The sequence below is a fragment of the Camelina sativa genome, chromosome 8 (assembly GCF_030686135.1).
Source record: "Camelina sativa cultivar CO46 ecotype springtype chromosome 8, ASM3068613v1".
Classification (NCBI taxonomy): Eukaryota; Viridiplantae; Streptophyta; class Magnoliopsida; order Brassicales; family Brassicaceae; genus Camelina; species Camelina sativa.
The window spans coordinates 23,927,788-23,987,436 of record NC_141887.1 but is presented as its reverse complement, the minus strand read 5'-3'; the positions used below and the strand labels follow the sequence as shown (position 1 = coordinate 23,987,436).

The window sequence follows — 59,649 nt, the reverse complement described above, 5'->3', positions numbered from 1 at the left end:
TCCACCAATTTTTGTCTCAAATGATCGACAGTTGCAATGTTTTTTGGGGCTATGGAAAACCGATCAGCTACGTCTCTGTGTAGAGTTTTCGGCGAAAGAGTCTACAAAAACTAGTGGAGCTAGAGGAAGGATGTTTCGGCCAAGCAGTGAATCGAAATTAGAATCTACATACGAAGTATACGGTGGGGGATTTGAAGGCACTTGTTTTGATTATGGTAAGATCGTTGGCAAAGAAAACCAAGAAGAAGAAGAAGTTGTAGAAGTAGCATCTGACGAAGAAGAAGACGATGAATTTTCAAGTCGATTTGATTTTTTCGACGACTCCGATGGTGAATCATCTGATGACGAGCAATTTTCTGTATTGGGCGAGCCTCAGAGTAAAGAAGAGGAAGACCCACCTACTCCGCCTCCTCAGAAGAAAGCTCATAAAGATGATAACTTTGCCGGATCGAAGATGAATCCGGAGGCTATTAGGTTGGAGGTGTCAACGCTAAAAATTGCTGTAGGACAAAGATACAGGAGCAAAAAGGAGTTCAGGAATCATGTGAAACTTATTTCGGTTAGGGATGGATTTGATTTTAATGTACCGGTATCAAATCCAAGACAGGTGGTTTTTAGGTGCTGGGTTGAAGGATGTCTTTGGAGAGTTCGTGCATCTGTACAAGGGGATGACCCGGATTTTCATGTTCGTCTATACGATTGAGAACACACATGTTCTGTGACGGAACGTTCTATTAGATCCCACCAATCAACAGCTGATGTATTGGCAGGTCTATACAGGGACTATCTTGGTGATCTTGGTCCCGATGTTAAACCTAAAAGTGTTAGAGTCATTTTCAATAAGCAATTTAGTTTAAAGGTAATAACTATGTTTCGACTGACTTATTGATAATAATGGCTGACTTATATGTATGTATAGGCTGAGTTATTTACATGTTACGGCTGATTTATTGATTATTTACGGCTGACTTATTCGAATGTATCGGCTGAGTTATCTATATTTTATGGCTGATTTATTAATTTGTTTGGTGTCAACAGATGAGTTATTTGAAGGCATATCGAACGCTGTTGAATGCAAGGCTGATCGATCAGGGAACTCCTGAGGATAGTTTTAGCGAGTTGCCTTCTTACATATATAAGTTAAGAAGGGAAAATCCGGGTACAGTCACGCGTCTTCAAATAGATGATGAAAACAGAATCAAATATGTTTTTATTGCTTTTGGTGCGAGTATTGCTGGGTTTGCTTTCATGCGCAAAGTTGGTGTTGTCGACGGAACGTTTCTCCATGGTAGTTACAAAGGGACACTTCTAACAGCTCTAGCTCATGATGGTAACTTTCAAATTTTCCCATTAGCTTTCGCTGTTGTTGATACTGAAAATGATGAATCTTGGCGTTGGTTTTTACACAACTCAAAATTGCCATTCCTGACGAAAAGGATCTTGCGATAATCTCCGACAGACATAAGTCAATAGGGAAAGCGATTGGTCAAGTGTATCCGTTGGCTTCGCGTGGAATTTGCACTTACCATTTGTATAAGAACATTTTGGTGAAGTTCAAAGGAAAACATTTGTTCCCTCTGGTGAAAAAAGCGGCAAGGTGTTTTAGGCTGTCTGATTTTAATGAGGCTTTCAATGAGATTGAAGCACGTCATCCCGAACTACATGGATACCTCCAACGAGCTGGTGTCCGAATGTGGATGCGTGTTCATTTCACGGGTGAAAGGTACAATCTAATGACAACGAATATTGCAGAATCAATAAACCATGCACTGTCAAATGCTAGAAGTCTTCCCATAGTTCGACTGTTAGAATCGATACGGAATATGATGACCAGATGGTTTTCTGAACGGAGACAGGATGCGAAATCGCAGCTAACAACGCTCACTCGAGGTGTTAAGAAACTGTTACAGGTAAGTTTACATAACTCAGCCATAACAGCTTTCATATATCAGCCGTAACTGTTTCCATATATCAGCCAATACCATTATAGTTTCCATAAATCAACCATAATTGTTTTCATAACTCAACCGTCGTTGTTTTCATAATTCAGCCTAAAACGTTTTTTTTTGTTCTACTCCCTACTAGGACCGTGTCACCGCAGCAAGACTTATGGAGGTACTAACGATTGATGTTGTACGTGTGCAAGTGATATATGGATTATCTTTGCATGTTGTAAATTTGGAACTATTAAAATGCACATGCCGTCGTTTCGACCACGAGAAAATACCATGCATCCATGCAATCGCAGCTGGAGAGCATATGGATGTGTCTCGTATATCCATGTGCGATCCGAAATTTAGGAGTGTCGATTTGGTTAACGGATGGGCTGGTTCAATCATGCCTCCAGATGAATCATTCCCTGCTCCTGAAGTTGTGGATAATCAGAAGTGCTTGCCTCTGATTGTTGTGAACCAGCCAGGAAGGCCCAAGAAGCGTAGGATTAAATCATCTTTGGAAGTTGCCATTGAAAATAAACGCCCTAGGAAGCAACCAGCATGTTCGCGATGTAAGCAAGTAGGGCACAATGTGAAAACTTGTCGGATGCAGTTAGGGAGATTTGTTTTATTTTGTGTAATAACTCACCGTCAAGTCGTATAAACCAGTCGTTTGCTCTCAGATTGTTGATAACTCAGCCGTCAAGTCATATATATCAGCTATCTACTTTCAGATTGTTTCGTGTGATAACTCAGCTATTACTTACTATAACTCAGCCATCAACGAGACCTTTCGTTTTCCCGTAAAACTATAACTCAGCTGTTAAGCAATATTTTGGCGGGAAACCGTAAGTTAACCTAATAAACACGACCTTTCTTTTTATAACTCAGCCATTATAGATTGTTCATTTTGATAACTCAGCCGTTATTCACTATTCAGTCGTCACATGAATCGACGTGACCTTTCGTTTTTCCCGTAAAACTATAACTCAGCCGTTACTTTATTATAATTCAGCCTCAAAGTGAGAGTAGATACTAAAATGTGGAAGCATAAAAGGTGGATACATAGAACATATTAAAGTAAAACTAGAAATCACTGCTGGAAACCCTAAAGGATCTCAAAGACTTTGAGAGACAACCACAAAAGATAACAGTTTTTGCACATGATTTCATAGTCTCCATAGCGGAGAGAATGGAAACCATAATCCAAACAACACATCACATCACAAGCGGGTGAAGGGAGTAACGGGCTGTTAGGATAGCGATGGGTGGCTGGGTATGAGTTTTTCCGGGTCATCTTATAACGAGATAACTCAAACAGAAAATCATTACCGGTTACCATGGCACCCGAAGACATCAGAGGATAATGATGTGCATCAAACAGCTGGAGGTAATGGACGACCATAACCTCATTCCCTTGACAAATACTTAGTATCCCACATGCTAAGGTGGCATTAGCATCGGCCGGTACAATAGGACTGAGAATATCAATCCCACGTTGGATATCTCTATCCACAGCCACAACCCTTAGCCCTTCATAGTAAATGGCAATGGGGTTGCCGGCGTCAAAGCATCTGACGAAGAAAGGCCTGTACCGCCCTTCAATTTGGAGGCCACCATCAGGGGCATTTGATGTGTTGATTTCCGATGGATCAGTACAAAGGCACTAGATAGCAGCTGTCTTCAGAACTTCTTTACTGTATACTGCATTTTTTCCCCTACGACCAGCCCTTAGAATAGAACCAAGTGACCACCATCGATCTTCTGCATAAAGGGAAACGATTTTTATGAAAACATCGTCGGGGAGATCCGGCATCTTGGGTGCTCGAGCGGACATAGTGTCGTAAAAATAATTTTATTCTAGTTTGTAGTTGAGAGGTAATAGACTAAAGAAACAGGAATATTATAACTAAGTCACTTGGTTCTATTTGTAGTTGAGAGGTAATAAATAGACTAATAATTTTATTGTTAAGCAATATTTTGGCGGGAAACCATAAGTTAATCCTTTCGTTGTCCCGTAAATTTTATAACTCAGCCGTGAAGTCATATATATCAGCCATCTACTTCCAGATTATTCCTAGTGATAACTCAGCCATTACTTACTATAAATCAGCCATGACATGAATCGACGAGACCTTTCGTTTTTCCGTAAAACTATAACTCAGCCGGTAAGCAATATTTTGGTGGGAAAGCATAAGTTACCCTAATAATAGACGCGACCTTTCGTTTTCCTATTGTTTTCTCTTTATATTCATATAATTCATTGTATCGTTTCGGTTTCTTCTTCTCCACTCATTGCACCTATAAATATTGCATCTTCGTCGAACAGTTCACCTTCAAATCTCATCTATCATTATATTGCATTTCCTTCGATCGTTGCACATGTAAGTCTCCTCTCCTTTCCCTCTCAATCTATTGCATATGTTCCGATCATTGCACCTATCAGTTGGTGACAGTTGTTTTTATTTTGATAGTCGAGCTATAGACGGAGAGGGTTCCAGCAGACGTGAAAAACGCAAGGCAGAGTGCGTAGACGAAGACAATCAGGCGTCCATCCGCATGGCCGGCTCAGGTTCCAGTAAACGTAAAAGAAATGCAGATTTCGAGCGGGAAGAGGAAGCACTATTAGCCGTGTGTGAAGCTTTTACTCAGACGAGAGTTGCGGCCGAGGCAGAGACAAAAGATAGCTATGCAGCTATTCCGCATATGATGGATGATCATATGCAGAAGAAGGAAGAGAAGACCGCCCTCGAGCATCAAGTGGAACTAATCGACGCTCAAATATCCCAACTGAATCAAATCTTGGGTGGAGAACTTGTCGACTTAGAGACAGAGCATAAGAGGTTTGAGGTTTTGAGAGAGATTGCGGAGGCTGATGTCGAACAGTATTTGGTTCCTCCTCCTCTTGATTGGGAGAAACTAAAAGTTCCTGGTTCCTCCTCCTCTTAATCGGTTTTAAAAACCATCTTCCATTGTACTGTCGTCTCGTCTTCTTTATGAACTCTGAACTTAACTTTTTTTCTTTTGATTTCTTTTTGTAATGTTTAATATTAATAGAATATAATTGGTATTACGATATCTCAGCCATTACGGATTTATAAATCACTATAATTCAGTCGTGACATGAATCACTATAACCGTTTTCCCGTAAGTTTTATATCAGCCGTCAAGTCTTATATATCAGCCATAACTCACAATAACTCAGCCGTCAAGTGACCTTTCGTTTTCCCCGTAAATATTATAACTCAGCCGTGAAGTCATATTTATCAGCCGTAAATGTTTTTTGTGATAACTCAGCCATAACTCACTATAACTCAGCCGTCACATGACCTTTCGTTTTCCTGGAAATATATTTGACTCTCTTTCAACTCACATATGTTTGACTCTCTTTACATCTCACATCGACTTTGCTGAAGAATTGCCATTAAATTGCCATTAAATTTCCATTAAATTCGAATTAATTACATTCAGTTCGGCAATTCGCCAAAATGAAAAAAAATAAAAATAAAAAGCGACAAACGTCCTATCAGCGAACTAGTTCCCATGTGAAGGCTAATCACGAGTCTTCTGATCTCGGCACAAACTGATTCCCATCACTAGCATTCTGGACGGTCCTGTAGTCTCAGAATGGGAGTCGGACCGGATAGATCGGACTCCAACGGTTCTTCCACCACCAGCTTGCTCAGATCAGATCGCAAGATCTGACGATCCCACCTTAAGGCTTCAAGCCTTTCCATCGGCACTTCGGAGCCCTTGGACACCATCTCCTCCAGGAAGGCACATGGACCTTCTATGGCATGGCTTTCGCGGAAGAAATGATCCGTTGATTCCAAGTAGTTGATGTACTGCCTCAGCCTCTCCACGCTAGCTCGGTAGGCCCAGAGGTCCATGATGCGCGGAAAGTCAGACTCTCCCAAAGGTTCGTAATCACCTTCGGGTAAGTTGGGCACCACCATACGGGAGACCTGTTCTTCGCATGAGGCATGCTCAGCAAGTAGTCATGCGCCACTTCGCCAGAAAGAAACCTTCGGCGATGAGCTCATCCAAGACTCGGATAGTCCCTTCCAATCGGCAGAGCCGATAGACTTGCTCGAGTTTAAGACGAAGAGCTTTGATATACGCGCCTAGTCTCTTGCGGCGAGCTCGGTACATCCGGAGTTTCATTTGCAAAGGATCCCCGGATGGCTCGACGACGTTGAAACTCGGAATGAGTTCACCGGATCGAGACGTCTCCGTCTCCTCTTGAGGGGGGGCATTATCCGACTCATTCGGATCAAAACCGCTAGCTCCAGCGGCTGTCCGTTCTTGGGCTTGTTTCAACCATGCAGATCGGGTAGTCACTGGCATCTTTGCTAGTTTCGTTTGAGTTTGGAATGCTCTGAACATTTCCAACCCTTCCCCTATTTATACTAAAACTTGGAACGCAACTCCGATCCTCTTCCACCAATCAGATTGCGGTAGGACTTTCGCTATGTCCCGAGAATGACTCTAAAAGACCGTGCAAACATTCAAACTCAGCCGTAGAGTCATATATCATCCATTTATTTGCTGATTGTTTATGGTGATAACTCAGCCATTACTCACTATAACTCAGTCGTTACATTTACATGACCTTTCGTTTTCCCGTAAATATTATAACTCAGCCGTAAAGCGATATTTTGGCGGGTCACCATAAGTTAACCTAATAATATACGAGACCTTTCGTTTTCCTATAAATATTATAACTCAGTCGTGACATTGAAATAAATCAGTCATTTATTTTTAGATTGTTTCTTGTGATAACTACGCCATCACGGTTTTATTAATCACTATAACTCTTCTGTCACATAATCTATCCGATTACAACAAAAAAAGGTCTTACTTAACAATCATCTTCTACGTTTTTTTACTATTCTCTTGACCATATTAAAGCTTACTCTCTCCGTTTCCGACTCCTTACGTATCTTTTCTTTCAGCTTCATCTTTATCCAAACGAGCTCTTTCGTAGTCTGAGTAGAAAGGTATAAGATGATAACTGGGTGGGTGGCCGGACGAGAACAAATTATCCCTAATCAAATATCAACAGTTGTTGCTATTCATGTTGTATAAACCGAGCCGATCACTAGCCGCCACTGATACGACGTCGCTACTTGGGAACCAAAAGGGTTGTGCATATTCATCTTTCAACGTTGTAATTTTAGCGTCTTCCACTTTAACCCAAGACTTTCTCAAATTGTTCTCCAAAACCCATAACTAAGCTCCGTTTCTTGATTCCGAATGTTGAGTAACACCTAGCTTTCCTTCATAGTTGACCAAGATGAGACTGCTATCGCATAATAGTACGTCCGGAACAGAGAAAATAGACCAAGTTTCAGTACGCATTCAGAACCAGATCACGTTGTTCTTCCTTGTTAACCAATGCACGAAACCGTATGCTGATACCAGTATAGCTTCTCTCGGGATAAACTCTGATAACTCGAAATCATTCAGTCGCTTCCACGCGAAGGAATCAGAATCGAAGACCTCACAGTTGTGAATATAGAAACCTTCCTTGGTCATCCATGTTCTTGGTTCAGAAACCCTAATGATCTTATACCGATATCGAGTTGCGATCATCAGATATCGAGTTTTAGGGTTTGGTATGATCCGGAACTGCTTTGTCTCAGGTTTACAAACGATGTACTCTGGTATCGTTTTCGCTCTTTTAAACCTATCACTGATACAGATCAAAATCCCATGATGTGTATCACAAGCTTTGATCTTTGCGTTGTTCTGAGGAAGAAACTGAAGCGAGATTTGGGTTTTATCTCATTTTTCTTCTTGTTCTGCTGCAACGCCGGGGACAAAACGAGGCCGATACCTAAACCATTTGTCCTCGTAATGAACAAAATAGCCGAAAACAGTGTTGGCTCTACGGAGATGATGATCGATAAATCTCAACTCGTAACTTTGTTTGTTGCAATCTTTGTTTTGTAGACGGAATCTTGCAATCTCCGTCGCTGAACAATGAGAGAGGATCTCTTGAATCACGTCTTGGTTCAACATCGCGCGTGGCCAGATAAAACCTTTGAGAGGATTGTTTCTTGTGATAACACAACCATAACATATTTATAAATCACTATAACTCATCCGTCACATGCATCGACGCGACTTTTCGTTTTCCCGTAAAACTAGTACAAGTCGTATAAATCAATCGTATGTTTTCAGATTGTTTCTTGTAATAACTCAGCCATATCTTACAATAACTCAGTCGTCACATGAATCGACGAGACCTTTCGTTTTCCTGTAAGTTTTATATCTCAGCTGTCAAGAACCGGTGCCAAAGGATCATAAATTCCAGCTCCAGGTACATAGTTCTTCCTCATGCACGTCAGTCCGTTGTCTCCAATATAAAGAAAAATTCTCGCTTGTGTAGCTTGTTGTGTATTCAATGCACTTCCATCCGGGGACAACATAACACTCTCCAGCCTTAAAGCTTTAATTCTATGAAGCCTAATCTTTTCCTCCTCATCATCCTCAGATTCAGGTTCAAGGACATCGTTTTCAGCCATTAACTCGGCTGTCATATCACATATATTGCTGTCAGCAGCGTTGGCACCAGCGTTTGCATCAGCTTTTGCACCAGCTTCGGCTTCTCCCTCATTCAAAACAGGTTCTACAAATTGCAACGGCTTCACGGCAGTAGGCTTAGTAGTCTTTCTACCTCTTCTCTTTTGCGGATTATCTCCAACTTTCTTTTCTGCCAACTCTTTGACCTTCTTTGCCGCCAACTCTTTGGCCTTCTTTGCAGCCGCCGCCTCATCTTTGGCCTTCTTTGCCGGAAACTCTGTAGCCTTCTTTGCATCTAATTCTTTGTCCTTCTTTGCATCTTTGGCATTTTTCCACGTGTTCAGCCGTTGATTTGGTTTCGTAGCAGTTGGAGACTTCTCAACAAAATTAAGAGGATCATCTTTATCAAACTCTTTATTCAGATTCCTACTGATCCCAGCCAAACCACTGCCATCTACCTGTATGACATAGCGAACATAATTCAGATAATGATAACTCAACCTAAACATCTTGGAAAATCAGCCATAAAATTAAGATAAATCAGACATTACCGGAAAACTGTTGACAGAGTAGTTTTCTTGCTTTTTTCCTGGAATGACTGGTGGACCTTTTGGTGTCTGTAGATTTTTCCGAAGGTATTCTGGTAACAGGCTCGTTATTTTGAAATTTGAACACGCATCATAAGTGTTTTGGTCAGTTTGCCCAACACCCATGGAAAGCACATGCTCTTTCATCTGTTTGAGTTCACTCTCAACAGATCCAAACCTGGTATCAATCCTTTCATTCATCCTCTTTTCTATTCTATCTCCAATCTTATTCTCTAGATCCAGAGCAATGTTTTTTTCAAAAGTGTCAAACCTTGAGGTTAAATTAGACACCAACTCAACGATAGTTGCAACCGACCCATCTTCTCCATCATCTTCCTCTTCACTAGCACACTGAAACAAATACATAAACCGTCGTAAACAAGCTAACGAAAGATTACATATAATATAAACACACTATACACCATATCACTTACCTTTATTCCTTTCTTCTTCTTCTTCCTCTTCTGTGCAGCTCCTTCACCAGATTCACCACCCTGACTGTTTGAAACGTCCACCTTCTGGACTGTCTGCTTTTTTGTGGGAGGAGATTCAGACTCAACATCTGTTTTAGCTTCTCGCTTTTTCTTCTTATCACTCCTCTTAACATCCCAAGAACCTTTTACAAACTTACCCTCATGTATGTCTTGGATAAGGCGATCAAGTGCAGGGTCATCTTCTTGACCTGGCCACGTATGAAATAGCTCGCTTACATCATCCTTCATAACAATTTTAGTCAAACGCAGCTGTAACATAAGAGATTATGAAACCCATCAGTAAGTTTTAACTCAACCATCACGAAACAATTAACTCCGCCATCTAAGACCATAAATCAGCCATCAAAGAACCATAACTCAGTCATAACAAAACCATAACTCATCCATAAATAAACCATAACTAAGCCATATAATACCATAAATCAGCCATCATTAAACCATAACTCAGCCATAAAAGAACAATAACTCAGCCACAACTCAGCACTTACTATACTAAATAATAACTCAGTCATAACAGCCGCTAATCACTCAACCACTGCTAAACCATATATCAGCCATCATTTAAATAATAATCAGCCAGTAACTATCAGTCTACCATAACACAATCAAAACCTTACCTCACCAAGCGCTTTGATCTCTTCAGCAATAACCGTTTCCATCGTTGAACGTGTACGGTTTCCACGCCATCGAAGCAACGGTATGGCATCATCTTCAGCTTATGCATTCCCAAACCGATCTCCAAAGCATTTGATGGACTCATATGCCCAAGCCTGTAACATGGGTGTAAACCCACTAAGGGTGTACGATTTCCCCGTAGGCGTCAACATCTTTATGCCATCAACATGGGCTTCAAATGCTGACTGATCCCATGGATAAGTCTTCATTGCTTCATCATCAAAAACTCTTTTGGCACTTTCATATGGAATTCTAGAGTTATGATGCAAACCATAAAGTTCAATGTGTTGAAGAAGCAACAGCCCCAACCATTTACGATGATTAGGGATTTTTCATCCCCGGCACACTTTTAATGCTTCCCTGAGTTCATTTAATGATGGACCTTCCCCACCAGACACTTGCAAAAGTCTGAAGAACGCTTTGTGTTCCTCTTCAAGTTCAACCCGTTCTGTCGGCATTGGGTCTATGTTTAACCCTGTGACATGAGAAAATTCATTCAACCCAAACCTGATAGGTTGACCACCGACCACAAACCAAAGCTCCTTCTTATGTACCCTTAACTGGTTACATAGTAGGAAATGTACAACCTTACCAGACCAGACGAATTGGCTATCAACTAGCTTGGAGATTATTCCAATAGGTACTTTCTTCGTTTAATCCCACGCATCCTGTCTTATTGATTCTCTAATCGTAGGGAAATCTTCCATCCTGAAATTGGTATTAATTTCTCTAAACTCTAGATTAGAGTTTCCTTCAGCATATAGTCTTGGGAGGTAATCTCTTGCTTGTTCTTCAGAAATAATCACCATCAACATCTGATAAATAATATAATTCATAAGTAAATCATAAAATAAATCAGCCATAACATAAAACAAACTCATACACAAAGCATAACATAACTCAGCCACAAATACATAACTCAGATCTAAAGCACAAAATAACTCACTCACCAATACAAAACTCAGCCGTAACTCAGCCACATCAACAAACAAATCAGCCATTGAATCGAATAGATCTAACAAATCAGCCGTAAACCCTAAAAGTAAATCAGCCATCAAATCGAATAGATCTAACAAACCAGCCGTCATTAGAGACGGCGACAATCAGCCGTAAATCATCGATAAAAACTCACATTCAGCCGGAAAACTCGAAACTAAACATTCGACACATATCGGAACGTTTAAACGAAGACGAAGACGACGAAGAGAGAGAGAGCGATGACGAAGAAAGAGAGTGCGACGACGAAGAAAGATAGTGCGACGACGAAGAGAGTGAGTGCGACGACGAATAGAGAGAGAGCGAACAAATACGACGTTAGATGACGGCGAGAGATTGACGGCGACAGAGTGGACAATGACAGGTGTGACCGGCGACGAGAGACGACGAAGAAGAGTTTTTTTTTTTTTAGTATTGGCGGTTTGTAAACAGTGAAAACTGTTCACTTTCCCTCTCTTTGATATAAACAAGAAAAAATAAATGTTGATCTGAAAAAAAACTGCTTAATGATATGTTAAATGATATCTGATGTGTATTTTAATTTGCTGATGTGTACTTTTTTTTTTCTGACTGAAATCGAAAAACAAAATCCAAGGGGTAAATTGTAATTATATCCGAGGCACTAAACATTTGCGTAATTTTCAAAAGATTTATAGTTATGAGTAATAAACCAACTTTTAGATAACATTTAAGAAATTCTTTCTTTATTATATTGGACCTAAACACGAGAATTAAAGATAATAAATGGGTCGAAAAGCTTGTGAATGTTCTTCTCCATAATACATTTCCATCATCTTGTTATGAGAACTATACTGTTATATTATATATATATATATATATATATATATATATATATATTTGCAAGTAAGTACGAACTTTGTGATCATGAAAAGACACTATAGTCATATAAATATATGATTAAATGTGGAGTATAAACTTTGGAGTATTAAATCTAATAGTAGGTAGAGCTGGTGAAAGATTGAAGGCAAGAATTGCACCGGATATATCCGAGGAGATTTTCATATTTACGTACCTAATTAATAATTTGAAACTGATTAGGCGATTCACAAATAAAATAATGTATTGGGGATCATCTATTTGAAATGAACTAAGAATAAACAAAACGAAAAGAGAGAAAAGCAAAGAGACACACATGCAAGCACGTGATGAGTGCATGTCTCGCAGAGTCTCACGCCATGCACAACATTTCATCATATCATCTTAATTTGCTTCGTTGACTCCCTCTGTCTCTCTATACCTTTTCCCATCAATACTCCTATCCTACTACATATATCTTTTAAATTTCATGGGCTGATGCCCACTAAGGTAAAATTATCCTCTTTTTTTTTCTTGGCCACTATGGTTTAATTATCTAGCAAGATTTATTTTACATGACTTAGAAATTGTAAGAATTAGATGAATACATGTGTATACACTCAAAAATCTTTCACATATGAAGTGTCGATATACTAGAGATAACCACCCTTTATAAGCAACCTTGCAATATGGCAATGGCTACGGCTAAGATATGTAAACGAATAACATATTGGTTAAGCAAGAGAATGATCTTCTGCTATGTAAGGTAACAATACCCAAGCCATGACGCAAGAACCATGCACATCCTGCTAGACTGTTATGTTGAGTTTATGAAACAACAAGGGTGTTACCAGAGCCGTGCCTATGTGTATTAAAATGAAACATTCGCCTACGGAGGCAGTCAAATGCATATTTTTATTTTATAAGAGTAAAATATGAAAGAATAATAATACTAGATGAAACCATGCATTTATAGTTAATGAGGAATTGTAAAATGGTAGCTAAACTAGAAATATGGAAAATAAGTTAGGATGACTACACACTAATCTCTTCATCTCTTCTTAATTGGAATATACGTAATTTAAGTTTTACATTTTGCTTCCTTCTATTTTTATTATATAAAAACTAATAAAAACAAATGAATAATCAATTGGTAAGTATACAATTCACTATAAATGCATGGTTTCATCCCTTTTTTTTTAAATCCCCGCCTAGCACCGATTACGCCCCATAAAATCGCTAGGTCCACCATCTCCGCCTCGATTAATGACTAATCCCCGCCTAGCATCGGTTATCCGATTAAACCGTCTAATCCGATTAATTCCCGCTTAATTTTGTATATACCGATTATTTTTGGATCCAAATATAAATCAAATATATATTTTTTTGTTATTTAAACATTTAAATTAAGAGTTTATGATGTTTTACAATAACTAATGTATAAACTTTTAATTAAAATCATAATTTTTTTCTTAAAATTATGTTTTTATGTGTTTACCGTAGTTTTAAAGACAATACTATAGTTTTATATTTTATTTGATATTTTTCTTTTCACATAAACAGAATTATACATATATTTAGTACTATATATTTTTAATTTACTATTAATTTAATAAAATAACTCTAAAACTAGTCTCCGATTAATTCCCGTTTAATCTCCGATTTTCTCTTTAGGCGCTAGGCCCACTCCAACCGCCCGACTAACGCCTAGCGATTTTTAAAACAGGGATTTCATCTAGTATTATTATTCTTTCATAATAAACAAAACATAATTTAAAATTTACAAATGATGCACCGATAGTTATTATAGATTAGAATCCATTTAAAATTATAGTTTTGTAATATTTTTGTATTTATTTGTAAGATAATATAATTAGTTTTTTAAGACATATTTTTATTACCATCTCTAGTCTCTATATCTCTACGCACGGCGGCTCTGAGTGTTACATCCCTATATAAGTAAAAGAGTAGTACACAAGTGTTTTCGGGTCGGGTCAATTTCACAATAATAACCCGAAATTAAGAGAGTCGGATTCGAGTTATAAATACCCGGTGTTCTGAATGGGTTATCGGATTTTCTCAAAAAAAATCATAAATGAGGTTTTCCAAAAAAATTAATCATAAATGAGAATGTCAATAAATTCTCCCAAAAATAAACAATAATAGTTACGATAATATATATATTGTTCCTACAATTTAGGAAACTAACAAATATACATAATTAATGTTTATTTAAAATTTATTATAATTATTAATATCAACAAACTTAACCCAAAAAAACAAACTGAATATAGCATATAACATAAATAGGAAAACTATATCGTCCAATATAAAATACTACAAGAAACATTCCTAAAAGAATCCTAACTGAATAACAAGATAATTGATTGCACAAATCAGTAACATCTCAATCTTTAGTAAATACTCTCTTTATCCTATCAAACCAAAACTTTTGCGTAATTTACTGAAAACAATTAGAAAATCAAATAAAATATTTTTCCCTAACTTATATAAAAAAAAATATGGTAAAGATTTAACTAGCTGCGCTATCCCGTAGTGCTATAAATATGAGGTCTACATCGGCTGGATTATTAATAGCTTCCTCTTCATTCTTTTTACGGTGCGAACGATTATGGTTGTTCCTCCTGCAATAATCTATTTAAAATCCATTTAAAACAAGCTAGAGGATTAAGTTAAGATCATTCATTCTTGGAGGCAATACACCACTCACTCTCGAGAGACCATTGAAATTGTTTTGCCTGATGCGTTTGTAAGATTATTAGTGATTAAGTTATTTATTTTATCTATATATTTTATTGTGATAAATCATTATTTTCTAAATCAATACGTGTTATTCATGTAGATGTCATTGGTTTAGGTGGTTAACATGAGTGAAATGAAAACACATGTCGTGGAGAACAAAATCAAAAAGAAAATCAAGATCAACAAGATCAAGGTACTAATGAGTTTTTGGTTTACTTTATCAAGTTATTATTCTTATTTCTTTGTTTATAATTACAACAGGTTTAAGAAATTTTTATCGTTGAGGCAACAAGCAAGAAGCAATGGAGCGAAGGAATTAAGTCTGGATGATGAGAATAAGGGAGAATGGCTACACAACAACAAAAAAAAACAACTATTGAACTAGAATAAATATTATCTTGAAGAAAATTATACTTAGAGTCTTAGACTATACTGTGTATATATATATTTTTGGTCAAATACTAATTAAGTGACACACAAGTTTTGTTTTAGTGGGTGTTATGGTTTTTGTAAATGAAAATTTTGTAATTCTCATCCTCAGTTTCTATTGTTATATGTCTATTATTCAAGTACAAAAACTAATAATACTATTAAATATTAACCAAATTCAACAATTAGTTTTTGTACAAGAATAATTGGTCATTTTTATTACTTTTTGTATTTGAAGTATTAGTTTTTTAAAATCATATTGTTTAACGAACTTCTAATTTAATTTCTTATATTAAACAATATATGTAAAAAAAATCCAACTATATTATGTACTAAATTACTCAATATACAATACAATGTCAAAGTAATTGTAACAAAATGTCAAATTAATTGTAACAAAATCTATTGTAAAGATGCTTTGATATATACACCCATGGTGGCTCGCGGGTTAGACGGGTTGTGTACTTTTGTGTTTTTTTCCGACATATGTTCTTCACTTGATATTAAATAGAATTGTTAGAATTCACATTACTCTATTAAATAGAATTGATATTAAAGAGAATTGTTATTCTCAATTGACACTAAATATATTATTGTAATATTAAATTACTAAATTACATTTTTAAGTGTTACAACAAATATTACTTATTTTTCTGTCATATTTATTTTAAATATACACGGGTTGATTTACAAAACTCACAATCATATGGTGAGTAAATTATGATTGATATTTCTACGAATACAATTTTTTTTGCGGGTTAGTTCATTATAATTGTTTCTCAGTTTTTTTCTCTTTCATTTTATCAAAACTCATCATCTACTTTTTTTTTCCTTTTATTATTTTATATAATCTCAATACATTTATATACACGTAATTCACTATAACGAAAAAAATATAGAATATTCTATTATGTTAATTCGCGCTCTGTAGCGCGGGTCTGATCCTAGTAACTTACATTTGAACTAATTCAATTCCGGGGGCTTGGATAGATACAGAGAAACCATTGAGACTAGAGGCCCTGATAGATAGCAAATAACCCATTAAGTTTCTTTGTTGGGCCATTAAAAGCCCATTAAGAAGCACCATTATCAAGAAATCCAAAATCTGAAAGGATGTGGCTATGTGGAAGCAGAGGCTGGCGCGTGCCTTATCTGCTTCTCTCTCTTCAGTGGTCTTAAATCTCTGTGTGATCCCACTTGTCATCCTCCTCCACAACATCAAAACCTCCGGACCGAAACCCTTTTATCATTTTTTTGGCTAAAGCTTTCGATGAATACATCAATGGCGTCCTCCTCCCTTTCCCCTGCTACTCAGGTTTTCATTCTTGATCATTCGAATCGAAACGATCGGGAGAATTTTCGAGTTTTAGGGATGATTTAGAGTAATGGGTTTTTAAAAAATTTGTTTTTTTTTTTTGGGGTGCAGCTTGGTTCGAGCAGAAGCGCTTTGATGGCGGCGATGTCGCGTGGGTTGTTCGTGAAGCCAACGAAGACGAATCATCAAATGGTAAGAAAGGAGAAGACTGGATTGAGAATTGCTTGTCAAGCGTCGAGTATTCCAGCAGACAGAGTTCCAGATATGGAAAAGAGAAAGCTTTTGAATCTTCTTCTTGTTGGAGCTCTTTCTCTCCCTACTGGCTATATGCTTGTCCCTTACGGTTCCTTCTTTGTTCCTCCTGGGTGAGTTCACCACTTTTACTCTGTTCCTCTCGATTTGGTTCTTGATTCTTTCTTTTGGAACATTTATTGCATCACTATGCGTCTTTGTTATTATGTTTTGTTTTGGTAAAGTTTACAAATTTTTAGTATATCTTTTGATCATTGACTGCATTAGGTTGAAAATCTAGAGACTCTTTGTATAGTGGTGAAGTTTGAATTTGCTTTTGTATGTTCCTAGCTTTTGGTTCAATCCAGTATGTAGCTATGAATCACTTGATGGCTTCTTTGGTTTTTCTCAGATGTGAGATTTTATAGAGAGTTTCTTTTAATTCGTTGTTTTTTATTCCAATCTCTACGTTTCTTTGAAAAATGTAGTACCGGAGGTGGAGGTGGTGGTACTCCAGCCAAGGATGCACTTGGAAACGATGTACTTGCAACGGAATGGCTTAAGACTCATGGTCCCGGTGACCGAACCCTCACCCAAGGATTAAAGGTAAATAAATAAATTCATTAGTACTATAAGAAGATGAACAAGATATTTAGCTTTCCTTGAAACACTACTTCAAGATCTCAACAAAAGTTCTTGCATCTCAATGTGTGTGGATTTTACGTTCTAGGGAGATCCGACTTACCTAGTTGTGGAGAACGACAAGACTCTAGCGACATACGGTATCAATGCAGTGTGCACTCATCTTGGATGTGTTGTGCCATGGAACAAAGCTGAGAACAAGTTTCTATGTCCTTGCCATGGTTCCCAATACAACGCCCAAGGCAGAGTCGTTAGAGGTCCAGCGCCGTTGGTAAGTCAAAAATGAACCACATTTCTCTCTTTCTGCGTATCTCTAAAGTGAACCTTCTAAACTAAACTTATTTTCATGGAACAGTCGCTAGCGTTGGCTCACGCTGACATAGATGATACTGGGAAGGTTCTTTTTGTTCCATGGGTGGAAACTGACTTCAGGACCGGTGATGCTCCATGGTGGTCTTAAGTTAAGACTCTTCAACAAATCTTCAACAAGAGAAGAAGAAAGATTTGCTCTTTTTGTGTAAGACTTGTTCGGCTGTTCTTATAATGTAAAAGCTGTCTGTAATCATACATTTCTTGGCATTACTCTGTGAATTCTTGCCTCTTATATGAAATAATATGTTCAGTCACTTCCCCAAGTTTCTTGTTTAATTTCACTCTTTCTTTTTTACTCAAACATATTACACTTGTATCAATACTACTGGGAACACAAGACTTGTTCCTCGGCCTCAATACATGACTGAATTTCATTGGCTTTTAGAGTGACTTTGGGTGCAATTTAATGTTTGTTACGATAATGAAATAACTTAATAGTTACAGATACATAAATACTTTACTGTGTAGTTACACAAAAGCCCGTATAGCTCAGTGGTAGAGCGTCAGTCTTGTAAACTGAAGGTCCGTAGTTCGATCCTGCGTGTGGGCACTTAATCCATTGCTTTATTATGTCTTGGCTCAATTTTGCTCACCATTCTCTTTGTTATAATTTGTTTTTTTTTTGTTCATAACACACGGGATGATTAAAGTGAGAATTTGAACATATATCATTAAACCGGGGTATTAATAAATTATTATCTATCGTTGAAAAATCTTATTTTGTATAAATATACTCAAAAGACTTCACATAGTTGGGACAGTATCACATACTGGCTAACCACTCCAAAGTCCAAAGGATTTGGTCTTTTGCAAGCTGTTTGGATAAGTTAAGTTTAAAATATTTAGAACTATGGGAAATTATAGTAGTACCTTGGTTCGAAATTGATGTTTAGGATCTTTGTTTGTTCGGCTATGGAAAACGTTTGTAAATTTATACTTAGACTATTTAATGATAATTATGAATTAACTAAAAATACAATTTTATTGAACCGATCAACTTTTTTACAAGACTTCGATGGTACAAATGCCACAAGGCTCCTTTGAAAGAAGCAACATTTCCTCTCAACCAACAATAAGACAAATCTCTCTCTATCTCTCCTATTTTTGTCCGTATTTACATGTTATTACCTCGAGCTTTTGGCTAAGATTTTTCACCAATTCTCTTAAACATTCTCCTTAGTTTCTGAAACTACCCTCATCGGGTCTCCAAGAGGCCAAGAAAGGACCTCTTTCTCGGCTTCTCGGAGTCTCATCATTCTCTTTTTTCCACATTTTCTTCCTCCACACGCCACCTCCAAAACAAAAACCTCTAATTTTTTTTTTTCAAAAACAAATGGATTCCACGGAGATAAAACGTGTGTTCCAAATGTTCGATAAGGACGGAGACGGAAAGATCACTACAAAGGAGCTCAGCGAGTCATTAAAGAACCTCGGGATCATGATACCCGAAAGCGAGCTAACGCAGATTATCCAAAAGATCGATGTTAATGGTGACGGTTGTGTTGACATTGAAGAGTTTGGAGAGCTTTACAAGACGATAATGGTCGGAGACGAGGACGAGGTAGGAGAAGAAGATATGAAGGAAGCGTTCAACGTGTTTGATCGGAACGGAGACGGGTTTATCACGGTGGAAGAATTGAAAGCGGTTCTATCTTCCTTGGGACTCAAGCAAGGTAAGACCTTGGAGGAATGTAGGAAGATGATAATGCAAGTGGACGTTGACGGTGATGGTAGGGTTAATTACATGGAGTTTAGACAAATGATGAAAAAGGGTCGCTTTTTTAGCTCAGTGAGCTGATATTAACTTTTCACTTTTTTTTTTTTAAGTTTCTTTTGTTTTTAATTTTTGTTAATTTATATAACCATTTGCGGTCTGGAAAGAAGATCATAAACGAAATATATCATTGTTTAGACTTGCAAGATAACATTGTAAAAAACTGTAGATGCGTCTGTTTATAACGTGATGAGTGATGATGCTTTCTTCAACATTAATTTTGTTTATTTTCAGAAATAACGTTTGATACGATAAAACGATTGAGGAGTATGTTACTATGACATTTTTTATTTGAAATTCATATACGACAGGTTGGATTCAATCAATAAGTCTTAGAGTCTGACCGTTTACAGAGGTCTTTATAAAAAATGTTGGAATTGCCATTATTGGACGATACTAATTAGTATTACAATTTTCATATCGAAGTCATGTTTGTTTTCCTCGGGCAAACTCGCTAGTTATGGTGATGAGTCTTTTAAGACAAAGAAATTTCGGTAGAGCCATCCATAATTTGCTATGTTTTGGTGCAAGGTTAACAATACATAGCTATTAGAACACGGGCGAACTTAAGATCACTAAACATGTATTCACACTAAAACAATCCCAAAAAAAAAAAAAAACAAGATATAGAAAATAAAGCCTCAGTAAGAATCCATAAAGCTTCATAGAAATTGCAGTTTCTGCCAAGGGGTTCTCCCTGAAAACAGGGTCTCAGCTCCACTGCACCTCGCTAATAAGATTAGATCATCATCGGCAACCAATTTAAATCCAAAAAAAACATGACTCTCTTTACTAAAAACATATTTAGTGTTCATGTTTGTTTCAGCAAGTAATGTCAACCGTTACTTGGTTGACATTAACATGTCGTCGTTGGTTAGACAAATAAACTTCAAGACAATTTAAGAGAGGGAATACTCAGACAGCCAAGGGTAGTTTCTTCAAATTCTGGGTGAAGAGCCCAGATCTGAAACTCTAGTCCACGAAATATTCGTTTCGTCACCAAATCCCCACCTCTTTACATATTTAATTTACTTATTAACCACTAAATTGAGAATAGTTCACCGTTACATGGTCCATAGACAATATTTAGATTCTCCAATCTCCATAGTAAATGAACGGTTAGACCAATGGAATTTCCCGATAGCATAGAATTGAAACTAAGATCACTAAAACATGTAGTAACAATAAAACAAAACCCAAAACAAAAGGATTTTAGAAGAAAAAAAGCCTCAGTAAGAATCCATATAGCTTCATAGAAATTACAGTTTCTGCCAAGGGGTTCTCCCTGAAAACAGGGTCTCAGCTCCACTGCACCTCGCTAATTAGATTATATCATCATAGGCAAACAATATATAAAGAACATAAAAGAAAAACAAACATAAAGAGCTCAGATTAATATACAGCTTCTTCTATCAAGAATTTTCTGAAGCAGAACTGGCGTAAAGCTGTTCGATTTAATCATCAGTGCTCTCTCCAAAACCAAACAACAAACACAAATCAATACAAAACACGTTTTAGAGGCTCATATTAAGAAATTCAACCATTGTTTACCGTATGTACTTCATAGACCAAAATCTCAGAAGCGCGGATAATTTTGTAATCATAGCCCCCCACAATAACAACTAATCAATCAAACAAATAACGAATCAAAATTATATATATAGACATTGCTTTGACACAGTTAAGCCGGATTCAAAAAAACAAGACAGAACTGCAACACGAATGACATCAATCTAGCAGGAGCTTTGGGGCTTATGTCTTCATGTAATTATATTACTCAGAGTAGCCCGGGGGCTCCTGCTAATCGCTATAATAATAAATCAATAAACCTAAATCTAAGTAAATAAAAAAACACTGAAGAACCCTAATTTACAATTCGATCGTGTGAGTGTGAGGTTGTGAATGATTTGATTAGGATTCATTCAACGCGGCTGTTATATAGAGGTTTCAGTTTCAAAACCCTTAGCCCTAAAACACCGTCTCCTAAAAGTCGAAATTACCCCCCCGGCTAATTGACTTTCCTTTTAGTTGCTGTCGGTTCGGTTTAATGTTAAAAGTATTTGGGCTTTATACAAAAGCCCAGACTCAAATTTGAAAAGCCGAGCGGTGGTCCGTTTACCAAAATGTCGCAACTATCCCCGCTAATATTATTGGCCTTATTCGTAATCGGTACAATGTTAACCGGCTTGGTTATATTTTTTTTACCCGTTTGATATTTTTAACTCCGAAACCCTAAATACCTCGAACGCTCTCTCGCCGGCGACGAAATTATGGTGACAACCACCGATCATGTCTCTCTTGCGTTCCTCGCTCCAAGGTTTTTTTTTACTCATTTTTCTCTTTTCAAATTTATCTTTTATTCCGTTTTGGATTTTCCTTCGATCGATGATGATATATACAGTTGATTTTTATGTTTTTACTTGCCTTTTTTTTTCCTTCTAAATACAGTACAATATGGATTCTTCGATTTTGGAATGAACTAATTCGATACTTGTTGATCTTAATAAATACTTATATTATTAAAAACTGTGTGTTTGTACTTTCGTGATCACTAAATTTATAAAGCAAGGTTGATCAGAGTCCACATCTAAAGAGACAGTTGAAACAACCAATAGTGTGTTTCTCCAACTTTGGTTCATTCCCAAAATCAAGATTGACGATAATGTCCAGTTTGCAAAGAAAGATTGTCGTTCCTCTTCTAGGTGATAATAAGCTATTGACAATATTGAAGAACTCATCATCATCATCATCATTATTCAACAATAAATTTGTTCATGACCCGAGCCTAACAAAGCATGTGAGAGCATCTGAAGATGAAAACTCGATCCCAGCTGGAACAGCAAAAGAATTGCTTAAGAGGCTTTTCATGGTATATCGCCGCTTAATGTCCATCATACCTCATTTCTCGACTTCTAACAAAATTATGGGAATGATTCTGTTGGAAAGCGAATTTTCCCCATTGGTTCGACTCAATGGACGGCTAAAGATGTACTATATGATGGTGGTGGGGTTTAGCTTCATGGAGCCTTGTTCACAGTTTATTGTGCGTAATAGCAGGAAGCTATTGTCTGGTTCGCTTAATCATTTTGCCAGTGTCACATTCAATTTGGCCGGGTTCAAGAACGTGGCTCCACTGCTTGTTCATTCTTTTGAAAGAATTCTTTGTTTTTTATTGTAAGCTAAAAATTTGCGAATTCTGTTTGTTCACTATTTTTTATGGATGACGTACGTACTTCTTCCTAGTTTAAAAAAAAAAAAAATTATAACATATTTCTGTTTAAAAAAAAAAAGAAAATTCCTATATATTGATTATATCATATCTTAATGGGAAGGAAAAAAACAAGAAGATGATAAAAATATAAAAAGAGAAAATAATATGATATGCCATCTTGTCAAAGTTACGTTAACCTATAGACGAAATTATGCAGGGTTTGGCGGCGACCACTGACCGTGGCACTCTTACCCATCTAGCTTTCAGGGTCTTCTTTTACTCTCTCTCTCTCTCGTTAAATCTCCCTGCGTTTTCGTTTTCGTTGATTTTGTTTTCTCGCCCCTTCTTCATAGGATTCTTCGATTTACTATGGATCTATATGTTGATTGTCCTTCTTTGAAAAAAAAAACTTTTAATCGTCTATTTAATAGGAATTCGAACTCAATCTTCGCACATTGGCTACCGAATCCATGTGGTTTCGATTTATTCCTAGTACAGGGAATGAACTTTAATTCACCTTGGGGTCTATTTTGCGTTATCGTACATCACTAGTTATTTCACCTAGAAATTCCTCTTTGCTATTTGTATCATGTGATTCTTTGTTTATATTCAGTTAATTTTTGGGTTTTATGTTAATTTCTTGAAAATTTTGTAGAGTGCTCTTAGAGAATAATCCTTGCTATGACAATTAATAGTGTTTCATATACATAGATTGATAGGTCCATGTATTTGTGTGGTCATAATATAATTTCATAACGCAGGAGTCAGAGCCCATATCTCAAGAAATACGTGAAACCTACAAGAGTTTATTTCTCCAATTTTGGTCCATTCCCCAAATTAAGCTCAAGTCGTCCACAAAGACAGATTGTTCTTCTTTTAGGTATGCTATGTTATCATATTACTGATGAATCTTGATTTTAAAAACTTGTATAACTCTTCACCTTGAAAACTAATTCCCCAAATCTACAGCAAATGCGCATGTGGACTTTGCATCATCATCCAACCAGCTCTTAGGTCATGGTTTGCCACCATTGGCTGATCTTGGTGCGAGAAGAAACCCGAGACCAAGAAAGCCTGTGCCTGTGAAAGCATATTATAGAGATGAGAACATTTCAAGATTCAGATTACCAAAAACCGAAGAAAGACCTGAATGGTTTTGGATGATCATGGCTTGTGTACCTTATTTGATATCCCTAAAAATGTCTGAAATTGGTTTTTACATGAAACCTTTCCTTCAGCAGCACGGCGGCGCCCTTGGAGAAACGATCATAAAATTGATCCCAGGAGCAGCTAAAAACTTGCAATACAATTTCTTCATGGTGTATTGCGTCTTAGGGTTCGCGTGGGTGGTGAAGAACAGAAACTTGCCATACTACTTTAGGTATCATATGATTATGGGAATTCTTGTGGAAACAGCAATGCAGATCATATGGCGCACGAGCGAGTTCTCCCCGTTGATCAACTTCAATGGACGGTTGGCCATACGTTATCATATGGTGGTAGGGTTTAGCTTCCTTTGTGTTCTTCTTGAGTGTTTGCGATGCGCATTGGCTGGAGCCTATCCTCAGATTCCAATCCTTAGTGATGCTGCTTACATTACATCCACACGCGGTTAAATTTGGCAGATTGGCCCGAGCCTTTGAGATTTCTCAAGCATAAACCAAGACGTTCCTACTTGATAGTAGATAGTAGAAGATACTAGTAAACTATTACTTCTAGACATTTTCACGTTTGGTTTTATATGGTTTTATTATTGTTTCATATAATGACCCTCTCTAATTTTAAAGCCTCTTCGTTAAAAACAGGCCTAGTTTTGAGATAGATGGGTTTTATTGAAAGCCCAATAAGGTGGAGTATCACTTAAACCGACCTAAATTAAAAAAATAGCCACCTTTGTCAGAATCAGGTGGCTTCATATTTCTTGCACGTAAAGTTTACTCTCTACTCCTCGCCGATTTTTTTTTTTCTTCTGATTTTTGATTATTTTTTAAAAAATATATCGAAACCCTAAAGCTCCGAAGGTTCTCGCCGGAGGAAAAAAAAATATGCAGGGTTTAGCGGCGACTACCACCAACCGTGGCTCTCTCACCTTCCTCGCTCCCAGGTTACTTAATCAACTCATGATTCCGTTAATGCTTTTCGATCTCTCTGCGTTTTTTTTTGGTTCTTCTCCCTTCTCCGATTTTGGAGTTCCTCGTTCCTTTGATGATTTGTGTTGCATCGTTTAATTTTTCGCTCTGCACTGTTTGAATCGTCAATTCCAATGAAAATTCGAATTAATTTCCCTACGAAGTCTTGAGATTTCGATTTGTTATGCTGGTGGATGATCAATTTGGGATTGGGCTTTGTAATATTAAACTTTGAGTGTTTTTATGTGTTGTAGTTTCTTGCATATGCCTGCTTTCACATAGATTTGATGTTGTGCTTACCTTTTCGTGATCATCATGATGTCTAAACCAGGAACCATAGTCCAATTTTGAAGAATGTTGTGAATCCAAGGGTGATCTTCCCCAATGTTGATTCATCTGCAAAGTTAAGATTTTCAGCAAGCTCAATTTCACAGAAATGTCCCCGAGAGATTGCTCCTCTTAAAGGTATTAATTTGGATTCAAGTTGAGTCTTTTTCATCATGTATGAATATGATGAGCTCCTCTTACAAAACCCACAAGACAGGGTAGCTTAACTTGTCCTGTATCATTGCTTTGAGGCTTTTGGCAGCTAATTGCTGTGCTCTTTGTGATTCAACTGATCTCGGATGTTAAATTCCTGCAGCAACTGCGTCTTTGGACTTTGCAGCAGCAGCAGCAACATCATCGAACCAGCTATTTGCTCATGGCTTGCCATCATTAGCTCCTGGTTTGAGAAGGCAACGGAGACCAATAGAGCCTGCAAGAGTGGCCAAAGATGATTTCTTTAAAATCAAACTGCCTAGAATTGCAGAGAGACCTGAATGGTGGTGGAGGACATTGGCTTGTGTTCCTTATTTGATATCCCTCCAAATATCTGATGTTGGGTTCTACCTCCAACCGTTTCTTGAAAAGTATGACACCATTGGAGACATGATATTTTTCATCCCGGGAGCTATAAACAGATGGCCGACCTGGTTCTTCATGGTCTACTGCTACTTGGGTTATATGTGGGTGGTGAAGAACAAAGAGCTGCCTCATTACTTGAGGTTTCACATGATGATGGGTATGCTTCTTGAAACAGCTCTTCAGGTCATATGGTGCACGAGCAATTTCTTCCCGCTGATTCATTTCAAAGGAAAGTTTGGGATGTATTATTGGATGGTCGTCGGATTCACCTACATATGTCTGCTTCTTGAATGCATACGGTGCGCTCTTGCTGGAGTCTATGCTCAGATTCCTTTCATGACCGATGCTGCTTCCATTCACACCCTCTTCAACTTGGGAGGTTTCCAGAGACCACTCAGGTGAGAAAGGTGAAAAGCTGGTCCATTTGGTGTTACATACTTGGAATAGGAACAAGTCTTATTCTTTTTCTCCATAGAAGGTTTTTGTGTCTTACCGAGTCACTCTTATGTGAAATCATTTAGCTTAGTGTCAGTGTCCATGTGTAAAACAGAACTCTCTACGAGAGTAGCTTGAATCAATGATTTTACAGCAGAATAATCTTGTGGTTGGACTTGTCCGTGATTTTAATGTATGTCTAGTTTGGTTAATCTAGAAATCTTATTAGTTAAAAGTTACAAGAAAGCTGGAATATGCAGATACAAATTCAGCTCTATCTTAATGAATTCACAGGTTTGGTTGGTTTACAAATTTAAGTAGGCTTTTTGTTCTTGTTTCTTCAATCCTAAGCCTATTATTAGAAAAATTGGTACATCATAACACATAAAAGCCTTAAGGTCCACCGGTTTAATTACATTGAAATTTTTGGGTTAAGTGGGCTCCATGTTTCCCACAGAACTTTAATTGGTACCACGTCTCTGCAACATGGTACCAACCAAATCATAAAGTCGTGATTACATTCCATCTTCTTAACAAAGTCTTCCTTAGTCTTTAGACCCTCTTGACTGGTTCTAAGCACACAGCTCGACAATGCCTATTTAGTATTTTTTCGCATTCGTTTTCAGACAGCTCTTAAAAGGTCTATCTAGCTTAAAGTCAATCATTTAAACCACCATAATGTTCCTCTGTCCATTTTCAAGAAATTAAGAAAACAAACCCTTTTTCTCTGATTTCTTGATCGTCGCCATGAACGATCTAATATCAAGCTCATTCAAGAGATACACAGACTTGAACCATCAAGTCCAACTCGATGACATCGAATCTCAAAATGCTTCTCTCGATTCAGGCAACCTCGATGAGTTCTTCGGATATGTCGAGAGTGTTAAAGAAGACATGAAAGCTGTCGATGAGATTCATAAGCGTCTCCAAGACGCTAACGAAGAGTCCAAGACCGTACATGATTCCAAGGCTGTTAAAAAGCTTCGCGCTCGTATGGATTCGAGTGTAACAGAGGTCTTGAAACGTGTCAAGATGATAAAGTCAAAGCTTGTGGCTTTGGAGAAATCTAATGCTGCACAGAGGAAAGTCTCTGGCTGTGGTCCTGGATCGTCTGCTGATCGCACCAGAACATCTGTCGTTAGTGGATTGGGGAAGAAGCTTAAAGACATGATGGATGATTTTCAGAGACTACGTACCAAAATGGCTTCTGAGTATAAAGAAACAGTCGAGAGACGGTAAGTTTTATATGATCTTACTTCTCTTTCTCTCATTTGGGTAGTACCTCTGAATCAACAAAGATCAAATCTTTTTACAAAAAGTGTTGAACTGTTCAAACTAAGAGATGGTAAAGTTTTGTGTGTTTCGGTTGAATCTTTGAAGGTACTTCACTGTAACGGGGCAAAAAGCAGATGAAGAGACGGTCGAGAAGCTAATATCAAGCGGAGAGAGCGAACGCTTTCTCCAAAAAGCAATACAAGAGCAAGGTCGTGGACAGATCATGGACACATTATCAGAGATTCAAGAACGACACGACACGGTTAAGGAGATAGAACGGAGTTTGTTAGAGCTGCACCAAGTGTTCCTCGACATGGCTGCTCTTGTGGAAGCTCAAGGGAATATGCTCAATGACATCGAATCAAATGTCTCAAAGGCGAGCTCTTTTGTCATGAGAGGGACTGATCAATTGCAAGGAGCTAAAGTACTTCAGAAGAACTCGAGAAAATGGACTTGTATCGCCATTATTCTCGCTATCGTACTTGTTATTGTGATTCTTTTCCCTATCCTCTTTACAACTGTACTTAAACCTTGATTTCAAAAAGGAAACACATTGTTTTCTTCAAACTCTTTTTTGTTAGATCCCTTTCAATTTCTTGTGTTGAATCCAGAGCTGAAGCAAGAGTTCAATTTTGAAGCTCTATCTACATATTCTTGCTATTGTAATTGCTTTTTATCGAAAAAATTTCGGCGATCTGGATCGTTTTGTATAACTTTATATGGAAACTTATGACCTATGAGTAGAACTAAAACACAATGAATGTACAATTTTTTTTAGCTTGAATCATTACCTCTCTCATGTACATTGTTTTCTTCTGAACTCATCAGATAAAAGTGTTTGAACAAGCTCCCTTAATCTCTCAGCACCAGGGCCTGGTTTCAAAACTGAGTCATCCCCTCGAACAGAGCACGGATCAGCGCCGTTATCCGAGCTACCAATGCACCAAGCTCCTAAGGAAAACCGGTGAGTGCGGCCTAAGAGCTCTCTATCGATCTTGTCTAATACAGGATCGTTCTTGTGGAACTTTCGAGCAAAAGAGGCGTTGCTTTTGACCATGTTTTCGAAATCCTTCATTGATAGAGAATTAGGGTGTTGCTTTGGAGGATAGTCCCAAGCTATGTAGTGCAGGTCATGCCCTATCGCAGTGCTCTTGAACTCTTCGGTGTTGCATATGAGTGTGTGGAAATATCCTTCTGGAGAGGATACAAAATTTGCGTAGTACATTAAGATTATCCTTGGGAAATTATCCCATCCTAAGATTGAGTATTCAAGAAAAGACCGGCTCAGAACTACCCACGCTGAGCCTGCAAGATTAAAGACAAGACAGATAAATAAATAAACCATCTCTCTCGTTCATCCAGTAGACCTGCTTATGTAATGTAGAGTTGAAGATGCTAGCTAACCTGTGAACAGCTTGAAAGATGTAGGAATTGAACGGTGTTGAGTAGTCCAAGCAATTTCAGTTTTCTTCGATAGGTATAAGCCAGGATCAACAATGATTGATTTGGCCCTCTGGTTCCTACAAAAAAATAACCATATCTTATTTTTCTATTTCAGGAATAATGATTCAGTAGTTATTACAGCAGTTTCTACTTACAGTTTCCACCCGGTAAGCTTCATATGTTCAATGAAATTGACACTCCTAGACAAATTTGAGAAGACATACAACAAATCTGCAAGAAAGCACACCAATACTATATCAAAGACCAAAACAGCAAAATCACTAATTTAGGACAAAAAGCATTTGAGTTAACTAACTAACCATCTTGTGTAACGAGAGGATAATCCGAGGCGCTAAGGTTGATGAACCAATCCCAATCCAAGCTTTCTTTAAGCAAAATCGCCACGGCCTGAAGCGTACAAGCAATCATTGTAGGGCCTTTATAAGTAACCAGATTAGACTGAGACATAACACGAACGTTCTCGACTTCACGAAAAGTCAGATCACTCTTCACAGACATTGCTAGCTCAAGCCTTTCCTTAGGGGGAGCTTCAAGATCCAAATGCAGAACATACTGATTTCTTGGATGATACACAGCTTGCAAAGTCCTCATCATCCTATGACTATCACCTTTCGTCCCCGAGATCAGATAAGCTAACCTAGGAACCTCTGAAGAATTCGAATCCCTTGTCGGATTCAAAGACTTTCTAAAATGTGATTCTACAAAGTAATCATTTGATTCTTCAGAGACATTATCAAAAGACAATGATGGCTCCTCCTCCACAAAAGAACTGTCGAACTGACCATAAAGAACATACATTAAGAGAGTAACCGACAAAACCAAGCTAGCTAGAAACGGGAACATCCATTTCCTATCTCTGAATACCCTAAACCCTGAATGTAAACTAAAGTGTCTCTTCACCCTCGTTAATGGGTCTCTGATCCAAATCAGCTTCCTATACACTTTCTTCATTCCCCTCACCAGAACACACAGAAGCTTTGCCTATCTTAAACTTGATTTCAGACAAGGAGATCAAATCAAAAGTCTTAATCTTTTGTACAAATAAAGACACTAAAGAGTTGATAGAAAATTACCAGAATTTTCGGAAACCGGACCCAATAGAGATATTGCAGCAAAGTTTCAGAATTTGGGCAACTCCAACGAAAGTGACAAAACCAAAATAGCTAATTAATAGAAGACGAAAGTTGATAAGAACACCAACAACCAATGCACCAACCGAATAAAAAGAAAAGGTTTTTTACTACTGCTGTTTATCGCTTTTGGCATGGCAGCGATAAAAAAGCTTGTTTAGTCCTAAGCTGAGGTCAGATCTAATGACTTTAAACCAGAGTTTCAAGATCAGAACAATCAACTATGCTTAAAGTTTAAGTCTTGTATCCTTTTAATAGAAACATAACAAGACAAGTCCTTTGGACTAAGACAGATGCTGCTGCAGATCAAATTAGGGCGAAAGCATCAGAGTTCTCAAAGGTTTTTTTTTTGCAGACAAAGACAAAGACAAAGATGAGGGAGACAGAAGAGGAGAAAGATTTCAATTTCTTCGAGAAAAGAAACTGATTTGTGAATTAGATTCGGAACTGTCGGAAGAGAGAAAATGAGAAACCGAAGCGTTGGTAACAGAGACGAAGAATCAAAAAAGTGATTAGTTTTAAAATTCAGTGTTTTCCGTAGAGAGATGAATGATAGCTTAAATTGTTGGCAATATCAATCTGATTATATTAATTATCATGTCTTTCCCTTTTAATTATGGGATTAGCTTAATCTTGGATCTTTAATGTAAACGTTGAATCAGAAAGCGCGTGATCGTACACTCGCTTGAAACTATCGCCGTGTTTAGTAGCCTGGCCGGTGGATTTGTTTGAGAATAGCACAAGCACACGACCGCACACGAGAGTGGCCAACGTTAAAAGAGAATCTTGAAGAAGTACTGAACTTTTTCACTTTAAAAGTCTTGAAACTGAATATATTTGATTAGGGAGATAATAATTAACGTTTATAGAAACTTTGAATAAAAAGTCATATACAGTACCAAAGTTGGAACTGTGGAACTTGGAAATCATGTCAACTGCTCTGCTAATCTTGACTTAGGTCAGAAGACGGTCCAGCATTAAACCCCTGAGATATGTTTTGTCTATAAGACTGAAAGTTACATCATTTGTTCGTTGATTGAGCTAAGGCCATGGTGTTTCTGCCTATTGCATTGGGAGAATCGGGGTGAATCAATTTATGGGGAGGCTCAAGTGTTGTTGCTGGTTGAAGTAGCTCGAATTTACAACAAACGTTCATGGCTGACTTGGTCTTATTGACAACATCTGAACACTCATGAATTGCTGCTGCCGGTAGTACATCATTGGAGCTAGACTTAGGGATAGATAGGGGGTTAGGATGCAAATATGTATCATGGACTTGCTGCAATTCACCTACTCATAAGGCTAAACCACAATCTTAAAAACTCATTAGAGGATAGTAGATTTCCTGATAACTGTATGATGATAACTAAGTATAATCATTGGAGGGACACTGAAACAGAGTCAAGCTGGATTGTGGATGCATCATTTTTCAAGTAAACATGGTAAACCACAGTCTGAGACAAGTACGCTCAGGTCATCTTTTTCAAGTAGAACATCATCTTCGATGATTCAAAGACCTTATGTAATGTGATTCTACAAAAGTAATCATTTGATTCTTCTTAGCTTAAAGCTGTAACATTTATCTAAGGACAACTGATCCACACTACATAAGAAGAAGTGAACATCAATTGTCTCTGGAAACTTGTTTCTGCACCCTCCCTCTTGTGTCTTTGATCCAAACCAGCTTTCTATGCATTTTCCACATTCCCTAAAACCCTATTACCATTGATTCAGACAAGTGCAAACAATTTCAGACTGAAGATTCAAAATTGTCTTTATAATTAACACCTAACCGACATTATAGTTGTGATCTTTTGTTTTTGTACATTGCTAAGAGATTGGCCAAAACCAGTTTGAGGGTTGACAAAAAATTCGAAAAAAACTCAAGAGTCTCCAAACTGAAAAGGGGACCAAATTGAGATTTTGCTGCAAACCTGTAGGATAAACTAGAGGAGCATAAGAGTTGTAAAGGGGAACACACACATTAGACAACGAACGAACATCAAATTAAAGCCTGCAACAACAGAGATATATCTAGTGTTTGATCATCAGAAAATTGAAGGAAAAAAAAAAAATTTGGACCATTTCTCGATTTGTGCGTGTCATCCTTGCGCAGGGGCCATGCTAATCTTCTCTGTATCGTTCCAATTTTATCGGATGTCCCCGAAGGGACAATCATACACTCCACTCTAACCTTATTTAAACACAGGTTTTGTCTTTTCAACTGAGCGATGTGGGATTCTTGATATAGTTAACAGCTTTAATGGGCCTTTTCTGATTGTTTTTAGGCCCATCAACATTGCTTTCTGAGGTCACGATCCGTCGGATGACGTACAGGTAAGCAATATCAACGGTGAAAAATAGAACTCAAATTTTGGCTGTGACTTAGCGAAATTAACAATTTTATCCCCAGAGACGTTAACAGTAAATAACGTCAGTTATATGTTTTGTTACCAGAAAAGAAAGAAAATACCCCAAATTCAAAACCATCAAATCCCTAAATCAACCAAACCCAGACTGTGTCAGCTTAGAACACAATCCGATAATCAATCCTTCTCTCCGTCTTCATCTCTCAGCTCTCTCTCTCTCTCTCTCTCTCTCAGTTTTTTTTTAACCCATTTACGCTATCTCTCTCGTGGTTTTGTCAGCTCTGTTTTTTTTTCTTCTCACAAATCCTTCGATATCCCTCTGAGTCACATTTCAATGTTACACAAAACTGGGTATTGTAAAAAGGAGAATCTTTTATGAATACTAGATTGAGCTTTCACTGAAAAGGATTGAAATTGACTACACGATGGAGAAGAGGAAAGCTTTCTTCATCTGCAATTTTCGTTTTGGTTTCTACACTTTTGAATAGATCTTTGACTTAACAGTTGATCAACCTTTCTGAATCCTAAGGAGACTACACAAGATGGGCATTCCAAAAAAGACAACTTTTTCAGACTAGTAGAGTGAACTATTTAGTATCATAACAATGGTATCACTCTTTGCTTGTTCAATACTAAACCAAATCTGAGAGAGTTTTTGGTAGAAAAGAAAAACTTGGAAAACATGTCAAACTGTCAAGAATCGTTTTACCTAGGCTGCTTCTGCTGATCTCCACCTTGTTCAGAAGACGCAGGATCGTCAACCTCCTGAGACTGCTGCTGATCTCGTTCAGAAGACGCAGCGCCGTCAACCTGATCTCCACCTTGTTCAGAAGACGCAGGACCGTCAACCTCCTCAGACAGCGTTGGCTGTTGCGCTTGATTATGAAGTTGCACCATACGATGCACCTCAGCCAGTGGTGCTCTCACATATACAGCATCTATGTACACGAAATTGCGTTGTTGTGGGTTTAGAGGGTTCCGAACTATAACAAACGTTCTTCGCTGTCCATCTGGTTTCATTGTAGTAAACACATCTTCACTTCTGAATTGCCCCAATCTCAGGTTCTGCTGGTTAGCCTCTGGATGTTGATATGGGTGCATTACTGGATCCTGTCTTGGCCTCATTCCCCTACTGATCAATCTTTGTTCAATTACATAGCCACTATCCCTCGCAGCCAGCACTGGAGACATGATTGGCCCCATTGACAATGGGCAGTCCAGCTGTTTAAATACATGCCATGGCATAAACTTCTGAATCCCCATGGAATCCTGTTGATATGTGATCTGAACCCTCCATATTTCAGGTGCAGGCCCTCGATTAAACATCTGAGTTTGCATTGGGACTACATTGGGAAACTGGTAAGCCATCGGATGCTGCTGATAGGTGTTATGAGGTCCCCATGGTGCAGGTGCAAGCCCTGGATTAAACATCTGAGGTTGCATTGGAGCTACATTGGGAAACTGGTAAGCCATTGGATGCTGCTGATAGGTGTTATGAGGTCCCCATGGTGCAGGTGCAAGCCCTGGATTTAACATCTGAGTTTGCATTGGGAAAACATTGGGAAACTGGTTAGCCATCGGATGCTGATGATATGTGTTCTGTGGTCCCCATGGTGCAGGTGCAAGCCCTGGATTAAACATCTGAGTTTGCATTGGGACTACATTTGAAATCTGGTTAGCCATCGGATGCTGATGATATGTGTTCTGTGGTCCCCATGGTGCAGGTGCAAGCCCTGGATTAAACATCTGAGTTTGCATTGGGACTACATTGGGAAACTGGTTAGCCATCGGATGCTGCTGCATACCAAGAGGTTGCCTGAAATTGTTCTGATAACTTGCATGCAATGCTGATCCACGGTATGGTCTTGTGTGTTGTTGATGTGGGTTCATCGCTTGACCACTCCTAGCAATCTGATCAACCCTTGGATTCTGATGTGAAGGCTGAGTAACAAGACTACTGAATCCAACATTTTCATAGACAGAACGATGACGCTGAGTACCTAATCCAACAATTTCTTCAGGAGGCTGAGTAACAAGACTACTGGTTTCTTCATCGCTCTGCATTTGTAACCAAGATTCCACATTTAAGCATCTATCTTACATACTTGTATATCAAGTAAACTCGAAATCTACGCAATTCGTATTTACCTTGGACTCATATTCTTCGTCATCACCATCACTGCGATCATCTTCTTCAGCTACCATTGTTGTCTCGGCAGTTTCACTACTTTCACCGTTTCTTGAAGAAGGAGACGAATCTGTTTTCATGTTGGCTTCAGAGTTTTCCACTTGTGATTCCTGAGCGGCACCATCATCATAAAGCTCCGGATTCGAGCCTTCTTGAAGATTCATATCTTCCATCTTGGGATCATCACCATCATTGCGATCGTCGTCTTCTTTATCTGCCATCGTTGTCTCGCCAGTTTCACAACCGTCACGGTTTCTTGAAGAAGAAGCATCTGTTTTATTGCTGGCTTCAGTAATGGCGGAACAAGAAGCAGGCGCAACAGAGACAACTTGAGTAGAATCTTCAGACTCCTTCACTCTTTCTTCTCGAAGATTCAAAGCTTCCATCTTGGGATCATCTTGATCGATAAACTCAGACATGTCGCAAGAGAAGCAGAGGAATTAGCGAAGATAGTAAATGTAAAAAATTTAACAAAGCATTTTAGTATTTAAAGCCCGACTCCTCTCTCTCCACTTGCGTTTCTACGTGTGTAAAAAGTACAAATTACAATTACATAAAACCGGATCCGTTTGGTTCGGTTAAGTCCGGTTTATCGGACCTCACTTTAATTGGTAATTGTAAAGTTTTCAAACAATTACAAAACTTCACAGCTTATAATATAAACTTTAAGGATTACAAACACAGAACAGAACTAAGTTTTACAAACTTTTCAAGTACAAACAAATGCAAAGAATCTTGTAAACAGACCATGTTTACAATAGAAGGAACATTTCAAAGAACAAAGGTTACACAGCTGGAAACTGAAACTCCCCACCAATTGAAAGCAAGCACAATAATCTTCTTCTCTTCTAGAGCCAATTCACAAACAACCAGGAAACACAAAAAGCCTCCCTTTCTTTTTGCTGCAGAATCAACTTAAAGCTCATATCCTAAGGTTGTGACTCTTTTTATGTCTTTTCTTTAGTTTCCCTTTGTTGTTGTTGTTGAGACTGAGAACTGAACTTCTCATTCAATGCTTCTTTGCAATTCAGTAGATTCCTGAGTCTGCTCCATATCCATAAGAGGCTAGTAGTTGTCCTGATAATTGGGCTTAGTTTTTTTTTGGGATCTTGAAGACTGAAAAGGTGAAACTATAAGAACCAAGATCTTTGGGTCTTAGCAGGTTTACCTGAGACAAGAACACTCTGATTCTGTCAATTCAAATGCTCTTAATGGGTCTCATGTCAATTTACAACACCATAAATGTGTATCTTCACCCTCGCTAAAGGGTCTCTAATTTACACCAGCTTCCTGTAAACTTTCCTCGTTTCCTAAAACAAAATTTCAAAACAATGAAAGGATTAGATTCACTCAGGTGCAGAAATAAAGTCTTCATCTTTGAAACACAGGACACTGTGAAAAGAGATTAACCAAAACCAATTCAAAAGGGTTTACAAGTTTACCAAAATTTCAGAAACTTAAGAGTGTTCAAAACCCAAAACGGAAATGGACCCAATAGTAAACCACAGTCTGAGTCTGAGACAAGTACGCTCAGGTCATCTTTTTCAACTAGAACATTGGAAAACTTCTTGGATGATTCAAAGACCTTATGGAATGTGATTTTACAAAGTAATCATTTGATTCTTCTGAGCTTTAAAGCTCATACATTTATTTAACGCAATTGATCCACACAACATAACAACCATCCAGTAAAATTGCCAAAACTTTCCAAAACGGTGAACATCAAATGTCTCAGTAAACCTAAACACTAAACATGTCTCTACAACCTCCCTCTTGTGTCTTTGATCTAAACCATCTTTCTATTCATTTACCTCATTCCCTACAAGGCTAAAACCCTCCCTATTCCCATCCAAACGAATGAAATTGATTCAGACAGGTGCAGAAAATATCAGACAAGAGATGTTAACCAGCATTAAAAGTAAACACAGGACATAGCTAAGAGATTGACTAAAAGTAAAACCAGATGTTAACCAGATCTTTTTGGTACACATAAACACAGGACATAGCTAAGAGATTGACTAAAAGTTAAACCAATTCAAGGGGTTGACACTTGACAATTGACATTCAAGGGGTTAATATCTTCCCAATTTACCTCTAATCATTTTTTAACACTAAACACTTGTGCCCACATGACCACATTCCTTAAAACCCTATCCCTATCCAATGAATGAAATTGACGCAGACAGATTATGAAAAGAGATTAAAAAAAAAAAAATTGAATCTGTAACACCTAAGCAGTATTAAAGTCTTGATATTTTTTGTACACACAACACATGACATTGCTAAGAGATTGACTAAAACCAATTCAAAGGGGTCGAGAGGACTACCAGAATTGCAGAAACTCATAGCCTTCAGAACCTGAAAAGGAAATGAACACAATAATGAGCATTGGGGAAAATTCAACCAAAATTACAAGCTTGAAACTCCAAATAGATAAGTAGAATAGAAGATAAAAGCTGACAAGAGAATAAAAAACCAATTCACCAACCGCAAAAAAACGTGTTTACTCCTAAACTGAATCAAATGTAGTGACTTAATGGTGAATTGAGGACGAAGACATGCATAGTGTTTAACTCACTATTCGCTAATAAAAACTCAAGTGGAGAAGTCCTTCGGATACAACCAAAGAGTTTGAGCTTTAACTAGAACAGAGATGGGAACAAAACCGTTTAACAACGAACATTAGAAACTGCAATTGCAAAAATTGGGAACTCTTAAGGTTTCATAATCGAGCTGTAAAATTAGTTGCATGATAAACTAGAAAGAGCATAAGAAACTTAAAAGGGGAACACAAACATTAGACAACGAACATCAAAGCCTGCAACGACAGAGACCTATCTATCTAGGGTTTGATCATCAGAATTTAGAAGGAAAAAAAAAATTTGGACCATTTCTCGATTTGTGCGTGTCATCCTTGCGCAGGGGCCATGCTAATCTTCTCTGTATCGTTCCAATTTTATCGGATGTCCCCGAAGGGACAATAACTACTTCGACTCTAACCTTATTTAAACATAGCTATGTCTCTTCAACTGAACGATGTGGGATTTTTGATATAGTTAACAGCTTTAGTGGGCCTTTTTTAATTCTTTTTAGGCCCATCAACATTGCTTTCTGAGGTGCACGATCCGTCGGATGACGTACACGTAGCAATTTTAACAGTGAAGAATAGAACTCAAATTTTGGCTGTGACATACCGAAATTAACAGTTTCATACTTTTATCAGAAACGTTAACAGTAGTGTGTAAATGTAAATAACGTCAGTTATATGTTCTGTTTGAACATTGAAAACAAAACAAAAGACTTTGGGATGTTGTTATATGTTACTGATATCTGTTATGGAGAGATAACTTTTAGTAATCTAACTAAACACTCAACGTTTTTATTTACAATTTTATCAAAAAAAATCGAAGTTTTTGCAAGAAATTAATAGCAGGGCACCAACAACTGCTCCGATCTCAGCTTCAATCTCTTCTGGTAAGAACACCGACCAATTGCCTCAGATCAGATCTCAGATTCACAAGAGTAAAAAAGTGAATGAAGGAGTCGATCAGATATCGACGACTGAAGTAACTGAGCTGTTAACAAGCTGCACATCACCTCGGTCCATCAACAATCCAGTGTTGCAGAAGCCCAAATCTAACAACACAGCCAGGCCCAATACTGGACATAGTGCAGTCAGACCTAATACGCAGACAAAGCCTCCCTCCTCTCAACGGTTGTCTACACCTGCACAAAGAGACAATAAAGTGAAAGCAAAGAAGGACTGCACGAACAATATACCACTCAACAATAGGTTTGAATGTTTGGACTCTTATGATGTGTGATATGAATAGTGAGCTGTTAAAGATGAAATCCTAAGAATGTAATGCATATATAAGGCAAACTATGTAACAAACCTATGTTAAGGAAAATAAGAGAATAATGTTCTTTACCTAAAAGAGCCCATGTGCTCGCATCTTCATGATGCTCTGCTAATATAAATGTCTCCAAAATCATGTCAAGAATAAGCTCTACTAAGACTGCTCCTTTGGACCTCTACTAAGTACCACACGCACTGACCCTCTAACCACAAAGTGGAGGCTGCGTCTGCTATTGTAGATACGTTTGGAGATGTAGGTTCAGAAAAACTTGGGAAGCAAGAAGATTGAATCGAGATGGGGACAACAATGGTATATTGAGAGAATGATATTGCTGCCGAATAACTTGACAAAACTGATCTTTCTAAAAGAATATTATTCCTGCCCGTTCAATCATATGATTTGACCGGTGAATATAACCTGATATTTTTTTGAATAGTGATGATATATTGGACGCCAACGTTTCTGCTTCTGATCTTGTCGGAGGCACTCACTCTGTTTTTGTACCAGTAGTACTACTTGTTTCTTGTGCGACAAGTTTTCATTTGTTGACGTTTTCATTTATTGACTTGTATTCATTCTTATCTTCTGCATTTGAACTGTTCTTGAATATTGACTAAACGATATATCCAACGTTTTCTAATCTTTAAGAAACTACACAAGATTGAGAATTCTAAAAATAGAATCTTTAAGACTAGAGTGAACTTTTAGTCTTCAAGTGAAAATTATTGAAAATTAACTAGCAGCTGCATAATGAAGTCTTAGAAAAGAAGTCTTCCTTGGTCCACACTTTTGACTAAACAGTCATCACCACCAATTCAATTACACTTACTAAAAATCAACCCGAGAGACTTCTAGTGAAAAATAAAAACTTGAAAACCATAGATAATATCGTTTCACATAGGCTGCTACTGATCTTGACCTTGTTCAGAAGGTGGTCTAGCGTTAAATCCTTGAGACTGCCTTGGCTGTTGCGTTTGAGGCACACGTTGCATCATTTGTTGATTTAGATGAGGCCGTGCTTGTCGTGGGTTGTAATAGTTCTGACCTCTACCAAATGATCTTGGCTGTCCTCTAGCTACATTCCTGTACTGCGACATTCTCGGGTAAACCATGGGATAGTGATACACGTTCTGCTGGCTATCCACTGGATGTTGATAGAAGTTATGCTGGTTAGGCACTAGATGTTGATATGGGTACATGTACATCTGGTCAGCCTTTGGATGTTGATACGGGTACATCTGGTTGGAAACTGGCTGTTGATAGAAGTTCTGCTGGTAAGCCTCTGGATGTTGATATGGGTACATCTGGTTAGGCACTGGATGTTGATATGGGTACATCTGGTTAGCCACTGGATGTTGATATGGGTGTAAGGACATATACTTCCTCTTGTAGAGTACCTTGCAGGAAAGCATTGTTGATGTCAACTTGATGAATTGCCCAATTCTTCTTAACCGCAATCTCCAACACAAGACGAATCGTGGTGGATTTAATGACTGGACTAAACGTTTTTGAATAACCAACCCCATATTGCTGATGAAAACCTCGAGCGACCAACCAAGCCTTATATCGATCTATAGATCCATCAGGTTTGTATTTAAGTGTGAAAATCCACTTATAGGTAATAACTTTTTGTTGTGCAGTTGGAGGAGTCAAATCCCATGAATGTTCCCGTATTTGAGCATTAATTTCTTCAATCATTGCATTCCGCCAGTTTGGATCGCGCAACGCCTCTGCCACCGTCGTCGGTATCAGTGATGACGAAGTGGCCAAGAGAGCATATTTAGTGTTTGGCTTGACGATGTTGCTTTTGGAACGCGTCTGCATCGCGTGCTGAATAGGTGGTGGAGGCAGAGCAGGTGTCGGAACCGGGATCACAGGTTCAGCAGACGTCGAGGTGGATGATGGCGTCGTGGAGTGAGAGGACGAGGAAGAAGATAATGGGCTTGATGCTGATGTTGTTGTTGTTGTTGTTGTTGGGCCTGATGGGCTAGAAGGAGTCTCATGAAGTGGGCCGTTTAAACCCAAAGAGAGAGACCCATCATGAGTCCGTTTGGTGCGTGTCTCGTGATTAAGATCAAGAGATGGAGAGGACGAACCTGATGGAGTTGATGTTTGTTCCGGTGATGGTGAAGGTGACGAAGGCACCGTTGGTGATGGAGGGTGAGGATCGTTGCACGGGGTTGACGTAGAATGAGCTGGCGATGAGGTAGCCGGGTGTTGCGACACTACCAGTATCACGGTTGATGAAGGGTGAACAACCGAGACCGGAGGAGAAGACGGTGGTGGTGAGGTCGCAGTTGAAAACGGGAAACTTGTCTCAACAAACTGTACATGACGAGAGGTGTATACACGGCCTGTTGTAGCATCCAAACACAAGTAAGCACTTTGAGTAAGCGAATAACCGAGGAAAACACACGTCGTAGAACGAGACTCTAGTTTGTTGCTGCGATAGGGGCGGAGCCATGGATAGCAGACGCACCCAAAGACTCGGAGCTTGTTGTAGTTCGGTTGTGTTTGAAACAATTTGTGATACGGCGAATCACCACCAATGACCTCTATGGGCATACGGTTTATAAGATACACCACAGCCGCAAATGTGTACGGCCAATAACCGCGAGGAACAGATGCATGACCAAGCATAGTGAGGCCCGTCTCTACGATATGGCGAGGTTTCCTTTCAGAAATCCCATTATGCTCAGGCGTATGAGGCGGTGTCGTGAGATGCGAGATACCATGTAATGCCAAAAACGAACGTAGATCGATGAACTCTCCACCATTATCTGAATACAAAGTGCGGATCCGCCTCTGGAACCGATTCTCAACAAGAGCCATAAAGGCAATAAACACATCTTTGACTTGGGACTTGAGCTTTAAAGGGTATATCCATGTGTATCTAGTAAAATGGTCAACAAGAACAAGATAGTATTTGAAATTTTCAGTGGAGGTGATAGGAGATGACCAAACGTCGGTGTAAATGTATTCAAGAGGTTGAGATGAAGAAATAGTGTTTGTTGCAAAAGGAACTTTGTGACTTTTATTAATGAAACAATCATAACATGATAACTGTTTGTTTGAGGAAGGTGAAATTTGTAAAGAAAACTTACAAACAATAGCTTTTAAAATGGGAAAATAGGGATGCCCAAGTCGAAGATGCCATGATGAGAGATCGGTTGCAGGAGATGATGAAGCGGAGAAGACGTTGATGGTTATGCGATTAACCGGCCACTCATACAGCTCATTCTGAGTTCGGCCTTGGAGTAACTGTGCCCCCGTGCTCAGATCCTTCACCTGAAAATATGCCGGAAAGAAATGTACCGAGACCTTATTAGCATTACACAATCGATACACCGAAATAAGGTTTTTGCGAACATCAGGAACATAAAGCACATCTTTCAAAGCAAGTAAACGAGAGGGTGTAGGGAGTAAGGCGGAACCCGTATAAGTGATCTTGAGACCAGACCCATCAGCAATGGTGATGAAGAGAGAGATTGGACAGATCAGAGGTTAGATGATGCGTAGCACCGCTATCCATCACCCAACTAGCCGGATTTGACAGTGGAACAGCAGCGAGATTTGCATTAGGCAAACCTTGTTGAGAGTAATCACCGTCGGAGGGTTGAAAACCACGACTGGACACTGGTAGTTGAGAACATCTCCTGGCACTGTGCCCAAACACACCACACAACTGACAGCGTCCCTGGTAACCGCGACCATGACCACCACGAGAAGAAAAGGAATTGTTACCTCGAGAAGAGCGATTACCACGGGAAGAGTTTGCTTGATTGGAGGACTTGTAGAAGGCAGCATTGGCAGTAACAGGAACAACCGAGGAAGCAAAAGCTTGTGACTGAAGCTTCAACTCGTAGTTTATAAGCTTCTCATGAATCGCAAGCATAGTAGGGGGAGAATCATGACCTTCCATTTGATCAACGATCGGTTTTTAATCCCCCGGAAGACCACTCAGGAGATACTCGATTTTTTCCTCATGCTCGTATGGTTTGCCCAACGTAGCAAGCTGATCGAAACGAGAAACAAGGCCTTGGACGTATTCATTGATAGAGCGGGTACCCTTACACCATTGTTTGATCTGTTCCCGGAGTTGTTTGATATGTCCCCAGGTTGGTTTCGCATAGGTAGAGGACAGAAGGGTCCAGATCTGTGCAGTCGTGGACGCCTGAGAGAGTATGGGTTGGATCTCTACGGAGATCGCACCAAGGAGACTAGCAACGATAAGTTGGTCTTGACGTTGCTAGAGATTGAACTCGGGATTTGGTGTGGTGAGACCGGCACGAAGAACAGTGGAAGCAGGAGCCACGAAGGTGCCATCGAGATAGCCAATGAGTCCATAACCGTCGAGCAAGGCACGGATCTGACGACTCCACATCAAGAAGTTTGAAGCAGTGAGCTTGGTAACATTTGACATGTTAATGTTATGAAGCTGAGTTGCAGAAGCAATATTGATGACATCAGATGGAGAGTCAGCCATAGTAACAAGAAACGTGAAGAAGAAGGAGAAAAGCAGCGAGAGAGAAAGGGAGAAAGAGAGGAGAAAAAAAAAATTTAGGTCTAGGACTTTTACTACTCTAATACCATGTAAAGAAATGTTTGATTCCATTGATAGAAGATATTACAATATATATAGGCTTGTACATAAGGGTTTTGTTCATACTAATTACATAAGTATCCTTTATTATATATGTACCCTCTATAATGGGTACCTCTGGTAAGCCTCTGGATGTTGATACGGGTACATCTGGTTAGCCACTGGATGTTGATAGGGGTACCTCTGGTAAGCCTCTGGATCTTGATACGGGTACATCATCTGATCTTGGCTCATTGGCGGAATATATAATTGATTCGGCCTTGGCATCTGGTTAGCTACTGGAGGCTGCTGATATGTGTTCTGAAGTCTCCATGATGCTGCCCTGGGAGAGAGTTGACTCTGCATACCAAGAGTTCGGCTGATATTGGTTCGATCGCTTGTAGAAGATGTTGATCCATGGTTTGGTCCTCTGAGACCTCTGAGTTGCTGCTGCGGGTTCATGGTTTCTTCGTCGATCTGTATTTCTCTGTTCTCAGCTTCTTCTCTATGGTCTGAGAGCCCAAGAAATCTATCATAAAACCTCTCCATTTCACGATATCTCTCTTTCTGATCACTATCATTATCAGATTCCTGCCAAGATTTAAAAACCCAAATTTCACATTTAAGCATCTATCTTACTACTTACTTGCAAATCAAATAAACTTAGGAATAGTATCTACCTCGGGCGTATCACCATCATTGCGATCCTTTTCTTTATCAACCCTCCTTATCTCGCCAGTTCCACGGTTTCTTGAAGAAGAAGAAGCATATGTGTCCTTGTTGGATTCATTAATGGCGGAAGAAGAAGCAGAAGCAGAGCCTTTCACTTGTGGTTCTTGAGCGGCACCATCATCACAAAGATCGGGATTTATCTTAGTTGACTTTTCTTGAAGATTCAAATCTTTGTTATCTCCTGGAATAGATTCAAAACATATATCAGTGACATCATAATCAAGAAAGCCCTTCTCAGAGTTTTTCATATTCTCGGGATCATCGCGTGGTGATCGCTCAGCCATGTCGCAAGAGAAAAATAGTGTCAGTGAGAGACAGAGGGAGAGATAGAGAGAGAGAGAAAGCGAGAGAGAGAGAGAGATGAGGGAGAAAAAGAACTAACGAATAAGAGAAATATAAAATGGCGCCATGGTTTTATATTCAATAAATGAATACACTAATCACACATAATCGTATCCAATTTGGTTTACTCCCGTTTATTGGACCTTACTGTACAACATTAACAAGCCCAAATTTACAAAATCTAGGAAACTATAAAGACAGAGCAAGTTGTTTAAACTTTTTAAATACAAACAACGTAACTTACACCATTTTACAGTAGACGACGTTTTTCAACTAACAAAACAAAGGTTACAAAACAGAGAGTTATTCAAGATTCACAAAAACTGAAACTCCCTACTATTTGAAACCAACTACATTGACATTCTTCTCCTCTACAGCAAAATTCACAAGCAACTTAAACCTGTCTTTGATGCAAAATCAACTTATGCCTCGTCCTATGGTTATGGCTCTTTTTTTTTTTTTTTTTATGTATATGCTTTAGTTCTCCTTTGTTGCTCTTGTTGTGACTTAGAACTGAACATCTCTTGTATCCATGATTCACTTGCTTGTGAACTAAATGCTTCTTTACAATTCAGTCTGCCACAACTAGGTTACTAATTCGAATTTAGGTGCTTCATATCATCCTTAAGAAGCTGGCAGCTGGTCTACGATTAATATATGATGATAAAAGAAAAAGGAGCTAGTTTTTTTTGGATCTTGAAGACTCAAAAGGTGAAACTATAAGAACCAAGAGAATGTTCAGATCGTCTTCAAGTAAGACACTGGCTAACTTTTTGATGGTCAGTTTCAAGTTTGTAATTTTGGTTCAATTTCCCCCACAGTTCTCTGTATTGTGTCCATTTCCTTGTTAGGTGTTAAGGAGACATTTTTTCATCTCTAGTCTGAAATCTGAAAAGGTCTTTAAATTGCAACCATCCATCCATCTCGTGATGGGTGTATGAACTTCTTCTGACCAAGTCCTTTTCCGAAATCAAATAAGATTGGAACTACAACAACCAGTTGTGGTGAGAAACAAACTTTGACTTTTCTTCTCTTTGACTTTTCTCTCTCAAACACGCGAACCCTTTCCTTCTTCCTTCACCGTCGCCGATCTCGGCGGCGGTCCCCACCGCCTACGATGGACGAATCCAAGCACAAGAAAAAACCTTTGGGCAGCATCCCCATTGGATCTGCCTCTTCTTCTTCGCCCCCTAAAAATTGCTCGCCGTCGAAATCTTTCAATTTCCTGGGACAACATCCATTTCTCCGACACACAGAGTTTTGCCTGTCTCTCCTGAGAGGTCAGCCAATAATACGATCACTCCTGATTCCTGCAAACCAGACCCATCGGCGGCTCTGGATGCGGCAATCGAAAATCCTAGATCTACTGATGTCGTGGTAGAAGCTACGGTTGAAGCACCCGACATTAGTGGTACTGGTGCGAATGGCGGTCCTAATAGCGCTGATTCACCCCCGGATCTAGCTCCACAGGCGTCCCCGGAGCTTGTGACTAAGATACCTTTGCCTGCTGAGGAGCAGCCATGGAAAAACCTAATGAAAGGCAGTTCGATTCAGCTGGCGAAAAAGGGTACCCCTTTCCTCTTGGATTCCCGAGAGGCATGCGTCACTATTCCTAACTCGGTCATAGAAAAAAATAAGAAAGCATGGGAAAGCTTTATCCTCGGTCAATTCTATGAGGAGCCACCTCATCGTGGAGCAGTTCATGCCATAGTCAATGGGATATGGAGCAGGCATCGCAGAGACATCACTGTTTCCAAAATGGAAGGTCATTCCTTTCTCTTTAAAGTTCCTTGCCCAAATGCTAGACGTAGAATCCTGAGTCTGAGCCTGTGGCAAGTAGATGGTCAAACAATGTTTGTCGCCAAATGGTCCCCAAATGTCACTCCGAAGAAGCCAGAGCTAACTTTAGTTCCAGTTTGACTCGATTTCCATGGGGTTCCCCTATAATTCTTTAACAGAGAAGGACTAGAGCATATTGCGGGTTTGGTTGGACATCCAGTATATCTTCACCCGCAGACTGAGAAACTTACTAACATCGAAGTTGCGAAGGTCTACACGATCATAGACCCTCGTAAACCTCTACCTGAAGCAGTCAATGCCTATGGCTACCTTCACTATACAGCCACTGCAAGAAGGTAGAACCACCTTATGTGGTTCGGTAAAACATGTAACTGATATGTGTCCAAGAGCTAAAAAAGAAAAGAAGAATGGGAAAGCGCCCATTCAGAGCCAGCTACCGATTGTTGGGAATGCGTCTGCATCCCTGCCATCTGCTGAGCCACATGTTCCCAAGGATGTTCCACAGCCTCCAAAAGAAATATGGCAACCTGTAAAACAGGCTGTTCACGGGTCAAACTCTTCATGTCAGAATCTTAAATTGGCTTCTGCGTTGAACCTGGACGAGGGAAAGCTATGCGTGGATTTGACGGAGAACATCTTCTCTCGACTCTCCCATAAGGGGAACATGGGGGAAATTCAAGACTCGGAATCAGATCAAGATAGCATCTCAGGGGATGATGATAATCCGGAGGTCGACTCTGACAGATTCTTGAAAGTAATTTCAAAGAGAATGCTGAAGAAGAAAGATGCAAAAGCAAGGGCTGGAGGCCCTTTAATCCTCTTATCTTATATCCTCTCCATGGATATTTTTTGTCGTAATGTAAGAGGTTTTAACGACCCTGTAAAGCGTAGGAATTTTTGGAAATGGCTTAAGGTGCATAAACCTTTTTTTGGTGGAATCATAGAGACCCGTGTTAGTCCTGACAAGGCACAACGGATCCTGTCTCGAGTGGTTCCTGGTTGGTCAACAGCTACTAACTATGAATTTTCGGAGTTGGGTAAAATATGGGTAGTCTGGCATCCGGATGTAAAGGTCTCAGTAATCTCTAAGTCTCTTCAGATGATCTCTTGCTTGGTCAAGTTGCCGTTTCTCTCTATTGAAATAGTGGTCTTAGTGGTATACGCATCATCCACCTGCAGTGAAGAACGTAAATTGCTTTGGAATGAGTTGCAGGAGCACGCTAGTCTGCCAGAAGTCATAAACAAGCCATGGACGGTACTTGGGGATTTTAATCAGATTCTTTTCCCTCATGAACACTCCATGCCAAGCACAGTCTCCTCTACGAGGGGAATGAGAAAGTTCAGCCAGTGTCTTATCAACACCCGCCTCTCAGATCTTCCTTACCAAGGGAACACCCTCACCTGGACGAACAAGCATGATGTTGATCCGATTGCAAAAAAGTTGGATAGGATTTTGGTTAGTGATGAATGGTTGCTTGCTTTTCCAACCTCCCTTGGAGTCTTTGGAGAACATGGTTTTTCAGATCACAGTTCATGCTCCCTCTTCTTGGAAAGCCACAAGGATAAGATCCGCAAACCATTCAAGTTCCTATCTCTTATGAATAAGAACCCGGAATTTGCCCCATTGATCAAGCTTTGGTGGAATGCGTTGACTTTTGACTGTTCCAAGATGTTAAGGGTCTAAAAAAAGCTAAAATAGCTGAAAGGGGTGATTAGGCTATTTAGCAAGGACAACTACTCGGAGTTGGAGAAACGAGTCTCTGAAGCTTATGAAAACCTTCTCTGCTGCCAGCAAGCACTGTTAAACTCTCCTTCCACCAATGCGGCTCAGTTGGAAAATGAAGCTCATTCTAAATGGTGCACTCTGGCTCTTGCTGAGGAATCATATCTTAGACAAAAATTGAGAATATGCTGGCTGGAGGAAGGCGACAAAAACTCTAAGTTTTTCCACAGGGTAGTTTTATCTCATCACGCACGCAATCAAATACTCTACCTTCTCGATGGAAATGATCAGATTGTCGATACTAAACAAGGCATCCAACAGACTGCGGTAACTTTCTTTCAGAACTTGCTTGGTAACAAAGGCTCACACTCTACTCCTACTGTGAATGAAATTGCATCCATAGTCCCTCAAAGATGTTCGCAAACCGCCATTCAAGTTCTGTATTCTCCTGTCACCTTCGAGGAGATCAAGGGTGCTTACTTCTCTCTACCTAAGAATAAAGCATCAGGCCCCGATGGGTATAGTGCAGAGTTCTTTACAGCTCACTGGGATACTGTAGGCTCAGACATGATAGGCGCAGTCCAGGAGTTTTTTTCTTCAGGCCGGATCTTAAAACAGTGGAACTCCACGCTCCTGACCCTTTTTCCGAAGCATCAAGGTGCATACCACATGTCAGATTTTCATCCCATTGCTTGTTGTAACTCGATCTACAGAGCCATATCCAAGTTACTTGCAAATCGTCTTAAGACTGTCTTACCAGAGCTTATAGCCAACACTCAATCAGCGTTTATCCCAGGCAGACTTTTGGTGGAAAATGTCCTCCTTGCAACATAAATCATTCAAGGATGCAGTCATAAAAACATCTCTGCAAGAGGTATGTTGAAAGTGGATCTAAAAAAGGCATTTGACTCGGTTTAGTGGGGTTTCATGGTAAATGTTCTTAAGGCCATGGACTTTCCTCCTCATTTTGTCACCATGTTCATTGAATGCATTACCACTCCAACATTCTCAGTTTCTGTAAATGGAGAGTCTTGTGGGTATTTCAAGGGCGCTAAGGGACTAAGGCAAGGAGACTCAATATCACCCTATTTGTTCACCAATGCGATGGAGGTGTTTACTCAAATACTGAATAGAGGTTTCACTGACAATCTTATAGGACATCATCCATCGGCTATCACGCCTCAGGTAACCCATCTAGCCTTTGCAGACGATATCATGATTTTTTATGATGGTGGTAAGGACTCTCTAGGCAACATTGTAAATGTGCTTGATGACTTCTCAAACTATCTGGGATATCAATGAACAAGGATAAGATGGATCTTTTTCTTGCAGGGGTGAACCAGAATGAAACCTCCCGGAACGCTTCCCTTGGTTTCAATCTGGGTTCACTTCCCATCCACTACCTTGGTCTCCCTCTAATGCATAGGAAGCTCAGGATTTCTGACTATCGGCCTTTGCTGGACAAGATCACTGCTAAATTCTCTTCTTGGTCGGCTCGTGACTATCTCTTGCTGGTAGAAAGGAACTGATTTCGTCGGTGATCTATGGTACAATCAACTTTTGGGCATCAACATTCATCTTACCAAAGGGATGTCTTAAGAAGATCGAGAGTCTATGCACTAGATTCTTGTGGAGTGGGGATATCTCAAAGCGACCAAATGCAAAAGTTGCCTGGAGAAACTTATGTTTGCCTCGAGAGGAAGGGGGGCTAGGATTTTGATGCCTAGCTCAATGGAACAAGACACTCTGCTTGAACCTGATTTGGAGATTGTTTTCGGCTAGGGATTCTATTTGGGCGGATTGGCTGCGAAACAACAAAATTAAAGACGGCAATTTCTGGCAGTTTGATGAAAAAAAACAAAACTCCTTGACTTGGAGAACCCTCCTTCAGTTACGGCCGCTTGCTTCGAGATTCTTGCGCTGCAGTGTTGGAAACGGACTTCTAGCAAGTTTCTGGTTTGACTGGTGGTCACCATTTGGGCCATTGATCAAGTTCATGGGAGTTACAGGGCCATCCCAAACTGGCATACCTCTGTTTGCAATAGTTGCCCAAGCCTGTTCACCCTCAGGATGGAATATTAGGACAGCAAGATCTCCCCAAGCGGAGGTACTTCAAATCCATCTTACCACAGTCCCCATCCTTACTCTCAGCACTGAACCTGACTCTTATGTTTGGAGGATTGGAGAGGACGAGCTTGACGATTTCAACACAAAAAGAACTTGGGAATCCATCAGACATCGACATGATCCCTTGACCTGGACAGATCATGTTTGGTACAAAGGAGCTATCCCACGTCACGCAATCATGCTTTGGCTAACTCATCTTAACAGACTTCCCACAAGAGACATGCTAGTTCACTGGGGAATGCACATTGAGAATGCCTGTTGTATTTGTGGTGCTCACCCGGAAACGAGGGACCATCTATTTCTTCACTGCGAGTTCACTGAGGAAATTTGGTTGCAGGTCACTCGTAGGCTTGGATACCGCCCTATAGTGTTCCACACCTGGCAAGCTTTTGCAGCCTGGATGGATATCAAAGATTCAACTACACCACAAACGCTAAGGAGATTTGTCTCTCAAGCCGTCATATACGCCATCTGGTATGAACGAAACAACCGGTTCCATAACAATATTGCAACGCCTCCGCACATCATCTTCAAGGCTATGGACATACAGATTCGAGATGCCATACTTGCAAAGAGCCACTGTCGTAAATTCAAAAGGCTTATGCAAGTCTGGCTCAGATACCTTTAGTTGGTTCTACCTACTCATATGTTAACTGAATCCTCTTGTTGTTATTTTTTTTGGGCGAGAGCAGCCTCCGGTATTAAAGCCATTGTAGCATCTACAATATATTTTCTTAATGAAAATTCACATATTTTCAAAAAAAAAAAAAAAAAGATTGGAGCTAGGCACGTATCTTTTGCTACAGTAGGCTTTCAAAAGATTGAAGGCAAACGACTACTATTTGAAGTACATTAACTAATTCTTTCACTGATGAGGTATCTTAATAAAATTATGAAATCATCGAACCAATAATAAAACATGAGTTTACAAAAGTCATTTAAAAAAAATGAACGTTGTGTGCAACGTAACTTTTATTAACAGTAAGGGAACCCAACACCCTCTTTAAATACGTACGGCCCTTGCTTCTTCATTAAGATATCAAAAATCTCGTTCTGAGGAGAAAGATAAAAAAAGAAACCCTAGAATCCTCTTTACTACTTTGAAACTCTCTCTAGTCTATACACAAGTCGTCTTTGTCAAAAAAACACCTATTTCTTAACCGATCAGTGGTTCGGAGAATCTCTTACAGTACAGTTTTATGGTTAAGTTCTAATAGATTAGATCGGAGGTCGTCGGCGTGACGAAGACATATTTGAAACGAAGACTAGAAGTTCACTCTAGTCTTAAAGATTCGCTTTTTAGAATTCCCAATTTTGTGTAGTTTCTTAATGATTATGAAACGTTGAATAAATTGTTTAGTCAAGAGTCAAGAACTATTCATATGCAGAAGAGAAGAACGAGGACAAGTCCATAAATTAAAACTTGTCGCACAAGAAACAAATAGTACTGGTACAAAAACAGAGTGAGTAATCTTAGGAGAGGTCCAAAGGAGTAGTCCAAGGAGAGCGTCCTGGCAGATGTTTCGATTTTTTCTGATATAACTGTAAATCTAAAGGTTGACTGTTTTAGTTACCCCCATAGGTTCTCGCCAAATCAGATATGTAGCAACATCCCAAAGTCCTTTTTTTTTTTCTTTTCCAAACTTCAAACCACACAAGTCACTTAAATTTTGTTAAAGCTAACGTTACAAAACCAACGGCGTCGTTTTCTCTCAATCTCTAAGAATAATAATCACTTAATCAGAAAGAAGCCTTGTAATTATCTAAATGGGCCTTTTTACCAAACGAGCCCAAATAAATAAAACTCCCACATCGCATAGAAGAGAAGACAAAGTTGTGTTTAAATAAGGTTAGAGTCGAGTAAGTGATTGTCCCTTCGGGGACATCCGATAAAATTGGAACGATACAGAGAAGATTAGCATGGCCCCTGCGCAAGGATGACACGCACAAATCGAGAAATGGTCCAAATTTTTTTTTTCCCCAAAATCCCCAAAGATCAACTTTAAAATTGATTTACTATTACTTTGCAATTGGGAGTTTTGTACTTTCCGTTGAATTTGCAACGACCCTCTATTTAATCCATTTCCTTTTTGGGTTATGAAGACTTTAAGTTTCTGAAATTATGGTAATCTTCTAAACCCTTTTGAATTGGTTTTGGTTAATCTCTTCAGGTTCAGGGTGTTGTCCTGTGTTTAAAGATGAAGACTTTAATAATGCTTGGTTAGGTGTTAAAGAGACAATTCTCTGTCTCTTCTCTGAAATTTCTGCACCTGAGTGAATTTAATCCCTTCACTGTTTTGAAAATTTGGTTTATGGATATGGAGCAGACTCAGGAATCTACTGAATTGCAAAGAAGCATTGAATGAGAAGTTCTGTTCTCAGTTACAACAACAACAAAGGGAAACTATAAGCAAAGACAAGAGTGACAACCTTAGGATATGAGCTTTAAGTTGATTCTGCAGCAAAAAGAAAGAGAGACTTTTTTTTTTTGTGTTTCCTGGTTGCTTGTGAATTGGCTCTAGAGGAGAAGAAGATTATTGTGCTTGCTTTGAATTAATGGGGAGTTTCAGTTTTCAGCTTTTGTAATCTTTGTTCTTTGAAAAGTTCCTTCTTCTGTTTGTAAAACTTAGCTCTGTGTTTGTAATCCTTTTAAGTTTAAGCTTTGAAGTTTTGTAATTCATCATTTCATTTGAAAATTTTATAATTACCAATTAAAGCGAGGGAGGTCCAATACACCGGACTGTAGGAGAAACTAGAAGATCATAAGAGTTGTAAGGGGAACAAACACTCTAGACAACGAACATCAAAGCCTGCAACAACAGAGATCTATCTAGCGTTACATCATTAGAAATTAGAGGAAAAAAAAAATTTGGACCATTTCTCGATTTGTGCGTGTCATCCTTGCGCAGGGGCCATGCTAATCTTCTCTGTATCGTTCCAATTTTATCGGATGTCCCCGAAGGGACAATCACTTACTCGACTCTAACCTTATTTAAACACAGCTTTTTTCTTCTTTTCTATGCGATGTGGGAGTTTTTTGATTCAATTAACAGCTTATTTGGGCTCGTTTGGTAAAAAGGCCCATTTAGATAAGTAAAAGGCCTCTTTCTGATTATTTGTAGAGATTGAGGAAAACGACACCGTTGTACAGAAACGATTAAAAACAAATTCGGGTTTTGTCTGATTAGGGTTTGTATCTTATTACAACATCCGCCGGAAACTGAGATGGCTGAGGAGAAGGAGAAGAAGAAGAAGATGAGTGACAATAGGGTCGATTCTGTGGGAACCGCAGAAGAATTAGTTCTCTAGCACAGTTCTATGAAGAAGAAGAAGCAAAACCGAGAGACAAAGGATGGGCGTGAAAGAGAGAAATTGGGTGACGACGTTGTAGTTAAGAAGAAATCGAAGAAGCAAAGGATTGATTCTGAAGCTGAAGATGATGGGAAAATGAAAAATAAGGAGATAAGGGTTGATTCTGAATCTGAGGATGGTGGAAAGAAGACGAAGAAGAAGAAGAACAAGAAAGAATCTAAGGGTGATGTGATTGGAAACAGTGAAAGCTCCAAAGTTGATGAAGGGATTGAAGGGGACGAGAATCCACTCGATGATGATGCTGACATGAATAAGATGGATTTGGGAGCTCAAGAAAACACAGACAATAAGATGAAGAGGAAAAGTAAGAAGAAGACAAAACTAAGTGTGGATTCAGAAGTTGAAGATGACAACTTGAACTCTACAAAACAGAGTGTGGATTCAGAAGTTGAAGATAACAACTTGAACTCTACGAAAAAAGCTGCAAAAAGGAAAAGCAAAGAGAAGAAGCAAACTGTGGATTCAGAGGCTGTGGAAACTGACTTGAGCTCTAGTATAGATGCAAAGAAGAAAAGAAAGGAAAAGAAGAAGAAGAAGAAGAAGCAGAAGCAAAGTGAAGTTTCAGAGGCTGAGGAAAGCAACAATCATGGTAAAAATGCAAAGAAGAAAAGGAAGAGGCAAGAGTCTGGTGAGAGTGATAAAGATGTGACAACTCCATCAAGTAAAAGCTCAAAAAAGGTGAAGTTCTCCGACCAAGTGGAGATTTTTCAGTCTGAGGATGAAGAAACGGATGAGGAAGTGGAAGTGGAAGAAGTTAAGCTGGTGAGGGGAAAGCGTTTTACAAAAGAAGAAGATGAGCTGATTAAGAAAGCTGTATATGAATACATTGATAACCATGCTTTAGGAGATGAAGGGTTAAAAATGGTTATGGACTGCAAGTCACACAAACAAGTTAAAGGCTGTTGGAAAGAAATTGAGTCTGCTTTACCTTGGAGGCCACGGTTTAGTGTGTACCATCGTGCCCACAATTTATTTGAAGAAGGATCCAAGGGGGTATGGACTAAAGAGGATTTGGAACTCGTCAAACAGTTTCAAGCCAAACACGGGAATGATTGGAAGACACTTGCTGATGCCATGGGTAAACACAGGGTTCATGTGAAAGACGCTTGGAGGAGAATAAGATTGAATATGAATAAAGGACATTGGTCTAGAGAGGAGTATCAAAGTCTCTATGATCTTGTCAACAAAGACCTTAGAATGAAAGCATTCCAAGAGAAGCACTCAAAACATGGTATGCTCCGAGATAACATCCCTTGGATGGCTATAAGCGACGTTCTTGGAACACGGGACCACGTGACTTGCTGCAATAAATGGTATGATCAGTTGACATCACCAATGGTAGTTAATGGAACATGGGCTAATGTAGATGACTATAGACTCATGGAAGAGCTTTTGAAACTGGATGCTGCTTGTATCGACGATGTTGATTGGGATTATCTTTTGGAGAATCGAGATGGGGAAGCTTGTAGAAAACGGTGGAACCAGATGATCCGTCATATTGGTATACCAAAATCCAAACATTTGCAGAACAAGTTGAGATACTGTCTGGCAGGTATTGCCCTGAGTTAGCTCAGGACAGAGAAGATTTTGACAACAGACCATATGATCCTGAAGATTAAGTTTGGAAACATAGATGAAGATGTTTTACTGTCACTTTTCAGTCTTCTACTTTGATGTCATGTTATGTTAGTGAGTTGTAATCCTTTGCGAGAATTATAACTTTAGGTGTTTTAGTTTTTAGCCATCTAATCTCCCTGTTTTTGACCATCTCTCTTCTTCACCTCCGTTTCATCTAATCTCCCTGTTTTTGACCATCTCTCTTCTTCACAACAACATGACTTAAAGAGCTGATGGAATTGAACCTTTTTTTAAAAAAAAGATCAAGAGGCTAATCGGAAGTTTTCACCTTTGTATCATTTTGATCAGATGGTTCATCCACCACATCAAGAGGTGTGGAGCCTACTTTAAGTTTTTAGTAACATAAACACAAGATAGTGCTAAAAAAGGTTAAACAAAAATCAATCCAAAAAATGACCCGACAGAGACTTTGGGGCGAGCTTAACAAAATATGACAAATAAATCAAAGATGACTTAATAAGTTGATAATTAAAGAACATCAAACAAACCAAATTATCTGCTGATCTTGACTAAAGAGTCATGAACGTTTTGAAAATGCCAGTAAGAAGAAAGGTTCAAAATCATGTCAAAAGTCGTTTTACTTAGGCTCCGGCTAGTATCGACCTGTCCCACGTCCTCTGGCTATACCGTTATGCTGATCTTGACCTCTCCCACCACTTCTTCCACGGTAAGAAGATGTTCCAGCAATATACACTTGAGGCTGCATTGTGGGCTGTGTTTGGGGATTGTAATTTATCTCCAGCTGTGGTTCGGGCAAGCCAGTCTGTTGTTGGTTGGAATAGTTCTGATTTACAGAAAATGATCCTAACTGTCTATCTTGCAGCACTTTCGAGATCTGTTCACTCAAATATTGCTGCAAGTGCAACACCACATCACCTACTATCATTGTTAGAGCTTGATTTTGGTTCTGCTGATTGGTCTCAGGTCTCACGAATTGCTGCTCTTGTTGGTATGTCATTGGAATCATTGGAGCTTGATTGTGGACTAGATTGGGAACACTACTGCCCATTTGGTTATGCTGATTAATCTCAGGTCTCATGAATTGATATTCTTGCTGGTACATCATTGGTTGATACTGCATACAAAAACGTTGGTTGAAATTGTCTTGTGTCCCACCGTTTGGTTCAGTGTTTTGACGGCTCCTAAAATGCTGATATTGAAGTTGAGGAGCATGAGCTATTTGAGAGACATAATAATTTGAAGTCCTTACCGATTGGTTACTCTCACCTTCTACTTCTTCCTCAAAGAAGTCAAACTCATATCCGGTTGGATGATGAAATCTTTTGTACAGATCCTCAACATCAATATGTTGTGTAAATTCCTCGACGAACGAGAGACCTGTACCTTGAGGGGTGAGCATCTCTGAATCCACCAATCTCACAACATAGTGAGGATTCGTTACAGATCCAAAGAAGTACCCATCTACACGACCAAATAAAACTCTTGTTTCAATGATGAAGAGTATAGTACCTAAGTTCAAGGGTTTGTGATCTCCATGGTTCTTAACTACCACATGTGTATATAACACCTGTAATGATAAATTTGAATTAAACTCAAGCATGCATGGAACTGCTAAGACAAGTAAAAGAAAAAAATTTCTATTGAGATTACCATATTCACAACTCCGGCTTGAGGAAATAGCGATATGGAGAAGATAAAGCAGTATATAGCTCTCTTAGTCACGATAATATATGATTTTTAACATGCATCTCTTAGTACTTATCCTCGTAGATCTTCTTAGATTCTATTGAATCATGCATCTCCGTTTTGTTTAATTGGTTTAGTCCGGTTTGGTACGAATTATTGGACATCAGTTGATACTTGATAGGTAAGAGCATCCACATTGTACATCTTTACGTCTTCAACAATATTTTTTTTTTTAAAAACTCAATAGAGAGAGTGTCTTACGGCATCTCCACTTAGTAACCCACTTGGATTACTCAAATTTTAATTAATTATAAAATTAATACTAAACTAATTAAAGCAACTCACTTAGAAACTTAAACAAAATCAATCCTCCACTATAGTAACTCACTTAGACTACTCAATCATTTAAATATTAATTTTTTACATAAAATATAAAACAATAAAATATTACAAATTTAGGAATATTAAGCATAAATTTAAAATAAGAAATATTAAACATATTATACATAATTTGGAAGAAAATTTATTGATGGGTTACACCAAATTTTTGCCAAATATGCTCAATCAAATTTTTTTTCAAACGATCATGCATTTGTGGATTATGAACGTCATTTCGAATGCCCATCAAATTATGTAGATTTGTTTGTCTATCTGTAGAATGCGATAGATCAGCATGAGAACTTCCGCTTCCTTCGCCGTGATGGAACTCCGCTGGATAGTAGAAATTGTATTCATGTCGTTCGTCTTCCACTATCATGTTATGCAGGATAATACATGCTCTCATTATTTTTCCTATTTTTCTTTTATTCCAAAAAAGTGCGGGATTCTTCACGATTGCAAATCGAGCTTGCAAGACTCCAAAGGCACGCTCTACATCTTTACGGCATACTTCTTGATATTGAGCAAAGAGTTTAGCTTTTCGGCCACGTGGTAGTGTAATTGATTGGATGAAAGTTGCCCATTTGGGATAAATACCGTCAGTGAGGTAGTACGCCATTTCGTATTGATGTCCATTGACAACGTATGAAACTCTTGGAGCTCGGCCTTCTAAGATATCATCAAACACCGGTGAGCGGTCCAAAACATTGATATCATTTAACGTACCCGGTGGTCCGAAAAAGGCATGCCAAATCCATAAATCTTGGGATGCCACTACCTCTAGTACGATTGTCGGTTTTCCAGATCCACGTGAATATTGTCCTTTCCATGCAGTTGGACAATTCTTCCACTTCCAATGCATACAATCTATGCTTCCCACCATTCCAGGGAAACTGCGTTGTTCTCCAATATGCAGTAATCTTTGGAGGTCTTCCGCTATAGGTCGTCTGAGATAAACGTCTCCAAATAGATGGATAACTCCGTCTACAAATTTTTCAAGGCATTTGTGTGCGGTTGTTTCAGCAAGTCATATAGCTGCAGAACATTTTTGAAGTGCAGAAAGACCGAGCCTTCCAGTAGCATCTCGTCTTTTGTCTGAAGTATGGGACTCCATTCTCAATAGTACTGACTATGCGTTCGAACAATGGTTTGTTCATTCTAAAGCGACGGCGGAACATAGCGGGAGTGTAAGTCGGATTCTCACCAAAATAATCATTCCATAGCCGAGTGTGGCCTTCTTCGTGGTCTCTATTTATGTGCACTCGTCGGAATATTGGAGCTGGTGGTTCTTCCTCTTGAGTGTAGTTGTACTGAATCTCTTCCACTATACTATCAACTTCCTCCTCTACCATTTGATCAACTTCATGATCAGAACTCCAATTAGACATTATTAGTCAAATTGGTTTAGTTTTGAGGCTTATTGGAAGTTGGGTTTATTTTTTTTAAGGTTTATGGAAACCTGTTAGTTTGGTAATGGAAATATTTAACAAAAAGAAATGAGAACAAAAAATGTCTCCAATAATTGAGAAGAAGTAATGATAAGAAATGATCAGGATGATAAGATAAATGTTTGTTCTGTTTTAGGGAGGAGGAAATGGAAAAAAGAATTGATCAGAATTGCAAATGAAACAAAAGATGAACCTTCAATATATAGACATTACAAACACAATCAACACCCATTCACGGGTTACATAAACAAATACAACAACCCAAAACACATTCACGGGTTGCAAACCGTCCGTTCAACAAACAAAAGCCGACCACACTTAAACAAAAGAGACACCCGTGAATGGCACTAAAAAACAACCAACACATTCACGGTTCCAAACAGAACACACCAATACAAAAAAAGACAGCTTCCATTCATTGCCTACCAACATGTTTCACTTTAGATGGCAACGAGACAGCTTCATATGTCATCCCAAAACCTGAAACAAAAGAGAACACAAGTTAAACAATAATTTAACAATATTTAAACGATAGTTTAGTTTAACAAGACTTAACCGATAGTTAAACAAAAGAAGAACACAAGTTGAACACAAGTTAAACAATATTTAAACAAGACTTAAACGAGTGTTAGTTCTTAAACCTAAATGTTTGTCAACATTTGATCAACAAGTTTGTCTCTAAGTAGGACTTCAGCATGTGTTAGTTCACCCTTGTTAAGCAGGATGTCTAGCAATTTCATTTTGTCGTGCCTCTCTTTAGCCGCCTGTTCTTGATCCTTCATTACTATTATCTTATCCAACTTACTGACAGAACCATCATCCACATCAATACTAACTGCAGGTTTCTTTCCTTTTTTCTTGGCAGCTTTAACCCCCGGAGGCCTCATCTCGTCTCCACCATTGCTCGAAGGAGCTGAGAAATCTCCTTCAGAAGCAAGCTTAGTACGCTTATTGCTACATTCTTCATGTCGTTCTGTGATCCCTTTCTGATCATTCTTCAGTTCTCTCCAACAATGTCCAAGCATAAACGGCTTCTTCATGTCATTCTTGTAAAACTCATACGCCATGCTCACAACATCGTCTTATGATTGTCCACTCTTCCTTCTTGTACTCGCTTGTAAGTAACACCCAACAAACTTGTTGACTTGGTGGTTTATCTTACTCCACCTTGCCTTACATTGTGAAGGCCCTCTTGCGTTTGAACTGGTTCCTCCATCATGAGCTGTGTAATAGTCTGCACCCCTCTTCCAGAAACTTTGTAGCCGCTGGTCGTTGCTCACCACTGGATCTTTGCTTGTGTTTAACCAAGCACTTATGAGATGAACATCCTCCTCTGC

At 38.9% G+C, this 59,649-nt stretch overlaps 11 protein-coding genes, 2 long non-coding RNA genes, 9 other non-coding genes and 2 pseudogenes across 22 annotated transcripts; 11 read left to right on the top strand and 13 right to left on the bottom strand.

Moving 5' to 3' along the window:
- The first annotated feature begins 16,466 nt into the window (after positions 1-16,466).
- On the top strand, positions 16,467-18,045 carry LOC104707757 (cytochrome b6-f complex iron-sulfur subunit, chloroplastic). Its single transcript, XM_010424176.2, has 5 exons — positions 16,467-16,537; positions 16,649-16,902; positions 17,257-17,374; positions 17,499-17,681; positions 17,766-18,045. Exons 1-5 carry the CDS (start codon positions 16,493-16,495, stop codon positions 17,868-17,870), a joined length of 705 nt encoding a protein of 234 aa, XP_010422478.1. The 5' UTR covers positions 16,467-16,492; the 3' UTR covers positions 17,871-18,045.
- Positions 18,046-18,260: 215 nt separating this feature from the next.
- TRNAT-UGU (transfer RNA threonine (anticodon UGU)) lies at positions 18,261-18,332 on the top strand. The gene has a single exon. It is a non-coding gene; the product is annotated as a tRNA-Thr (tRNA).
- A 523-nt stretch (positions 18,333-18,855) lies between these two features.
- On the top strand, positions 18,856-19,774 carry LOC104707756 (calmodulin-like protein 6). Its single transcript, XM_010424175.3, has one exon. It carries the CDS (start codon positions 19,116-19,118, stop codon positions 19,578-19,580), a length of 465 nt encoding a protein of 154 aa, XP_010422477.1. The 5' UTR covers positions 18,856-19,115; the 3' UTR covers positions 19,581-19,774.
- A 689-nt stretch (positions 19,775-20,463) lies between these two features.
- On the bottom strand, positions 20,464-20,565 carry LOC147940395 (small nucleolar RNA Z157/R69/R10). Its single transcript, XR_015564916.1, has one exon. It is a non-coding gene; the product is annotated as a small nucleolar RNA Z157/R69/R10 (small nucleolar RNA).
- Positions 20,566-20,936: 371 nt separating this feature from the next.
- Positions 20,937-21,029, bottom strand: LOC147940394 (small nucleolar RNA Z223). The gene has a single exon (XR_015564940.1). It is a non-coding gene; the product is annotated as a small nucleolar RNA Z223 (small nucleolar RNA).
- Positions 21,030-21,074: 45 nt separating this feature from the next.
- LOC147940393 (small nucleolar RNA U36a) lies at positions 21,075-21,165 on the bottom strand. Its single transcript, XR_015564928.1, has one exon. It is a non-coding gene; the product is annotated as a small nucleolar RNA U36a (small nucleolar RNA).
- A 47-nt stretch (positions 21,166-21,212) lies between these two features.
- Positions 21,213-21,359, bottom strand: LOC147940392 (small nucleolar RNA snoR134). Its single transcript, XR_015564926.1, has one exon. It is a non-coding gene; the product is annotated as a small nucleolar RNA snoR134 (small nucleolar RNA).
- Positions 21,360-21,826: 467 nt separating this feature from the next.
- LOC147940391 (uncharacterized) lies at positions 21,827-22,780 on the top strand (annotated as a pseudogene).
- On the top strand, positions 22,777-24,383 carry LOC104709777 (protein TIC 20-IV, chloroplastic pseudogene; annotated as a pseudogene).
- On the top strand, positions 24,007-26,449 carry LOC104707755 (protein TIC 20-IV, chloroplastic-like). Its single transcript, XM_010424174.3, has 3 exons — positions 24,007-24,871; positions 25,228-25,361; positions 25,540-26,449. Exons 1-3 carry the CDS (start codon positions 24,813-24,815, stop codon positions 26,202-26,204), a joined length of 858 nt encoding a protein of 285 aa, XP_010422476.1. The 5' UTR covers positions 24,007-24,812; the 3' UTR covers positions 26,205-26,449.
- Positions 26,450-26,750: 301 nt separating this feature from the next.
- LOC104707754 (syntaxin-123) lies at positions 26,751-28,225 on the top strand. The gene is made up of 2 exons (XM_010424173.3): positions 26,751-27,472; positions 27,618-28,225. Exons 1-2 carry the CDS (start codon positions 26,985-26,987, stop codon positions 28,045-28,047), a joined length of 918 nt encoding a protein of 305 aa, XP_010422475.1. The 5' UTR covers positions 26,751-26,984; the 3' UTR covers positions 28,048-28,225.
- A 48-nt stretch (positions 28,226-28,273) lies between these two features.
- On the bottom strand, positions 28,274-30,726 carry LOC104707753 (beta-glucuronosyltransferase GlcAT14B). The gene is made up of 5 exons (XM_010424172.3): positions 30,050-30,726; positions 29,276-29,967; positions 29,111-29,186; positions 28,917-29,032; positions 28,274-28,817 (listed from the first exon to the last, which is right to left on the bottom strand). Exons 2-5 carry the CDS (start codon positions 29,925-29,927, stop codon positions 28,309-28,311), a joined length of 1,353 nt encoding a protein of 450 aa, XP_010422474.2. The 5' UTR covers positions 29,928-29,967; positions 30,050-30,726; the 3' UTR covers positions 28,274-28,308.
- Positions 30,727-31,561: 835 nt separating this feature from the next.
- On the bottom strand, positions 31,562-32,304 carry LOC104707752 (uncharacterized). Its single transcript, XR_015564611.1, has 2 exons — positions 32,041-32,304; positions 31,562-31,822 (listed from the first exon to the last, which is right to left on the bottom strand). It is a non-coding gene; the product is annotated as an uncharacterized LOC104707752 (long non-coding RNA).
- On the bottom strand, positions 32,177-32,279 carry LOC147940390 (U6 spliceosomal RNA). Its single transcript, XR_015564813.1, has one exon. It is a non-coding gene; the product is annotated as a U6 spliceosomal RNA (small nuclear RNA).
- A 279-nt stretch (positions 32,305-32,583) lies between the features above and the next one.
- Positions 32,584-35,338, bottom strand: LOC104707750 (uncharacterized). Its single transcript, XM_019228622.2, has one exon. It carries the CDS (start codon positions 34,537-34,539, stop codon positions 33,181-33,183), a length of 1,359 nt encoding a protein of 452 aa, XP_019084167.2. The 5' UTR covers positions 34,540-35,338; the 3' UTR covers positions 32,584-33,180.
- On the bottom strand, positions 34,416-35,338 carry LOC104707751 (uncharacterized). Its single transcript, XM_019228811.2, has one exon. It carries the CDS (start codon positions 35,080-35,082, stop codon positions 34,588-34,590), a length of 495 nt encoding a protein of 164 aa, XP_019084356.1. The 5' UTR covers positions 35,083-35,338; the 3' UTR covers positions 34,416-34,587.
- Positions 35,339-37,539: 2,201 nt separating this feature from the next.
- Positions 37,540-37,642, bottom strand: LOC147940389 (U6 spliceosomal RNA). The gene has a single exon (XR_015564802.1). It is a non-coding gene; the product is annotated as a U6 spliceosomal RNA (small nuclear RNA).
- A 5,586-nt stretch (positions 37,643-43,228) lies between these two features.
- LOC104707748 (uncharacterized) lies at positions 43,229-44,179 on the bottom strand. The gene is made up of 2 exons (XM_010424169.2): positions 43,786-44,179; positions 43,229-43,696 (listed from the first exon to the last, which is right to left on the bottom strand). Exons 1-2 carry the CDS (start codon positions 44,119-44,121, stop codon positions 43,229-43,231), a joined length of 804 nt encoding a protein of 267 aa, XP_010422471.1. The 5' UTR covers positions 44,122-44,179.
- Positions 44,180-48,650: 4,471 nt separating this feature from the next.
- On the top strand, positions 48,651-50,457 carry LOC109125974 (uncharacterized). The gene is made up of 3 exons (XM_019228810.2): positions 48,651-48,936; positions 49,035-49,216; positions 49,546-50,457. Exons 1-3 carry the CDS (start codon positions 48,651-48,653, stop codon positions 50,455-50,457), a joined length of 1,380 nt encoding a protein of 459 aa, XP_019084355.2.
- A 1,242-nt stretch (positions 50,458-51,699) lies between these two features.
- Positions 51,700-51,802, top strand: LOC147940388 (U6 spliceosomal RNA). The gene has a single exon (XR_015564791.1). It is a non-coding gene; the product is annotated as a U6 spliceosomal RNA (small nuclear RNA).
- On the top strand, positions 51,700-52,512 carry LOC147940387 (uncharacterized). The gene is made up of 2 exons (XR_015564139.1): positions 51,700-51,954; positions 52,157-52,512. It is a non-coding gene; the product is annotated as an uncharacterized LOC147940387 (long non-coding RNA).
- Positions 52,513-52,692: 180 nt separating this feature from the next.
- LOC147940386 (U6 spliceosomal RNA) lies at positions 52,693-52,795 on the bottom strand. Its single transcript, XR_015564954.1, has one exon. It is a non-coding gene; the product is annotated as a U6 spliceosomal RNA (small nuclear RNA).
- Positions 52,796-53,009: 214 nt separating this feature from the next.
- On the top strand, positions 53,010-54,968 carry LOC104707747 (uncharacterized). Its single transcript, XM_010424168.3, is given in 2 exon segments — positions 53,010-54,714; positions 54,717-54,968. Coding segments are annotated over 2 exon segments (1,764 nt in total). The 5' UTR covers positions 53,010-53,054; the 3' UTR covers positions 54,821-54,968.
- Positions 54,969-55,431: 463 nt separating this feature from the next.
- LOC147940385 (uncharacterized) lies at positions 55,432-58,252 on the bottom strand. Its single transcript, XM_087461285.1, has 3 exons — positions 57,930-58,252; positions 57,319-57,811; positions 55,432-56,367 (listed from the first exon to the last, which is right to left on the bottom strand). The coding sequence occupies exons 1-3, from the start codon at positions 58,250-58,252 to the stop codon at positions 55,432-55,434; spliced, it is 1,752 nt and encodes a 583-aa protein (XP_087317411.1).
- Positions 58,253-59,649: the final 1,397 nt, after the last annotated feature.

What these genes read in the sequence shown, in the direction of transcription:
- LOC104707754 (XM_010424173.3), top strand. Translation starts at nt 26,985, where the DNA reads ATGAACGATCTAATATCAAGCTCATTCAAGAGATACACAGACTTGAAC. An exon ending in AAAGAAACAGTCGAGAGACG is followed by an intron (nt 27,473 to 27,617) that starts GTAAGTTTTATA and finishes GAATCTTTGAAG; the next exon opens with GTACTTCACTGTAACGGGGC.
- LOC104707757 (XM_010424176.2), top strand. Translation starts at nt 16,493, where the DNA reads ATGAATACATCAATGGCGTCCTCCTCCCTTTCCCCTGCTACTCAG. An exon ending in CCCTTTCCCCTGCTACTCAG is followed by an intron (nt 16,538 to 16,648) that starts GTTTTCATTCTT and finishes TTTGGGGTGCAG; the next exon opens with CTTGGTTCGAGCAGAAGCGC. An exon ending in TTAGAGGTCCAGCGCCGTTG is followed by an intron (nt 17,682 to 17,765) that starts GTAAGTCAAAAA and finishes TTCATGGAACAG; the next exon opens with TCGCTAGCGTTGGCTCACGC.
- LOC104707750 (XM_019228622.2), bottom strand. Translation starts at nt 34,539, where the DNA reads ATGCAGAGCGATGAAGAAACCAGTAGTCTTGTTACTCAGCCTCCTGAA.
- LOC104707748 (XM_010424169.2), bottom strand. Translation starts at nt 44,121, where the DNA reads ATGGCTGAGCGATCACCACGCGATGATCCCGAGAATATGAAAAACTCT. An exon ending in ATGATGGTGATACGCCCGAG is followed by an intron (nt 43,697 to 43,785) that starts GTAGATACTATT and finishes AAATCTTGGCAG; the next exon opens with GAATCTGATAATGATAGTGA.
- LOC104707753 (XM_010424172.3), bottom strand. Translation starts at nt 29,927, where the DNA reads ATGAAGAAAGTGTATAGGAAGCTGATTTGGATCAGAGACCCATTAACG. An exon ending in TCCTCTCGTTACACAAGATG is followed by an intron (nt 29,187 to 29,275) that starts GTTAGTTAGTTA and finishes GCTTTCTTGCAG; the next exon opens with ATTTGTTGTATGTCTTCTCA. An exon ending in ATCTTTCAAGCTGTTCACAG is followed by an intron (nt 28,818 to 28,916) that starts GTTAGCTAGCAT and finishes TTAATCTTGCAG; the next exon opens with GCTCAGCGTGGGTAGTTCTG.
- LOC109125974 (XM_019228810.2), top strand. Translation starts at nt 48,651, where the DNA reads ATGGACTTTCCTCCTCATTTTGTCACCATGTTCATTGAATGCATTACC. An exon ending in CATGATTTTTTATGATGGTG is followed by an intron (nt 48,937 to 49,034) that starts GTAAGGACTCTC and finishes TTTTTCTTGCAG; the next exon opens with GGGTGAACCAGAATGAAACC. An exon ending in CTCGTGACTATCTCTTGCTG is followed by an intron (nt 49,217 to 49,545) that starts GTAGAAAGGAAC and finishes AATTTCTGGCAG; the next exon opens with TTTGATGAAAAAAAACAAAA.
- LOC104707751 (XM_019228811.2), bottom strand. Translation starts at nt 35,082, where the DNA reads ATGTCTGAGTTTATCGATCAAGATGATCCCAAGATGGAAGCTTTGAAT.
- LOC147940385 (XM_087461285.1), bottom strand. Translation starts at nt 58,252, where the DNA reads ATGTCTAATTGGAGTTCTGATCATGAAGTTGATCAAATGGTAGAGGAG. An exon ending in AGATGCTACTGGAAGGCTCG is followed by an intron (nt 57,812 to 57,929) that starts GTCTTTCTGCAC and finishes CGTTTATCTCAG; the next exon opens with ACGACCTATAGCGGAAGACC. An exon ending in TGCAAGCTCGATTTGCAATC is followed by an intron (nt 56,368 to 57,318) that starts GTGAAGAATCCC and finishes TTATCATTACAG; the next exon opens with GTGTTATATACACATGTGGT.
- LOC104707755 (XM_010424174.3), top strand. Translation starts at nt 24,813, where the DNA reads ATGCAGGGTTTAGCGGCGACTACCACCAACCGTGGCTCTCTCACCTTC. An exon ending in CTCACCTTCCTCGCTCCCAG is followed by an intron (nt 24,872 to 25,227) that starts GTTACTTAATCA and finishes TGTCTAAACCAG; the next exon opens with GAACCATAGTCCAATTTTGA. An exon ending in AGAGATTGCTCCTCTTAAAG is followed by an intron (nt 25,362 to 25,539) that starts GTATTAATTTGG and finishes AAATTCCTGCAG; the next exon opens with CAACTGCGTCTTTGGACTTT.
- LOC104707756 (XM_010424175.3), top strand. Translation starts at nt 19,116, where the DNA reads ATGGATTCCACGGAGATAAAACGTGTGTTCCAAATGTTCGATAAGGAC.